This window comes from Carcharodon carcharias, chromosome 36 (genome assembly GCF_017639515.1).
Source record: "Carcharodon carcharias isolate sCarCar2 chromosome 36, sCarCar2.pri, whole genome shotgun sequence".
NCBI lineage: Eukaryota > Metazoa > Chordata > Chondrichthyes > Lamniformes > Lamnidae > Carcharodon > Carcharodon carcharias.
In genome coordinates, this window is record NC_054502.1 from 1,250,807 (window position 1) to 1,322,053 (window position 71,247).

Here is a 71,247-nt window from a genome sequence, read left to right on the forward strand (position 1 = left end):
CTGCTGAAGGGCATCTGTTCATGTCTCCGTTAGGATAGGATCAGGTTGCACTGTGCTGCATTCCATGGTTCAATATGCTGTCAATGTTCACTGTCTGGACTGAAGGGAGGCCTTTTTGGGAAAGTTTCTACTGCTGTAAGCTTCTGGCAATGAATAGGAATGGGTGTCCAGACAGGAGGAGGAGACTGGGTTAGTATCTGTCCCTCACTGTCTGCTGTTTGGTATTGTGAAGGTGCCTGGGGAACATTAACTATTTAACAAGCAACACAAGACAAAGATGAATGAAAGGATCAAGGGAAAACTACTGGGACTAGAAACCTGTAAGGGTAGTATTAAAAATACACAGGATACTGGGGACATAATGCCTTCGGGATCTAGCCCAGGAATGATGGCTGCCTCCTGTGCTACGCACTCACTCATTGAGGGTGATCTGCTGGCTCGCAGGCAGCTTGCGGTCTAGTGGTGAAGGGGTGGGTGCAGGTGGTGCCACAAACACGGGGATATGAGTGTATATGTACATAAATCATTGAAGGTGGCAGGACAGTTTGAGAGGACGGTTAATAAAGCATACAGTGTCTTGGGCTCTAACACTGGGGAGTAGAGTACAAAAGCAAGGAAGATGTTTTAAACCTGTTGTCGTGTCCCGTGAAGGCATGTCATATTATGAACTTTCAGTCAATACTTTCTAAAAATTGGACGTAAACAAGCCGTTAAGATGGCTGCCATAAACCATGTGACTTTTGGCATTTGGACTACAGACAATATTAAGTGAATACTTATTTAAATATGGATATAGGTGAGGGTATCTCACAACCATCTGTGGAATTCACACATCTCATTGTTTAAGGATGGGCCAACACATAAAGACTATGGAGTTTCCAGACTGCCTGTCTCCATGTTTCAAACTGGACAAAAGGGAAGTTTGAAACTCAGTGGCCACTGTCAACTTCCATTGTGTCATGATGGCCTCCCCCATCCAAACTAGACTAGAAGGTTAAGCTAGCAGACATGTGGTTGAAGATTTCAGGGACTGCACCCTCACCACCCAGGACCCAGCAGATCATCTAAACCATCAGTCATCAGCCAGTCTGAGAACCAGACTCTGAAACTAGCTACAAATCATTAGACAGATAAAGTACTCAACCTGTTTTAGTTTCAAAGTTCATCTAAGAAGCAACCACTTAGATATTCAACTACAAGAAACCTCACAATCTGTTGTGAACCCTTCACTTTATAAGACCCTCACTTCAACTTTCAATCATCAAAACTATTCAAGAAACCACAAGCCTGCCATGTGGGAGATCAGAAATTGTAAATCAGTGACTGAATTAACTGTAATCTGTAAAAGTAATCTATCTTTATCTGTATCCAAACTGAGAGAGAGAGACTGAATGTGTGTCATAAAGTCATTGAGGTCTACAGCACAGAAAAAGGCCCTTCGGCCCATCGAGTCTGTGCTGGTCAAACAAGTACCTAACTATTCTAATCCCATTTTCCAGCATTAGGCCCATAGCCTTGTATGCCATGGCATCGCAAGTGCACATCCAAATACAGCTTAAATGTTATGAGGGTTTCTGCTCTACCACCCTTTCAGGCAGTGAGTTCCAGATTCCCACCACCCTCTGGGTAAAAAAAGTTCTTCCTCACATCCCCTCTAAACCTCCTGCCCCTTACCTTAAATCTATGCCCCCTGATTATTGATTCCTCCACAAAGGGGAAAAGTTCCTTCCTGTCTACCCTATCTATGCCCCTCATAATTTTATACACCTCAATCACGTCCCCCCTCAATCTCCTCTGCTCCAGGGGAAAGTAACCCCAATCTATCCAATCTCTCCTCATAACTAAAACTCTCCAGCCCAGGCAACATCCTGGTAAATCTCCTCTGCACTCTCTCTAGTGCAATCACATCCTTCCTATAATGTGGATTCCAGAACTGCACACAATACTCTATCTGTGGCCTAACCAATGTTTTATACAGTTCCAGCATAACCTCCCTGCGCTTACATTCTATGCCTCGGCTAATAAAGGCAAGTATCCCATATGCCTTTTTAACCACTTTATCTACCTGTCCCGCTACCTTAAGGGACCGGTGGACATGCACACCAAGGTCCCTCTGACCTTCAGTACTTCCCAGGGTTCTACCATTCATTGGGTATTCCCGTGCCTTGTTTGTCCTGCCAAAGGGCATCACCTCACACTCATTCAGATTAAACTCCATTTGCCACTGATCAGCCCATCTGACCAGCCTGTCTATACCCTCTTGTAATTTAAGGCTATCCTCCTCACTATTTACCACCCCACCAATTTTTGTGTCATCCGTGAACTTACTGATCAACCCTCCCCCATTCAAGTCTAAGTTGTTTATATATACCACAAACAGCAAGGAACCCAATACTGATTCCTGTGGATCCAGTCACAAAAACACTCCTCGACCATCAGCCTCTGCTTCCTGCCACTCAGCCAATTCTGGATCCAATTCGCCAAATTGCCTTGGACCCCATGGCCTCTCACCTTCGTTATCAGTCTGCCACGTGGGAACTTATCAAAAGCCTTGCTGAAGTCCAAGTCGACTACATCAAATGCATTGCCCTCATCTACAGACCTGGTCACCTCTTCGAGAAATTCAAACAAATTGGTCAGATATGACCTCCCCTTAACAAAACCATGCTGACTGTCCTTGATTAATCCCTTCCTCTCCAAGTGTAGATTAATTCTGTCTCTCAGAACTACTTCCAATAGTTTCCCCACCACTGAGGTTAGACTGATGGGCCTGTAGTTCCCTGGTTTATCCCTCCGCCCTTCTTGAATAATGGTACCATATTGGCTGTCCTCCAGTCCTCTGGCACCTCTCCTGTGGCCAGCGAGGTATTGAAAATTATTCCCTGTGCCCCTGCTATCTCCTCCCTTGTCTCATTCAACAGTCTGGGATACATTTCATCCAGGCCTGGAGATTTATCTACTTTTAAGCCTGCCAGACCACTTAGAAACTCCTCCTTTTCCATGCTAATTTCTTTAATTATATCACAGTCCATCTGCCTGATCTCCATACCCACGTCGTCCTTCTCACTTGTGAACCTCTCACCGACACAAAGTATTCATTTAGAAACCTACCTACGTCTTCCGGCTCCACACACTAATTACCACTGTGGTCCTTAATGGGTCCTACTCTTTCCCTAGTTATCCTGTTACTCTTAATGTACTTGTAAAATAACTTTGGATTTGCTTTTATTTTACCTGCCAATGTTTCTTCATGCCCCCTTTTTGCTCTCTTAATTTCCTTTTTAAGTTCCCCCCTACATATTCTATACTCCTCTAGGACTTGTGCTGTTTTGAGCCCTCGGTATCTGCCATAAGCTTCCCTTTTTCTCTTTATCCAATCCTGTATATCCCTCAACATCCAGGATTCCCTGGATTTGTTAGTCCCACCCTGTGTCTTTATTGGAATATGTTGGCCCTGTACTCTCCCTATTTCCTTGAATGAGTCCCACTGCTCTGATGCAGATTTACCTAAAAGTAGCAGCTCCCAGTCCACTCTGGCCAAATCATATCTGATCTTATTCAAATCGGCCTTCCCCCAATTTAGAACTCTGATTTCTGGCCCATCCTTGTCCTTTTCCATAACATCCTTGAATCTAACGGAGTTATGATCACTATCTGCAAAATGCTCCCCCACTGATACCTCTATCACTGGCTGAGCTTCATTCCCTAAAATTAAGTCCAGGACCGCCCCCTCTCTTGTAGGACCTTCTACGTATTGGCTTAACAAGCTCTCCTGGATGCATTTTAAGAATTCCGCTCCCTTTAAGCCTATCACACTGTGACTAACCCAGTTAATGTTGGGGAAGCTGACATCCCCCACTATTACCACCCTATTATTTTTACACTTCTCTGAAATTTGTCTACATATCTACTCTTCTATTTCTCTCTGACTGTTTGGGGGCCTATGGTACACTCCCAGCAATGTGATTGCTTCTTTTTAGTTTTTCATTTCTACTCATATGCCTTCATTTGAGGAGTTTTCTAAGATGTCATCCCTCCTTACTGCTGTAATTGATTCCTTGATCAATATTGCGATACCCCCTCCTCTTTTACCTCCTTCCCTGTCTCGACTGAAGACCTTATATCCTGGAATATTGAGCTGCCAATCCTGCCCCTCTCTCAACCATGTCTCAGCAAAGACATCATACTCCCATGTTTTAATTTGTGCCCTCAACTCATCTGCCTTATTCATCAGACTCCTTGTATTAAAATAAATACCATCCAACCTTGCCAAACTCCCTTGTGCCTTAACTGGCCTATAGTTTCTATGCCTTCCAGACTTACTTGCTCTCTCTTCTAATTTTGGCTGTGCATCTCCCCTTGCTGAACCTCCTCTCAGGATCCCATCCCCCTGCCAAGTTAGTTTAAACCCTCCCCAACAGCACCAGCAAAACTCCCCGCAAGGATGTTGGTCCCTTTCCGGTTCAGGTGCAACCCGTCCGCCTGGTACAGGTCCCACCGCCCCCAGAAATCTAAAGCCCTCCCTCCTGCACCATCCCTCCAGCCACGCATTCACCTGGACTAACCTCCTGTTTCTATACTCACGAGTGCATGGGACTGGAAGTAATCTGCAGATTACTACCATTGAGGTCTGTTTTTTAATCTGCTTCCTAGCTTTCTAAATTCTGCTTGCAGGACCTCATCCCTCTTTCTACCTAAGTCGTTGGTACCAATATGTACCATGATCTCTGTCTGTTCGCCCTCCCCCTTTAGAATGCCCTGCAGCCGTTCAGTGTCATCCTTGACCTTGGCACCAGGGAGGCAACATACCATCCTGGAGTCACATCTATGGCTGCAGAAATGCCTGTCTGTTCCCCTTACTATTGAGTCTCCGACCACTATTGCTCTCCCCACCCCCCAACCCTGTGCAGCTGAGCCACTCTCAGTGCCAAGAGCGTGGCTGCACTCCCCAGAGGGAGCGTCACTCTCACCATTTTCCAACACAGAAAAATGGTTCTCAAGCGAGATGCACCCTGGGGCTTTCCTGACTACCTGCCTGACACCTTTATTCTGACTGATGGTCACCCATTCCCTCTCTGTCTGCACTTCCGTAAGCTGTGGGGCGACCACATCTAAATACGTGCTATCCACGAAACTCTCAGCCTCGCGGATGTACCCCAGTGTCTCCAGCTGCCGCTCCAGCTCCAAAGCTCGGAGCTCAAGTAGTTGTAGCTGGTGGCTCTTCCTGCACATGTGGTCAGTCAGAGCACAAGGAACATCTAGGACTTCCCACATGTTGCAGGCAGTACATTTGTATGTATTTAGGGTAATAAATTATCTTTATTTTTAAACACACAAAAGCTTACTGCTTAATTATTTAATATGAATACACACTCCAAGAGTACGGAAAGACACATTTCTTTGTGTACAAAACAAACTGATTATGGGCAGTAAGAGAGCAGTTACATTCTGTCCCTGTCACTGTATAAAACACTGGTTCGGGCTCAGCTAGAGTATTGTGTCCAGTTCTGGGCACCACACTTTGGGAGGGATGTGATGGCATTGGAGAGAGTGTAGAAAAGATTCATGAGAATGGTTCCAGGGAAGAAGGAACTTCAGTTATGAAAATAGATTGGTGAAGTTAGGACTGTATTCCTTGAAGGGAAGGCTGAGGGGAGATTTGATAGAGGTGTACAAAATCATGAGGGGTCAGGACAGAGTAGATAGGGAGGGAACTGATTCCCATTGGTGGAAGGATCGTGAACCAGAGGGCACAGGTTTAAGATAATTGGTAAAAGAAGCAACAGTGACATGAGAAATGTTTTCAGACAGTGAGTGGTTTGGATCTGAGAGTGTGGTGGAGGCTGGGTCAATTGGAGCATTCAAAAGGGAACTTGATCATGTTAAAAAGGAAATAATTTCAAGACTACAGGGAGAAGACTCTCTGTGCATTTCCCCTTCAGAGAGCAAACGCAGACACAGGCTGAATGGCCTCTTCCTGCCCTGTAACCATTCCATGATTCTGCATGGAGAGGGAGGCAGGGGAGGGAGACAGGCAGTAAATGGCTGAGGCTAGGATGTCTTTGCCGAACTCTCATCATTGCTGATGTCTTGTTAGATTGTTTTGAAGCCTGCTTTAGCCACACAGGCATTGGGATTGGCAGTATGACAGTGATATGAATCGTGCAGCTGAGCCACGAGTGGGGAGAAGCTGCTTGAATCCATTGTCTGTTTGACAGAGGCTGGTGGTTTGGGCTGAATCAGCTGCCAGCAGAGGTCACATTTGCACTGTGCGAGTGTCCACTTAAAGGAGCCATTTCACTGAGCGTTACTGACTGATCTCTGACCCGACCTTCTGAAACTCTCCATTCACCTGGCTGGAACTGAGAAGGAAATCGGCAGTAACTGCAGCCAGCTGACTGATGGGGGTGGTGGTGGTAGTGCGGTGTGTGTGTATCCGTGTTGGGGGGGAAGGGGGTGTGTGTGTATATCCGTGTTGGGGGGGAAGGGGGTGTGTGTGTATATCCGTGTTGGGGGGGAGGGTGTGTGTGTGTGTGTGTATCCATGTTGGGGGGGAGGGTGTGTGTGTATATCCGTGTTGGGGGGGAGGGTGTGTGTGTGTATATCCGTGTTGGGGGGGAGGGTGTGTGTCTGTATATCCGTGTTGGGGGGGAGGGTGTGTGTCTGTATATCCGTGTTGGGGGGGAGGGTGTGTGTCTGTATATCCGTGTTGGAGGGGAGGGTGTGTGTGTGTGTATATCCATGTTGGAGGGGAGGGTGCGTGTGTGTGTATATCCGTGTAGGAGGGGAGGGTTTGTGTATGTGTATATCCGTGTTGGAGGGGAGGGTGTGTGTGTGTGTATATCCGTGTTGGGGGGAGGGGGTGTGTGTGTGTGTGTGTGTGTATATCCGTGTTGGGGGGGAGGGTGGGGTGTGTGTGTATATCCGTGTTGGGGGAGGAGGGTTTGTGTGTGTATATCCGTGTTGGGGGAGGAGGGTGTGTGTGTGTATATCCGTGTTGGAGGGGAGGGTGTGTGTGTGTATATCCGTGTTGGGGGGAGGGTGTGTGTGTGTGTATATCCGTGTTGGAGGGGAGGGTGTGTGTGTATATCCGTGTTGGGGGGGAGGGTGTGTGTGTGTATATCCGAGTTGGGGTGGAGGGTGTGTGTGTGTATATCCGTGTTGGAGGGGAGGGTGTGTGTGTGTATATCCGTGTTGTAGGGGAGGGTGTGTGTGTGTGTATATCCGTGTTGGGGGGGAGGGTGTATGTGTGTATATCCGAGTTGGGGTGGAGGGTGTGTGTGTGTATATCCGTGTTGGGGTGGAGGGTGTGTGTGTGTATATCCGTGTTGGGGGGGAGGGTGTGTGTGTGTATATCCGTGTTGGGGGGGAGGGTGTGTGTGTGTATATCCGTGTTGGGGGGGAGGGTGTGTGTGTGTATATCCGTGTTGGGGGGGAGGGTGTGTGTGTGTATATCCGTGTTGGGGGGGAGGGTGTGTGTGTGTATATCCGTGTTGGGGGGGAGGGTGTGTGTGTGTATATCCGTGTTGGGGGGGAGGGTGTGTGTGTGTATATCCGTGTTGGGGGGGAGGGTGTGTGTGTGTATATCCGTGTTGGGGGGGAGGGTGTGTGTGTGTATATCCGTGTTGGGGGGGAGGGTGTGTGTGCGTATATCCGTGTTGGGGGTGAGGGTGTGTGTGCGTATATCCGTGTTGGGGGGGAGGGTGTGTGTGTGTATATCCGTGTTGGGGGAGGATGGGGTGTGTGTGTATATCCGTGTTGGGGGAGGGTGGGGTGTGTGTGTATATCCGTGTTGGGGGGGAGGGTGTGTGTGTATATCCATGTTGGGGGAGGGTGGGGTGTGTGTGTATATCCATGTTGGGGGGGGAGGGTGTGTGTATGTATATCCGCGTTGGGGGGGGAGGGCGTGTGTGTATATATCCGTGTTGGGGGGGAGGGCGTGTGTGTGTGTATATCCGTGTTGGGGGGGAGGGCGTGTGTGTGTATATCCGTGTTGGGGGGGAGGGCGTGTGTGTGTATATCCGTGTTGGGGGGGAGGGTGTGTGTGTGTATATCCGTGTTGGGGGGGAGGGTGTGTGTGTCTATATCCATGTTGGGGGGGAGGGTGTGTGTATGTATATCCGTGTTGGGGGGGAGGGCGTATGTGTGTGTATATCTGTGTTGTGGGGGAGGGCATGTGTGTGTGTATATCTGTGTTGGGGGGGAGGGCGTGTGTGTGTATATCCGTGTTGCGGGGAGGGTGTGTGTGTGTATATCCGTGTTGGGGGGCAGTGTGTGTGTGTGTGTATATCCGTGTTGGGGGGGAGGGTGTATGTGTGTATATCCGTGTTGGGGGGGAGGGTGTGTGTGTGTATATCCGTGTTGGGGGGGAGGGTGTGTGTGTGTATATCCGTGTTGGGGGGGAGGGTGTGTGTGTGTATATCCGTGTTGGGGGGGAGGGTGTGTGTGTGTATATCCGTGTTGGGGGGGAGGGTGTGTGTGTGTATATCCGTGTTGGGGGGGAGGGTGTGTGTGTGTATATCCGTGTTGGGGGGGAGGGTGTGTGTGTGTATATCCGTGTTGGGGGGGAGGGTGTGTGTGCGTATATCCGTGTTGGGGGGGAGGGTGTGTGTGCGTATATCCGTGTTGGGGGTGAGGGTGTGTGTGCGTATATCCGTGTTGGGGGGGAGGGTGTGTGTGTGTATATCCGTGTTGGGGGAGGATGGGGTGTGTGTGTATATCCGTGTTGGGGGAGGGTGGGGTGTGTGTGTATATCCGTGTTGGGGGGGAGGGTGTGTGTGTATATCCATGTTGGGGGAGGGTGGGGTGTGTGTGTATATCCATGTTGGGGGGGGAGGGTGTGTGTATGTATATCCGCGTTGGGGGGGAGGGCGTGTGTGTATATATCCGTGTTGGGGGGGAGGGCGTGTGTGTGTGTATATCCGTGTTGGGGGGGAGGGCGTGTGTGTGTATATCCGTGTTGGGGGGGAGGGTGTGTGTGTGTATATCCGTGTTGGGGGGGAGGGTGTGTGTGTCTATATCCATGTTGGGGGGGAGGGTGTGTGTATGTATATCCGTGTTGGGGGGGAGGGCGTATGTGTGTGTATATCTGTGTTGTGGGGGAGGGCATGTGTGTGTGTATATCTGTGTTGGGGGGGAGGGCGTGTGTGTGTATATCCGTGTTGCGGGGAGGGTGTGTGTGTGTATATCCGTGTTGGGGGGCAGTGTGTGTGTGTGTGTATATCCGTGTTGGGGGGGAGGGTGTATGTGTGTATATCCGTGTTGGGGGGGAGGGTGTGTGTGTGTATATCCGTGTTGGGTGGGAGGGTGTGTGTGTGTATATCCGTGTTGGGGGGGAGGGTGTGTGTGTGTGTATATCCGTGTTGGGGGGGAGGGTGTGTGTGTGTGTATATCCGTGTTGGGGAGGAGGGTGTGTGTGTGTGTATATCCATGTTGGGGAGGAGGGTGTGTGTGTGTATATCCGTGTTGGGGGGGAGGGTGTGTGTGTGTGTGTGTATATCCGTGTTGGGGGGGGGAGGGTGTGTGTGTGTATATCCGTGTTGGGGGGCAGTGTGTGTGTGTGTGTATATCCGTGTTGGGGGGGAGGGTGTGTGTGTGTATATCCGTGTTGGGGGGCAGTGTGTGTGTGTGTATATCCGTGTTGGGGGGCAGTGTGTGTGTGTGTATATCCGTGTTGGGGGGCAGTGTGTGTGTGTGTATATCCGTGTTGGGGGGCAGTGTGTGTGTGTGTGTGTATATCCGTGTTGGGGGGCAGTGTGTGTGTGTGTGTATATCCGTGATGGGGGGCAGTGTGTGTGTGTGTATATCCGTGTTGGGGGGCAGTGTGTGTGTGTGTATATCCGTGATGGGCGGCAGTGTGTGTGTGTGTGTATATCCGTGATGGGGGGCAGTGTGTGTGTGTGTATATCCGTGTTGGGGGGCAGTGTGTGTGTGTGTATATCCGTGTTGGGGGGCAGTGTGTGTGTGTGTATATCCGTGTTGGGGGGGAGGGTGTGTGTGTGTATATCCGTGTTGTGGGGGAGGGGGTGTGTGTGTACACATGGGGAGGCGATGGTGAGCATGTAGGTGTTGGGGTGTGGGGAGCACGTGTGTGTATGTACAGGTGGGGAGTGGGATCCCCGAGTCTGAGTGCCATTGAGTGGTCTCCGTTACCCTGAGAATCGGGGATATGGGCAGCTCGGTCTGTATCACTGCGTATTTGTGGCAATGTCTATGTGGAAGAGGATGCCATGTGTGCTGCTTGTTTTGAAACAGGGCGTGATGGGAGGTGAATCCTGGAAGCAGCTGTGATGATGTTCCCCTGGTGTTCTGTGGAGACCAGTCACTGACCGACCCTGTGGCCAGTTTGCTCCTTTTCTCATGGTAAGTACGCTGTGCTTTCTATTCCCACTGGCAGGGTGCTGGACGTTCTGCTGGGAGGGGGCTGCTAAACAGTGAAAGCTCATAGACACCAGGGAAAATCAGCAATTATAAAGCACGCCCTCCTCCCCGGCTCCCCCCTACTGGGCCGGCCACCTCCCCGGGTCCCCTGGGCTGTGGGGAGGCAGCTGGAGCTGGCGGAGAGAGGCGGGCAGCTGGAGCCTCATTCTGCTTGTGCAGTTATTCAGCTACAGAGGGCATCACTCTTTGCGGCAGTGCTTGCTGGATAGGAAGGAAGAGCCCTGTTTGGTTGAAACTCTGAGCAGACGAGAGATTGAGTGTAACTGTTGTCTCCTCAGGAACAGTGCAGCTTGGACCATGGACTCTGCACTTGGATGTTCCTGTGATGAATTGAAGGGAACGACCCAAGTCTCCTGGTTTCTCCTTCCTCACCGTTCTGAACGCTGAACAGCTTTTTTATTATTCAATCACAGGATGTGGGCATCGCTGGCTGGCCCAGCATTTATTGCCCATCCCTAGTTGCCCTTGAGAAGGTGGTGGTGAGCTGCCTTTTTGAGCTGCTGCAGTCCCTGTGGTGTAGGTACACCCACCGTGCTGTTAAGGAGGGAGTTCCAGGATTTTGACCCAGCGACAGTGAAGGAACGGCCGATATATTTCCAAGTCAGGATGGTGAGTGACTTGGAGGGGAACCTCCAGGTGGTGGTGTTCCCATGTGTCTGCTGCCCTTGTCCTTCTAGATGGTAGTGGTCGTGGGTTTGAAAGGTGCTGTTGATGGAGGCCTGGTGAGTTGCTGCAATGCATCTTGTAGATGGTACACACTGCTGCCACTGTGCGTTGTTGCTGGAGGGAGTGAATGAATGTTTGTGGATGGAGTACCAATCAAGCGGGGCTGCTTTGTCCTGGACAGTGTTGGAGCTGCACTCATCCAGGCAAGTGGGGAGTATTCCATCACACTCCTGACTTGTGCCTTGTAGATGGTGGACAGGCTTTGGGGAGTCAGGAGGTGAGTTACTCGTCGCACAGTTCCCAGCCTGTGACCTGCTCTTGTAGCCACATTATTTATATGGCTAGTCCAGTTCAGTTTCTGGTCAATGGTAACCCCCAGGATGTTGGTAGTGGGGGATTCAGTGATGGTAATGCCATTGAATGTCAAGGGGCCATGGTTAGATTTTCTCTTGTTGGAGATGGTCATTGCCTGACACTTGTGTGGCGTGAATGTTACTTGCCACTTGTCAGCCCAAGCCTGGATATTGTCCAGGTCTTGCTGCATTTGGACATGGGCTGCTTCAGGTCCTGCAGGTCATCCTGGCTGTGTCCTGTGACAAGGTTTAAACTGCAGGCCCCTGTCAGAGTAAACCAGGACAACTTCAGATTGAATTGAAAGTAGGTGATGGTCATTGAACCTGTGTTTACGAGCTGGGTCTTTCCCCAGTCAGGGGTTTTGTTCTTCTGGACTGGGAAGATTGGAAACCGGGGATTGTTTTGAGTGATAATTTAACAAGAAAGCGGTTCTTCACCCAGTGTTTTCCACTGCTTTACTCAGTAAATCAGCATCCTGGGCTCTCTCTTAATTGCAGCCTTCCTGTCTGGTTTGCAGTGATCTGAAGCAGAGAAGATCCCATGGCTGGTCCCCGTGTATCCACTGTTGGTGCAGCATTGACCTGTGACCTGTCCACATGTCCAGCCTCTCGATGAGCAAAGCGACTTCATGATCACATGACTGTCGACATGGATACCGTCCTGTCAGACTTTGTTCGCTCGACAGGCGCGGAACCTGGACTGGCACGGGATCTACTCGAAGGTGAGAATTCCAGGCTTGGGAATGGCACATGGGACTATTCAACTGCAGAGGCAGATGCCGTTCACCCTAATGTATCTGTCTAAGGGTTTATGAGATTATTGCCAATCTGGTTACCCGGTATCAATCCCAAACGAATCCCACTGTCCCATCCCAGTGACCTGCGCTCTCCCCATGGCCCTGTCTCAATTGCAAACTAATCCCACTGCTCCATCCCAGTGCCACATCCCAGTGACCGGCGCTCTCCCCATAGCCCTGTATCAATCCCCAAACTAATCCCACTGCTCCACTCTCTCCCCATAGCCCTGTATCAATCCCCAAACTAATCCCAATGTCCCGCTCTCACCCCACATCCCAGTATCAATCCCCAAACTAATCCCACTGCTCCACTCTCTCCCCATAGCCCTGTATCAATCCCCAAACTAATCCCACTGTCCCACTCTCTCCCCATAGCCCTATATCAATCCCCAAACTAATCCCACTGCCCCGCTCACTCCCCACAGCCCTGTATCAATCATAAACTAATCCCACTGCCCTGCTCTCTCCCTATATCCCTGTATCAATCCTCAAACTAATCCCACTGCCCCGCTCACTCCCCATAGCCCTGTATCAATCCCCAAACTAATCCCATTGCACCACTCTCTCCCCATATCGCTATCAATCACAAACTAATCCCACTGTCCCGCTCTCTCCCATATCCCTGTATCAATCACAAACTAATTCCACTGCACCGCGCTCTCCCCAAATCCCTGTATCAATCCCCAAACTAATCCCACTGTCCCACTCTCTCCCCATAGCCCAGTATCAATCCCCAAACTAATCCCACTGTCCCACTCTCTCCCCATCGTCCAGTATCAATCCCCAAACTAATCCCACTGTCCCACTCTCTCCCCATCGTCCAGTATCAATCCCCAAACTAATCCCACTGCCCCGCTCTCTCCCCTTAGCCCTGTATCAATCCCCAAACTAATCGCACTGCCCCGCTCTCTCCCCTTAGCCCTGTATCAATCCCCAAACTAATCCCACTGTCCCACTCTCTCCCCATCGTCCAGTATCAATCCCAAACTAATCCCACTGTCCCACTCTCTCCCCATCGTCCAGTATCAATCCCAAACTAATCCCACTGTCCCACTCTCTCCCCATCGTCCAGTATCAATCCCAAACTAATCCCACTGCCCCGCTGTCTCCCCATAGCCCTGTATCAATCACAGAAGCTCGCCCGCTGCCCCCCTCTGTCTGTCCCCAGGCGCGCTGCCCCCCTCTGTCTGTCCCCAGGCGCGCTGCCCCCCTCTGTCTGTCCCCAGGCGCGCTGCCCCCCTCTGTCTGTCCCCAGGCCCGCTGCCCCTTGCCCATCCTGTCCCCGGCGGGCGCTCCCCCTCTGTCCCAGCCCCCACCTCGGTTCCCTGAGCCGTGTGCTGGAAGTGTTGAAAACTCTGGCCCATCTTCCAGGTAAAAACTGGGACATCACAGCCGCACTCAGTGACTTTGAGCAGCTCCGTCAGGTGAATGCTGGGAACTTCCCTTACTCTTTTAATGAAGGACGTGGGGTCAAAGTGCAGGAGAAGGAACCGTCGAGACTAGTGCGGCCTGTACATCAGAGACAGGAAGACCCTGTACAAGGTGGGTGATTGCTGCGGCGCACAAAGTCGAGAACATTGGCGCAGTCTCAGGATAAGAGGTCAATCAGTTTGGACTGAGAAGAGGAGAAGTGTCTTCACACGCAGCTGTGAATTGGAGTTCTGTAGCCGGCAATGCTGTAACCCCAGCGTAGACTATATTTAAGACTGAGGCACTGATTTTTGGTCCCTTAGGGAACTGAGGGCTATGGGGAAGGGGCGGGAAAGTAGAATTCTGACAGAGGATCGGCCATGGTCTTAATGGCGGAGCAGACGTGAGGGGCCGAGAGGCCGACTCTTCTTATTTCTTCTGCTCTTATGTGCCTTTGCTGCTGTGTGCAGGAATCAGAAGCGGCAATGACGCCTGCTGTGGGGAGGAGGTGGGATGGGACAGGACAGCCCTTATACCTCTGGGGCGGGTGGTGGTTGGGGGGGGGCGTGAGGAGAGACAGGAATAAAATGATTTTCTTTTCTGGTGCCATTTAACGCGAACGTTTTGCTTTGAGCAGAGAAGCGGCTGACACGGGGAATCTCTCACGCCAGCTCCACCATTGTCTCTCTAGCACGTTCCCACATGTCGAACAATAGCAGCAGTGAGCATTCGTTGGAGACTCCCATTTGCACCTTCCAGCTGCCTGACCTGACTGTCTATCGAGAGGATTTCCGAAACTTCATTGAGAGAGATTTGATTGAACAGTCGATGTTGGTGGCATTGGAGCAGGCTGGTAAACATCACCATCTTCAATCAGCAAACACACCGGTTTATTCAGTGAGCAACACTGGGGGTGTGGGGAACGAGCAGGGTGCTCAAGGCTGTAACACAAAGGCTGTGCTGTACCAGTCAGTGTGAAAGAGGGACTTTCTCTCGGCTAACCGATCCATCAGCGAGCATCCCAGCATAATCCACTCCAGGAAGACTGGAGAACCAAAACCCAGGAAGCGAAACCCAAGCCAAGTATTTGTTATCTGAGCCCTAAGATTGAATTGCTGTTTCTGAATTGAGCAGTCAGCTCTTGTGTCTGCAGGGTCAGGGCCAGCATGAATATTATCTGCACTCGGGAATTCATGTCATGTTCATGCGTTTGCTTCGATGACTGATGTCACACCGTAAACTGAATCATTTTAAAGCAGTCAAATCAGGTGCTGCAGTTAGATACAGAGTAAAACTACTTCTATCCTGTCCTCATCAAACACTCCCAGGACAGGTACAGCATGGGATTAGATACAGAGTAAAGCTCCCTCTACACCGTCCCCATCAAACACTCCCAGGACAGGTACAGCTCGGGGTTAGATACAGAGTAAAGCTCCCTCTACACCGTCCCCATCAAACACTCCCAGGACAGGTACAGCACGGGGTTAGATACAGAGTAAAGCTCCCTCTACACTGTCCCCATCAAACACTCCCAGGACAGGTACAGCACGGGGTTAGATACAGAGTAAAGCTCCCTCTACACCGTCCCCATCAAACACTCCCAGGACAGGTACAGCACGGGGTTAGATACAGAGTAAAGCTCCCTCTACACCGTCCCGGTCAAACACTCCCAGGGCAGGTACAGCACGGGGTTAGATACAGAGTAAAGCTCCCTCTACACTGTCCCCATCAAACACTCCCAGGACAGGTACAGCACGGGGTTAGATACAGAGTAAAGCTCCCTCTACACTGTCCCCATCAAACACTCCCAGGACAGGTACAGCACGGGGTTAGATACAGAGTAAAGCTCCCTCTACACCGTCCCGGTCAAACACTCCCAGGGCAGGTATAGCACGGGGTTAGATACAGAGTAAAGCTCCCTCTACACTGTCCCCATCAAACACTCCCAGGACAGGTACAGCATGGGGTTAGATACAAAGTAAAGCTCCCTCTACACTGTCCCCATCAAACACTCCCAGGACAGGTACAGCACGTGGTTAGATACAGAGTAAAGCTCCCTCTACACCGTCCCGGTCAAACACTCCCAGGGCAGGTACAGCACGGGGTTAGATACAGAGTAAAGCTCCCTCTACACTGTCCCCATCAAACACTCCCAGGACAGGTACAGCACGGGCTTAGATACAGAGTAAAGTTCCCTCTACACTCTCCCTATCAAACACTCGCAGGGCAGGTACAGCACGGGGTTAGATACAGAGTAAAGTTCCCTCTACACTGTCCCCATCAAACACTCCCTTGGCAGGTACAGCACGGGGTTAGATACAGGGTAAAGTTCCCTCTACGCTGTCCCCATCAAACACTCCCAGGACACGTACAGCACGGGGTTAGATACAGGGTAAAGTTCCCTCTACACTGTCCCCATCAAACACTCGCAGGGCAGGTACATCATGGGGTTAGATACAGAGTAAAGCTCACTCTACAGTGTCCCCATCAAACACTCCCAGGACAGGTACAGCACGGGGTTAGATACAGGGTAAAGTTCCCTCTACACCGTCCCCATCAAACACTTGCAGGGCTGGTATGCACAACAGGGAACCCATTCCCGCTTTTTTTTTATAATCCTCATCAATGCAGCATCCAGAACAAAAACAGAATGACCTGGAAAAACTCAGCAGGTCTGGCAGCATCGGCGGAGAAGAGCACAGTTGACGTTTCGAGTCCTCATGACCCTTCAACAGAACTGAGTAAAATTAGGAGAGGGGTGAAATATAAGCTGGTTTAAGGGGGGTGTTTGGGGGAGAGAAGTGGGTGGGGGGTGGCTATAGGGACAAGCAAGCAGTGATAGGAGCAGATATTCAAAAGATGTCACAGACAAAAGAACAAAGAGGTGTTGAAGGTGGTGATGTTATCTAAAAGAATGTGCTAATTAAGAATGAATGGCAGGACACACAAGGTACAGCTCTAGTGGGGGTGGAGTGGAATAAGACTAACAGGGCATAAAAGGTATAGATTTAAAAATAATAGAAATAGGTGGGGAAAGAAAGATCTATATAAATTATTGGAAAAAACAAAAGGAAGGGGGAAGAAACGGAAAGGGGGTGGAAGAGAGAGTTCAAGACCTAAAGTTGTTGAACTCAATATTCAGTCCGGAAGGCTGTAAAGTGCCTAGTCAGAAGATGAAGTGTCGTTCCTCCAGTTTGCGTTGGGCTTCACTGGAACAATGCAGCAAGCCAAGGACAGACATGTGGGCAAGAGAGCAGGGTGGAGTGTTTAAATGGCAAGCGACAGGGAGGTTTGGGTCATTCTTGCGGACAGACCGCAGGTGTTCTGCAAAGCGGTCGCCCAGTTTACGTTTGGTCTCTCCAATGTAGAGGAGACCGTATTGGGAGCAACGAATGCAGTAGACTAAGTTGGGGGAAATGCAAGTGAAATGCTGCTTCACTTGCAAGGAGTGATTGGGTCCTTGGACGGTGAGGAGAGAGGAAGTGAAGGGGCAGGTGTTACATCTTTTGCATGGGCATGGGGTGGTGCCATAGGTGGGGGTTGAGGAGTAGGGGGTGATGGAGGAGTGGACCAGGTGGTCCCGGAGGGAACGATCCCTGCGGAATGCCAACGGGGGGTGAAGGGAAGATGTGTTTGGTGGTGGCATCATGCTGGAGTTGGCGGAAATGGCGGAGGATGATGCTTTGAATGCGGAGGCTGGTGGGGTGATAAGTGAGGACAAGGGGGACCCTATCATGTTTCTGGGAGGGAGGAGAAGGTGTGAGGGCGGATGCGAGGGAGATGGGCCGGACACGGTTGAGGGCCCTGTCAACCACCGTGGGTGGAAAACCTCGGTTAAGGAAGAAGGAGGACATGTCAGAGGAACTGTTTTTGAAAGTGGCATCATCAGAACAGATGCGACGGAGGCGAAGGAACTGAGAGAATGGGATGGAGTCCTTACAGGAAGCGGGGTGTGAGGAGCTGTAGTCGAGGTAGCTGTGGGAGTCGGTAGGCTTGTAATGGATATTGGTGGACAGTCTTATCACCAGAAATTGAGACAGAGAGGTCAAGGAAGGGAATGGAAGTGTCAGAGATGGACCATGCGAAAATGATGGAGGGGTGGAGATTGGAAGCAAAATTAATACATTTTTCCAGGTCCCGACAAGAGCATGAAGCAGCACCGAAGTAATCATTGATGTACTGGAGAAAGAGCATCCAGCTTTGACTCCCAGTTAAAGCCCCTAATTGCTCGTTACTGTCTCTGTGAATAGGTTGACATTTGTACTGGACGATTGCAAGCAGTAACATCCGTTACGTGGCAAACTCCTGTTCTTTGCACATGCCCTCCTCTTTGGCACTCCACGATTGCAGTAATTTAATATTTATTCTGTGGTTGACTGGGAAAAATGAAAGGTGTAACCCAGAATCTAAACTGTGCACTATAGATATTGCGACTTTCTATTCATGCAAAGTAACTGCTTATCAGGTTTGTCTATTTGTCAATGTTTGATGCGGACAGTATAGAGGGAGCTTTACTCTGTATCTAACCCCGTGCTGTACCTGTCCTGGGAGTGTTTGATGGGGACAGTGTAGAGGGAGCTTTACTCTGTATCTAACCCCGTGCTGTACCTGTCCTGGGAGTGTTTGATGGGGACAGTGTAGAGGGAGCTTTACTCTGTATCTAACCCCGTGCTGTACCTGTCCTGGGAGTGTTTGATGGGGACAGTGTAGAGGGAGCTTTACTCTGTATCTAACCCCATGCTGTACCTGTCCTGGGAGTGTTTGATGGGTAGAGTGTAGAGGGAGCTTTACTCTGTATCTAACCCTGTGCTGTACCTGTCCTGGGAGTGTTTGATGGGTAGAGCGTAGAGGGAACTTTACTCTGTTTCTAACCCTGTGCTGTACCTGTCCTGGGAGTGTTTGATGGGGACAGTGTAGAGGGAGCTTTACTCTGTATCTAACCCCGTGCTGTACCTGTCCTGGGAGTGTTTGATGGGGAGAGTGTAGAGGGAGTTTTACTCTGTATCTAACCGCGTTGGGTGTGTCTAGCACAATCGGCAAAAAGAGAGTAGAGTCACGTCAGGCACAGTGTGATACTGAGTATAGAACATTGGAGACGCTACTCCTCTGAAGGTGCAGCACTCCCTCGGTGCTGAGCCTCCGACAGCGCGGCGCTCCCTCGGTGCTGAGCCTCCGACAGCGCGGCGCTCCCTCGGTGCTGAGCCTCCGACAGCGCGGCGCTCCCTCGGTGCTGAGCCTCCGACAGCGCGGCGCTCCCTCGGTGCTGAGCCTCCGACAGCGCGGCGCTCCCTCGGTGCTGAGCCTCCGACAGCGCGGCGCTCCCTCGGTGCTGAGCCTCCGACAGCGCGGCGCTCCCTCGGTGCTGAGCCTCCGACAGCGCGGCGCTCCCTCGGTGCTGAGCCTCCGACAGCGCGGCGCTCCCTCGGTGCTGAGCCTCCGACAGCGCGGCGCTCCCTCGGTGCTGAGCCTCCGACAGCGCGGCGCTCCCTCGGCGCTGAGCCTCCGACAGCGCGGCGCTCCCTCGGCGCTGAGCCTCCGACAGCGCGGCGCTCCCTCGGCGCTGAGCCTCCGACAGCGCGGCGCTGAGCCTCCGACAGCGCAGCACTCCCTCGGCGCTGAGCCTCCGACAACGCAGCACTCCCTCGGCGCTGAGCCTCCGACAGCGCGGCACGCCCTCGGCGCTGAGCCTCAGACAGCGCGGCGCTCCCTCGGCGCTGAGCCTCCGACAGCGCGGCGCTGAGCCTCCGACAGCGCGGCGCTCCCTCGGCGCTGAGCCTCCGACAGCGCGGCGCTCCCTCGGCGCTGAGCCTCCGACAGCGCGGCGCTGAGCCTCCGACAGCGCGGCGCTCCCTCGGCGCTGAGCCTCCGACAGCGCGGCGCTCCCTCGGCGCTGCAATACAATTATCCATCTGGATTTTGTGCCTGGCTCTTTGGAGTTGAGCTTGAATCCTTGAGCTTCTGAGTTGGGAGAGTTCTGGGCACTGAAACACTTGTTTGGTGAAGTCTTTGACTGTCATCGAACTGGAATTGCCCTGTTGAATAAGTTCACTTAGCATGTTCCATGTTGTTGAGAACTCTCCGCTGCAGAGTTCCCTGCTTTTATGGACAGTGAGCTTTGTCCTAATAACACAGCACGATCACGGGGAGGGGGATGGATGACACTGAGTAACATTGATTGAATTAAAACATTTTTTTATTTCCTCTTCCTCTCAGGCCGCCTAAATTGGTGGGCAAATGTTGATGCCAGCTGCCAACGCTTGTTACCCCTCGCGACTACTGGTGATGGGAACTGTCTGCTTCATGCTGCTTCTTTAGGTAAGTGTGGTATGCTGATCCAGAAATCTCGATCAGTCCCCACTCTGTAATATTCACCCTCTCGAACATCTCGATCGGTTTCCACTCTGTAATATTCACCCTCTCCAACATCTCGATCAGTCCCCACTCTGTAATATTCACCCTCTCGAACATCTCGATCAGTCCCCACTCTGTAATATTCACTCTCGAACATCTCGATCAGTCCCCACTCTGTAATATTCACCCTCTTGAGCATCTCGATCAGTCCCCACTCTGTAATATTCACCCTCTCGAACATCTCGATTAGTCCCCACTCTGTAATATTCACCCTCTCGAACATCTCAATCAGTCCCCACTCTGTAATATTCACCATCTCTAACATCTCGATCAGTCCCCACTCTGTAAAATTCACCCTCTCGAACAACTCGATCAGTCTCCACTCTGTAATATTCACCCTCTCGAACATCTCGATCAGTCCCCACTCTGTAATGTTCACCCTCTCGAACATCTCGATCAGTCCCCACTCTGTAATATTCACCCTCTCCAACATTTCGATCAGTCCCCACTCTGTAATATTCACCCTCTCCAACATTTCGATCAGTCCCCACTCTGTAATATTCACCCTCTCGAACATCTCGATCAGTCCCTACTCTGTAATGTTCACCCTCTCGAACATCTCAATCTGTTTCCAGTCTGTAACATTCATCCTCTCGGACACCTCGATCAGTCTCCAGTGTGTAACCATCACCTTCTCGAGCCCCTTGGTCGGGGGCCAACCTGCAACACAGGACCCTCAGTCGGATGCCAGCCTTCAGGGGGATAGGCAGTAAATGCTGGCCCAGTCAGCGAAGCCTACATCCCGCAAATGAAAAAACCGCAAGCTCCCTTGAATCCCTCAATCACACTGTGTGGTCCATAGCGCACTGAGTTGTGCACACAGTCGGACTGTGTGATGTATTGTGCTGTGATTTGTGTATACAGTCGGACTGTGCACTGATTTCTGCACGCAGTCAGACTGTGCGATGTATTGTGCTGTGATTTGTGTATACAGTCAGACTGTGCACTGAGTTGCGCGCACAGTTAGACTGTGCAATGTATTGTACTGTGATTTGTGTATCCAGTCAGACTGTGCCACGAGTTATACACACGGTCGAACTGTGCGAAATATTGTGCTGTGATTTGTACAATGTCAGGAAGATATAATTTTTATAATGTTATTGGAATTTATTGTAGAGTAATAGTGGGGCCTGCGTATGTGTGTACCTGAGTGTGTTTGTTTGTCTTAACTGAATTAAAGGTAGCTTTGATGTATCAGAAGATAAGCTGGGCTTGACCTGTGAAGTAGTTAACATGGGGGAAGTTTTAGAATGGAAGGTATAAAGGGAACAATTACATTTTTAAATAAACCAGACTAGCTTGAGTTCAAAAGAGAGGGTGAAATATTACCCCTAGCCAGGAGACGTTAAGAAACAGTGTGTTTATTTTCCCCAAAGATTACTGGTAAAATTGGTACTATGATAGATTTTTATTATTAGAGAGGTAAAGTCCAAAGATATAGTGAAGCAATGGGAATTAGCATTCAAAGGGGAAAATATATATAAAGGAGTGAAGGTTATGTGTAAGGCCAGGCATTCTAAGATCTAAAACAAGTATGAAAAAACCTCTAGTACCTACACTGCAAGCTGCTGTCTACAAAGAACTGAAGTTAAGAAAACTCACTCTGAATTGGATTGTTCAGGGTATCATGTTTCTTTGTCTGGGTCTTTTAAAATCGATGTGTCTTCTTGCTGCCTTAATGAAAGTGTAACTGGGAGTTAGATTAACTAGGGGATTTAGAAGATATCATGGTCATAATTTGTAGATCTATGTATGTGCTTAAAATCATTTCTTCTATAAATAAAGATTTAATTTAGTTTTGTAAGAAACCTTTAAGACTCAGTGGCCTTATTACTAGTGAATTCAAGGCATGCACCTGAAAATTTATACAAATTGTGAAACGTGTTGTGGCAGTTGTTTCAGGTTCCCCTTGGGATTTGAACAGCTCAGCATTGACCATCGGCTGTGCAAATCATAGTTGGGGGCTCTTTGTGGGATACATTTGCGATTCCTTGATTGGTTTGGAGTTGGTGAATCTTAAGGTTATGAGTACGAGAAGCATTTTGAATTCAGGACTTGGTGTGAGGGATTTTAAGTGGTGAGGCTGCAATATAGCTTTGGCAGCTGCTAAGACTTGTCTCTTGAGTTGAAGTTATAACTTTGGCTGGTTTCCTAAAGGTAACTAAAGTTAAGTTAATGGAATGGACGGAGAAGTTACAATTGGGATTACCTGCAGGGGTATGGAAAGCAGACATAATTGAAGGTTATAGCACAGCATTTCAAGTTAGAGGTGATACCTGACGTTAGTGGGTCACAGCTGGAGGTAGTGAGACTTCAGTTAGAAATGAGGAAGCTTGAACTTGAACAAGCAAAGGAACTGGAGAAACTTGAGCTAGAGGCAGCAGAAAGAGAAAGGGCAGAGAAAGAAAAAGAACAGGAAAGAGCAAAGGCATTTCAAAGGGAGCAAGCAGAAAGTCAGGAGAAAGAAAAGAAGCTGGAACGAGAATTCCAGACAAGAGAGAAAGGCAAGGGAAAGAGAGAAGGAACGAGAAAGGGAATACCAGCTTAAAAGGCTGGAAATGGAAAAAGAGATCTTAAATGTTGAAGCATTCTTTATTTCAATTGAGAAGTTAGCTAAATAGATCCAATGGCCACAGGAAAACTGGACATTGTTGTTACAATCCAGGCTGGTGGGTTGAGCACATGAGTTTATGCTTCACTCTCAGAAGAAATGTCAGTGAACTGTGATGTGGTAAAAAAGGATATTTTGAGTGCGTACGAGTTGGTTCCTGAGGCATAACAGGCAGAAATTTAGGAATATGAGAAAGCAGCCTAGGCAAACTTATATTGAGTTTCAGAGAGTAAAACAAGGTCATTTTGTCCAGTGGTTATGGGCATTAAAGATAGAGATGACATATACAGCTCTTGGGTAATTTTTTTGGTAGAATTTAAAGATTCAATTCCTTCGGTAGTGAGAACTCGTGTGGAGGAACAGAGGGTTCAATTGGTAAGGCAAGCAATAGAGATAGGTGATGATTATGAGTTAACATGGGGGACGTTTTAGAATGGAAGGTATAAAGGGAACAATTATGTTCTTTACATGCCTCCACCCTTAGATGAAATGCTATTTCAAAACTGTGCTTCATCACAAGGTATGTGTCATATGGACAACAAAACACAAGACTTACTTCCATTCATCCTCCCCCTAAATATGAGAACACAGTGTCTAACTGGCTCAGTATTTTAGTATTGGCTAGTCGGTTTGTAGGAAGTTCACCTTGTGCACTGTTTACTTCTCCTTCTACCTTATTCTTACTGTCTCTGTCATCGCCCATTACTCCTATCACCTGGCACGCTTGCTCTTTCTTATCATCTTCCCTGCGATGATATCGCTTCAACATGTTTATGTGACATAACCGTTTGTTCTTCCTACGCTCAGGAGTATCTATCAGATAAGTCACTTTTCTAACCCTCCTAACTACCTACCAGATTTTGCTTTCAGGGTCCACCCTGAAAAGGCATTAATACCAATACTTCATCTGCTTGGAACATTCTAGTTGTAGCATGTTTATCTGCCCATTCTTTCATTTTAGCTTGTGAAATTTTTAAATGCTCTCGTGCTACTTTACATGCTCCTGTGTAATCCAACATGGAGGATCCATATTTCTGCTTGAGGAACTTTTCTGTAATCACTTTTAATGAGCCGCTTATTTCATGACCAGAGATCAATTCGAATCGACTAAATCCAATGGATTTATTCGGAGAATCTCTGGTAGCAAATAGTAAGAAATCTAATCCTTTGTCCCAATCCTTTGGGTATTCATGGCAATAGGTTTTAATCATGGTTTTGAGAGCCTGATGGTATATCTCCAAAGCAGTGGATGATAGGGGTAGATTTTAGTTCTTTGATACCCAAACTGCTGATTATGTCCTGGAGAATTTTAGACATGAAGTTAGAATCTTGGTGGTCAGATTGCATTTCAGTTGGTAGGCCATAACAACAACGACTTTGTATATCCCCCTCATACTGTTCCAGTAGACATGCCTTTCAAACTGCAGCCATTGCAATTTTAATCCACAGTCCAACAGAAATAAAATGATATGTTCTTTACAACGGCAAGCGATGAAAGTGAAGGCAGATAGGAAAGTTACAGTTGTGTTGCTGGGGAGAAAGTGCTAGCTCTGTTACCAGTACTGGGTGACACGTTAAAGGCAAGGTTTAGTGGGCCTTTCAGGATGGAAAAGAAGCTGAGTGAAGTAAATTATTTAATAAATACTCCAGACAGAAGAAAGAAGCAGAGGGTGTGTCATGTAAATATGTGTAAAAAGTACTTTGACAGGGAGGAGGACCAAAAGGAAGTGTTAGTGGTGGTAGATAATGAGAAAGAAGTAGAAATGCAGGATTCTGAAATTGATTTTCCTCTAATCAAACTGGATAATGAGGAGGTACTTGAAAATTTAAATGTCATATTGAGTTACCTTCCATACGACTGTCAAAGTGATTTGGAGAAGCTATTGCAGTCACACAAAGCTTTTTGTGGGAATAAGTTGGGGAGGACAAATTTAGCTATACATGATATATGTGTAGAAGTTTCATCTTTGCTAAGGCAACGTCCTTATCGATTAAATCGGACAAAGTTATCACAAGTACAAAAAGAAATTGATTTCATGCTTCAAAATGATATCATTGAGTCTATAGTTGCAGTAACTGGAGTTCGCCCATTGTGCTGGTACCGAAACTGGATGGAACACAAAGACTGTGTGTGGACTATCGAAAGATGAACGCGGTGACAAAGTGGATTCATACCCTATACCATGGTTGGAAGATTGTATTGAGAAAGTGGGACAATCAAAATTTATCATAAAGATCAACTTGCTAAGAGGATATTGGCAAGCACCGGTATGAGAGAGAGCAAAGGCGATATTGGCTTTTGTGACGCCAGATGGACTATATCAGTTTAATGTCAAGCCATTTGGTATGACAAATGCACTTGTGACATTTCAAAGACTGACAAAGTAATTGCAGGACTGAGTAATTGTGCTGTTTATATTGAGGACTTGATAGTTTTCAGTGAGATGTGGGAGGAGCATTTACAACACCTGGAAGAATTATTTGCGCGATTACCAGAAGCTAATTTGGTGGTGAACTTGGCTAAAAGTGAATTTGCAAAAGCGCAAATTACATATCTAGGCCACACCATTGGACATGGTAAGTTGGCTCCGAGAGATGTGAAAGTCGAGGCTATCGTGGATTTCCCAGTGCCTACAGCAAAACGAGTTTTGAGATTTCTGGGCATGAGTGGGTTTTATTGGAAATTTGTGCCAAATTTTAGCCAAGTGGTTGCTCCACTGACTGAACTGTTAAAAAACAAGAAGTTTAATGGACACTGGAGTGTCAGAAGGCATTTAATAGTTTGCAAGCTGCATTAACTACGACACCAGTTTTGGCAGTACCCTATTATGCCGAGCAATTTAAGTTGGCTGTTGACTCAAGTGATCTGGGCCTCGGGGCTGTACTGTTACAAGAAGATGGCACTGGAATTGAAAAACTGATAGGGTGTTTTTCATGGAAATTGAATGTACAGCAGAGAAGATATTCAGTGACTGAAAAGGAGACTTTGGGTTTGGTGTTAGCACTGCAGCATTTTGAGATTTATGTTGCAAACGATTTGTAAGAAACAATTTGTTTATACAGACCACAATCCTTTAAAGTTTATTGATGAATTTTAAGACAGAAGTGCAAGGCTATTCAGATGGAACTTATTACTGCAACCATTTAATCTACAGATTATACATGTGACAGGATGAGAAAATCTGATTGCAGGTGCATTGTCAATCATTGAGGCTTAAAGGGAAACTTGGACGTTTAAAAACCTGGACACTGGACTAGAATGATTTCTGTTGATCCCAAGGCTTTGTGTATATTTTGTTATGTTGATGCATGCATCTGGTAATGTAATAGTATAATAAGTATAGGAGGTAACGTAAGATGGGTTCAGAAAATGAAGCCGTCTTTTGAAATTATAATGGTTCACTTTTTAATAAGGAGGGGGATGTCAGGAAGACATAATTTTTATAATATTAGAATTTATTGCAAAGTAAAGTAAAAGTGGGGCGTGTGTGTGTGTTAGTTGAATTAAAGGCAGCTGGTCTGAAGGCTTTGATGCAACAGAAGATAAGCTAGGCTTGTATTTGTTAAGTAGGTAAACATAGAGGAAGTATTAGAAGATAAGCTGGGCTTGACATGTTAAGTAGTTAACTTGGGGGAAGTTTTAGGATGTAAGGTGTAAAGGGAACGATTAAATTTTTAAATAAACCAGACTAGCTTGAATTCAAAAGAGGGAGTGAAATATTACACCTAGCCAGGACAAGTTAAGAAACAGTGTGTTTATTTTCCCCAGAGATTACTGGTAAAATTGGTACTATGATAGATTTTTATTATTAGAGAGGTAAAGTCCAAAGACATAGTGAAGCAATGGGAATTAGCATTCAAAGGGGAAAATATGTATAAAGGAGAGAAGGTTATGTGTAAGGCCAGGCGATCTAAGATCTAAAACAAGTGTGAAAAATCCTCCATCTTCTACGCTGCAAGCTGCTGTCTACAAAAAGAACTGAAGTTAAGAAAACTCACTTTGAATTGGATTGTTCAGGGTATCATGTTTCTTTGTCTGGGTCCTTTTAAAATCCACGTGTCGCACTGTTGCCTCAACAAAAGTGTAACTGGAGATTAGATTAACTAGGGGATTTAGATGTTATCATAGTCGGACCGTCGGACTGTGCAGCGTACAGTGCGCTGAGTTGTACGCACTGTCGGACTGTGCAGTGTACAGTGCGCTGAGTTGTGCGCACAGTCAGACTGCGTGGTGTATAGTGCACTGAGTTGTACGCACAGTGGGACTGTGCGGTGTATAGTGCACCAATTTATGTACATAGTCGGACTGTATGCTGTATTGTGCGCTCGGTTGTATGCACAGTTGGACTGTGCAGTGTATTGTGCAGTGATTTGTACACAGTAGGATTATGCGGTACATTGTGCTATGATTTGCAAACACAATCGGATTGTATGGTGCATAGTATGCTGCATTGTGCACAGAGTCGGATTGTGCAGTGTTTTGTGCGCTGTGTTGTATGCACAGTTGGACTGTGTGGTGTTAGTGTGCTGAGTTATATGCACAGTCGGACTGTGCGGTGCGCGGTGTGTTGGTTTGTATGCACCGTCGGACTGTGCAGTGTACAGTGCGCTGAGTTGTACGCACCGTCGGATTGTGCAGTGTATTGTGTGCTGTGTTGTATGCACAATTGGACTGTGGGGTGTTAGTGTGCTGAGTTATATGCACAGTCGGACTGTGCGGTGCGTGGTGCGTTGGGTTGTATGCACCGTTGGACTGTGCAGCGTATAGTGCGCTGAGTTGTACACACTGTCGGACTGTGCAGCGTACAGTGCGCTGAGTTGTACGCACCATCGGACTGTGCAGTGTACAGTGCGCTGAGTTGTCCGCACCGTCGGACTGTGCAGTGTACAGTGCGCTGAGTTGTACGCACCGTCGGACTGTGCAGTGTACAGTGCGCTGAGTTGTCCGCACCGTCGGACTGTGCAGTGTATTGTGCAGTGATTTGTACACTGTAGGATTATGCGGTACATTGTGCTGTGATTTGCAAACACAATCGGATTGTATGGTGCATAGTATGCTGCATTGTGCACAGAGTCGGATTGTGCAGTGTTTTGTGCGCTGTGTTGTATGCACAGTTGGACTGTGTGGTGTTAGTGTGCTGAGTTATATGCACAGTCGGACTGTGCGGTGCGCGGTGTGTTGGTTTGTATGCACCGTCGGACTGTGCAGTGTACAGTGCGCTGAGTTGTACGCACCGTCGGATTGTGCAGTGTATTGTGTGCTGTGTTGTATGCACAATTGGACTGTGGGGTGTTAGTGTGCTGAGTTATATGCACAGTCGGACTGTGCGGTGCGTGGTGCGTTGGGTTGTATGCACCGTTGGACTGTGCAGCGTATAGTGCGCTGAGTTGTACGCATCGTCGGACTGTGCAGCGTACAGTGCGCTGAGTTGTATGCACCGTCGGACTGTGCAGCGTACAGTGCGCTGAGTTGTACGCACTGTCGGACTGTGCAGTGTACAGTGCGCTGAGTTGTGCGCACAGTCAGACTGCGTGGTGTATAGTGCACTGAGTTGTACGCACAGTGGGACTGTGCGGTGTATAGTGCACCAATTTGTGTACATAGTCGGACTGTATGCTGTATTGTGCGCTCGGTTGTATGCACAGTTGGACTGTGCAGTGTATTGTGCAGTGATTTGTACACAGTAGGATTATGCGGTACATTGTGCTGTGATTTGCAAACACAATCGGATTGTATGGTGCATAGTATGCTGCATTGTGCACAGAGTCGGATTGTGCAGTGTTTTGTGCGCTGTGTTGTATGCACAGTTGGACTGTGTGGTGTTAGTGTGCTGAGTTATATGCACAGTCGGACTGTGCGGTGCGCGGTGTGTTGGTTTGTATGCACCGTCGGACTGTGCAGTGTACAGTGCGCTGAGTTGTACGCACCGTCGGATTGTGCAGTGTATTGTGTGCTGTGTTGTATGCACAATTGGACTGTGGGGTGTTAGTGTGCTGAGTTATATGCACAGTCGGACTGTGCGGTGCGTGGTGCGTTGGGTTGTATGCACCGTTGGACTGTGCAGCGTATAGTGCGCTGAGTTGTACACACTGTCGGACTGTGCAGCGTACAGTGCGCTGAGTTGTACGCACCATCGGACTGTGCAGTGTACAGTGCGCTGAGTTGTCCGCACCGTCGGACTGTGCAGTGTACAGTGCGCTGAGTTGTACGCACCGTCGGACTGTGCAGTGTACAGTGCGCTGAGTTGTCCGCACCGTCGGACTGTGCAGTGTACAGTGCGCTGAGTTGTCCGCACCGTCGGACTGTGCAGTTATAGTGTGCTGATTTTGCACACAGTCGGACTGCGTGGTGTATAGTGCACTGAGTTGTACGCACAGTGGGACTGTGCGGTGTATAGTGCACCAATTTGTATACATAGTCGGACTGTATGGTGTATTGTGCGCTCGGTTGTATGCACAGTTGGACTGTGCGGTGTATTGTGCAGTGATTTGTACACAGTAGGATTATGCGGTACATTGTGCTGTGATTTGCAAACACAATCGGATTGTATGGTGCATAGTATGCTGCGCTGTGTGCAGAGTCGGATTGTGCAGTGTATTGTGCGCTGTGTTGTATGCACAGTTGGACTGTATGGTGTTAGTGTGCTCAGTTATATGCATAGTCGGACTGTGTGGTGCGTGGTGCGTTGGGTTGTATGCACCGTCGGACTGTGCAACGTGTAGTGCACAGAGTTGTACGCACCGTCGGACTGTGCAGCGTGTAGTGCGCAGAGTTGTACGCACCGTGGGACTGTGCAGCGTGTAGTGCGCAGAGTTGTACGCACCATCGGACTGTGCAGTGTATAGTGCGCTGAGTTGTACGCACCATCGGACTGTGCAGCGTGTAGTGCGCAGAGTTGTACGCACCATCGGACTGTGCAGTATATAGTGCGCTGAGTTGTACGCACCGTCGGACCGTGCAGTGTACAGTGCGCTGAGTTGTATGCACCCTCGGACTGTGCAGCGTTTAGTGCTCAGAGTTGTACGCACCATCGGACTGTGCAGTTTGTAGTGCGCTGAGTTGTACGCACCATCGGACTGTGCAGTGTACAGTGCGCTGAGTAGTACACACCGTCGGACTGTGCAGTATGTAGTGCGCAGAGTTGTACGCACCATCAGACTGTGCAGTGTATAGTGCGCTGAGTTGTACGCACCATCGGACTGTGCAGTGTACAGTGTGCTGAGTTGTACACACGGTTGAACTTTGATGTGATTTGTACACAGGGATGTGGGGATTCCATGATCGGGATCTGATGTTAAGGAAGGCCCTGTATTCATTGATGGAGAAAGGGGCGGAGAAGGAGGCTTTAAAGAGGAGGTGGCGGTGGCAACAAACCCAACAGAACAAGGAGGTAAATAACGAGCTGAACTCTGCAAACCCTTTCCTTTCTCTTTTCAACACTTCTTGCTCTTTGCCACTCACTTGCCTTGAGTCTGTGGAAGCCCCCTGCTCCTGGTCACTATCCTGAATGAGTTGTGTTGGAGCAAGGTGCAGGTGACTGCTTCACCGATCTCTGTGACTGCCCAGTCTCTTTCCTTTACAGTCTGGTCTGGTTTACACAGAGGAGGAATGGCAAAAGGAATGGAACGAGTTGATAAAACTGGCATCCAGTGAGCCTCGTATTCATTATGGAACCAACGGAAGTGGCTGTGGAGGGTAAGAGGAAAGGGGCAGGAGGGGAGGGTAAGAGGAAAGGGGCAGGAGGGGAGGGTAAGAGGAAAGGGGCAGGAGGGGAGGGTAAGAGGAACGGGGCAGGAGGGGAGGGTAAGAGGAAAGGGGCAGGAGGGGAGGGTAAGAGGAAAGGGGCAGGAGGGGAGGGTAAGGGGAAAGGGGCAGGAGGGGAGGGTAAGAGGAAAGGGGCAGGAGGGGAGGGTAAGAGGAACGGGGCAGGAGGGGAGGGTAAGAGGAAAGGGGCAGGAGGGGAGGGTAAGAGGAAAGGGGCAGGAGGGGAGGGTAAGAGGAAAGGGGCAGGAGGGGAGGGTAAGAGGAAAGGGGCAGGAGGGGAGGGTAAGAGGAACAGGGCAGGAGGGGAGGGTAAGGGGAAAGGGGCAGGAGGGGAGGGTAAGAGGAAAGGGGCAGGAGGGGAGGGTAAGAGGAACGGGGCAGGAGGGGAGGGTAAGAGGAAAGGGGCAGGAGGGGAGGGTAAGAGGAAAGGGGCAGGAGGGGAGGGTAAGAGGAAAGGGGCAGGAGGGGAGGGTAAGAGGAAAGGGGCAGGAGGGGAGGGTAAGAGGAACAGGGCAGGAGGGGAGGGTAAGAGGAAAGGGGCAGGAGGGGAGGGTAAGAGGAAAGGGGCAGGAGGGGAGGGTAAGAGGAAAGGGGCAGGAGGGGAGGGTAAGAGGAAAGGGGCAGGAGGGGAGGGTAAGAGGAAAGGGGCAGGAGGGGAGGGTAAGAGGAAAGGGGCAGGAGGGGAGGGTAAGAGGAAAGGGGCAGGAGGGGAGGGTAAGAGGAAAGGGGCAGGAGGGGAGGGTAAGAGGAAAGGGGCAGGAGGGGAGGGTAAGAGGAAAGGGGCAGGAGGGGAGGGTAAGAGGAACAGGGCAGGAGGGGAGGGTCAGAGGAACAGGGCAGGAGGGGAGGGTAAGAGGAAAGGGGCAGGAGGGGAGGGTAAGAGGAAAGGGGCAGGAGGGGAGGGTAAGAGGAAAGGGGCAGGAGGGGAGGGTAAGGGGAAAGGGGCAGGAGGGGAGGGTAAGAGGAAAGGGGCAGGAGGGGAGGGTAAGAGGAAAGGGGCAGGAGGGGAGGGTAAGAGGAAAGGGGCAGGAGGGGAGGGTAAGAGGAACAGGGCAGGAGGGGAGGGTCAGAGGAACAGGGCAGGAGGGGAGGGTCAGAGGAACAGGGCAGGAGGGGAGGGTAAGAGGAAAGGGGCAGGAGGGGAGGGTAAGAGGAAAGGGGCAGGAGGGGAGGGTAAGAGGAAAGGGGCAGGGGTTTTCAGAGAGAGAACAGGTTGTGGAGATACGAGAAGAAAATCCATCTAGCTACTATTGTGGAATTACTGGAATCTTCCACCCACAGGAAAGAGAGGTTTTAAGTGTTGTTCCTTTCAGGCTAGGAGCTATTCAGCTGCACTGCTCCTCACACAAACGTGGTCACCTGGTCAGGCACGGATTAAAAAGCTGTTGTCAGGCATCTCCCTTGGTCCAGGACTCCTTTCCGGCACCATCATGTCTTTCATAGCATACTCAGTTCCAGGACTGCAACATTGTACATGTCTCTCATCCTGTTCCAGTGGACATGCCTTTACAAACTACAGCCATTCTAAGCCTAATCCACAGTCCTATAGAAAATAAAAAGATATGTTCCTTACAATATAGAGAATGGCAGAGAATGACTATAAGGTTAGTCAGGAGAAAAAATTAGAATATGAAAGGAAGCTAGCTAGAAATGTAAAAACAGGTAGCAAGAGTTTCTACAGATATTTAAAAAGGATAAGAGTAAATAAAGTGAGTATTGGTTCTTTAGAGAGTGACAGCAGGGAGTTAATAGTAGATAAGGAAATGGTGGATGAAATGAACAAATATTTTGCTTCTGTAGAGGATACAAAAAACATCCAGTGATAGCTGTAAATCAGGAGGTGGAAGGGAGAGAGGAACTTGCTGAAATTACAGTCACTGGGGGAGCAATACTGAACAAACTGATGGAGCTGCGGGCTGACAAGTCTCCGGGTCCTGATGGACTTCATCCTAGGGTCTTAAAAGAGGTGGCTGATGAGCTAGTAGATGTGTTGGTGTTAATTTTCCAAATTCGCTAGATTCTGGAAAGGTTCCATCAGACTGGAAAGCAGCAAATATAACCCCTCTATTCAAGAAAGGAGGTAGGCAGAAAACAAGAAACTACAGGCCAGTTAGCTCGACATCTGTCATGGGGAAGGTGTTCGAATTGATCATTAAGGAGGTTATAGCTGGGCAGTTAGAGAAACTCAAGGCAATCAGGAAGAGTCAACATGGTTTTGTGAAAGGGAAATCATGTTTAACCAATTTATTGGAGTTCTTTGAAGGAGTAACTTGCACAGTGGATAAAAGGGAGCCTGTAGATGTACTTACTGTACTTGGATTTCCAGAAGGCATTTGATAAGGTGCCACATCAAAGGTTATTACAGAAAATAACAAGCTCATGGTGTAGGGAGTGACATATTAGCATGGATAGAAGATTGGCTGGCTGGCAGAAAGCAAACAGTATGCATAAATGGGTCTCTTTCTGATTGGCAGGATGTGACACGTAGAGTCCCACAGGGGTCTGTGTTGGGTCCTCAACTTTTTACAATTTACATCAATGACTTAGGTGAGGGGAATGAAGACATGGTAGCTAAATCTGCAGATGACACAAGGATAGGTCGGAAAGTATGTTGTGAAGAGGACATGAGTTGTAGAAGGATATTGATAGGTTGTGTGAAGGAGCAAAGATCTGGCAGATGGAGTTTAACGTGGGAAAATGTGAAGTTATTCACTTTGGCAGGAAGAATAAAAATGCAGAGTATTACTTAAATGGAGAACGGCTGCAGAATTCTGAGGTGCAGAGGGATCTGGGTGTCCTAGTGCATGAGTCAGAAAAAGTTAGTATGCAAGTACAGCAAGTAAGTAGGAAGGCTAATGGAATGCTATCCTTTGTTAGGAGAGGAATTGAACATTAAAGTAAGGATGTTATGCTTCAGTTATACAGGGCAATGGTGAGACCATACCTCGAGTACCATGTGCAGTTTTAGTCTCCTTATTTAAGGAAGGATGTAAATACGTTGGAGGCGGTTCAGAGGAGGTTTACTAGATTGATACCTGGAATGAGTGGGTTGTCTGATGAGGACAGGTTGGACAGACTGGGCTTGTTCCACTGGAGTTTAGAAGAGTGAGATGTGACTTGATTGAAGAATATAAGATCCTGAACGGCCTTGACAAGGGGAGGGAAGAGAGAGAGAGAGACGTCTCAGTGCTGGGGGGAGGGGAGAGAGAGCCCCGGACTCAGGGTGGGTGGGGGGGGGGGGTGGGGGGGGAAGAGGAGAGACCGGTCCCCAGTGAGAGGGGTGAGGGGCTGAGACTCAGCTGGTTTGATTCTGTTCTATTTTTATCTTTCAGGAGACTGGCAAATTCAACCTTCCCTGCACTTAACAGGCAAGTCTCTCTGGGGCAGACGTCCGTCTGGGCTGGGACTTCACTCTGAGATGGACGTCAGTCTGGGCCTGTCTGTGGGCGGGGCGGGGGGGGGCGCGGGGGAATAGGGGCCTGTCTGTGGGTGGATGATATTGGCCTGTCTGCGGGTGGGGGATAGGGCTTAAGGGCCTCTCTGGGGGTGTGGGGATGGAATAGGAGCTGGCCTGGAGTTGGGAGTGGGGGTGGGGGTTGGGGATGTGATATGGGTGTGTCTGGGGTTTTGGGGGTGGGGGTGTAAATGGGTCTGACTCAGTGGGGGGGTGGGGGTTATGGGTCTGTCTGTCTTTGGTGAGTGTGTTGTGAGAAGCTGTGATGCTGCAGGAGCAGAGGAGATGGTTTTGCTGATGTGACTTCCTTCCTGCCCTGTCTCCGATTATCCCACACTGGCACTGGTAGATGGGGAGAGTGCGGGGCACTCGTCATGAGCAGCGTTTCACTGTTGCTGCTTCAGTCCTGGGCCATGTGTACTGCTATCTGGATACAGAGACTGAGGGAGACAGTGGGGATGGGGAGGCTGCAGTTGGAGTCCTATTGTTAGGGATCCTGTCTGGTCTCGTGCTCCACAACTGGCATTGGAGGATCTGCCTGAGTTACCTTGGTGAGCACTTTGTAACCGTGTAACTGTGAGCTGGCTGTCTCCGTGGCCATGTTAACATGAGGGTTTTCTCTTGCAGTGTAGACAGCTCTGAGGAACCAGTGTATGAGAGTTTGGAAGAGTTCCACGTCTTCGTCCTGGCTCATGTGCTGCGAAGGCCAATCGTGGTCGTAGCGGACACCATGCTCAGGGATTCAGGCGGAGAAGGTGGGTGTGAACCATCGGTACTGCCCCACTGGAGTCCCAAAAACTGACACTGTCCCCATCAAGCACTCCCAGGACAGGTACAGCACAGGGTTAGATACAGGGTAAAGCTCCCTCTACACTGTCCCCATCAAACACTCCCAGGACAGGTACAGCACGGGGTTAGATACAGAGTAAAGCTCCCTCTACACCGTCCCCATCAAACACTCCCAGGGCGGGTACAGCACGGGGTTAGATACAGAGTAAAGCTCCCTCTACACTGTCCCCATCAAACACTCCCAGGACAGGTACAGCACGGGGTTAGATACAGAGTAAAGCTCCCTCTACACCGTCCCCATCAAACACTCCCAGGACAGGTACAGCACGGGGTTAGATACAGAGTAAAGCTCTCTCTACACTGTCCCCATCAAACACTCCCAGGACAGGTACAGCACAGGGTTAGATACAGAGTAAAGCTTCCTCTACACCGTCCCCATCAAACACTCCCAGGACAGGTACAGCACGGGGTTAGATACAGAGTAAAGCTCCCTCTACACTGTCCCCATCAAACACTCCCAGGACAGGTACAGCACGGGGTTAGATACAGAGTAAAGCTCCCTCTACACTGTCCCCATCAAACACTCCCAGGTCAGGTACAGCACAGGGTTAGATACAGAGTAAAGCTCCCTCTACACTGTCCCAGTATTCTGCCTCAGCATCTATTTCAGAGCAGCCTTCAGAGACGGGCGCTATACCTCTCCAGTTGTCATGTCTCTGATTCTCCCTTTCTAAGACACAGCAAATGCACACACAGCAGATACTGAGTCGAGACAGAGTGTGTCTCTTGGTTGGTGAGCCTTCCACTGGCGCAGACACATTTTGCCCTGCAGCCCAAGGCAGATCTGTGATGCTGCACACCACCCTCAACTCCTCCTCCTCCCTCAATTGCTGCACACCACCCTCAACTCCTCCTCCTCCCTCAATCGCTGCACACCACCCTCAACTCCTCCTCCTCCCTCAATCGCTGCACACCACCCTCAACTCCTCCTCCTCCCTCAATTGCTGCACACCACCCTCAACTCCTCCTCCTCCCTCAATTACTGCACACCACCCTCAACTCCTCCTCCTCCCTTAATTGCTGCACACCACCCTCAACTCCTCCTCCCCCTCAATTGCTGCACACCACCCTCAACTCCTCCTCCTCCCTCAATTGCTGCACACCACCCTCAACTCCTCCTCCCCCTCAATTGCTGCACACCACCCTCAACTCCTCCTCCTCCCTCAATTGCTGCACACCACCCTCAACTCCTCCTCCTCCCTCAATTACTGCACACCACCCTCAACTCCTCCTCCCCCTAAATTACTGCACACCACCCTCAACTCCTCCTCCTCCCTCAATTGCTGCACACCACCCTCAACTCCTCCTCCTCCCTCAATCGCTGCACACCACCCTCAACTCCTCCTCCTCCCTCACTCAATTGCTGCACACCACCCTCAACTCCTCCTCCTCCCTCAATTGCTGCACACCACCCTCAACTCCTCCTCCTCCTTCAATTACTGCACACCACCCTCAACTCCTCCTCCCCCTCCCTCAATTGCTGCACACCACCCTCAACTCCTCCTCCCCCTCAATTGCTGCACACCACCCTCAACTCCTCCTCCTCCCTCAATTGCTGCACACCACCCTCAACTCCTCCTCCCCCTCAATTGCTGCACACCACCCTCAACTCCTCCTCCTCCCTCAATTACTGCACACCACCCTCAACTCCTCCTCCCCCTCAATTACTGCACACCACCCTCAACTCCTCCTCCCCCTCAATTACTGCACACCACCCTCACCTCCTCCTCCCCCTCAATTGCTGCACACCACCCTCAACTCCTCCTCCTCCCTCAATTGCTGCACACCACCCTCAACTCCTCGTCCCCCTCACTCAATTGCTGCACACCACCCTCACCTCCTCCTCCTCCCTCACTCAATTACTGCACACCACCCTCAACTCCTCCTCCTCCATCACTCAATTGCTGCACACCACCCTCAACTCCTCCTCCTCCCTCAATTGCTGCACACCATCCTCAACTCCTCCTCCTCCCTCAATTGCTGCACACCACCCTCAACTCCTCCTCCTCCCTCAATTGCTGCACACCACCCTCAACTCCTCCTCCTCCCTCAATTGCTGCACACCACCCTCAACTCCTCCTCCTCCCTCACTCAATTGCTGCACACCACCCTCAACTCCTCCTCCCCCTCAATTGCTGCACACCACCCTCAACTCCTCCTCCTCCCTCAATTGCTGCACACCACCCACAACTCCTCCTCCTCCCTCAATTGCTGCACACCACCCTCAACTCCTCCTCCTCCCTCAATTGCTGCACACCACCCTCAACTCCTCCTCCTCCCTCACTCAATTGCTGCACACCACCCTCAACTCCTCCTCCTCCCTCACTCAATTGCTGCACACCACCCTCAACTCCTCCTCCTCCCTCACTCAATTGCTGCACACCACCCTCAACTCCTCCTCCTCCCTCACTCAATTGCTGCGCACCACCCTCAACTCCTCCTCCTCCCTCACTCAATTGCTGCACACCACCCTCAACTCCTCCTCCTCCCTCAATTGCTGCACACCACCCTCAACTCCTCCTCCTCCCTCAATTACTGCACACCACCCTCAACTCCTCCTCCCCCTCAATTGCTGCACACCACCCTCAACTCCTCCTCCTCCCTCAATTACTGCACACCACCCTCAACTCTTCCTCCTCCCTCAATTGCTGCACACCACCCTCAACTACTCCTCCTCCCTCAATTGCTGCACACCACCCTCAACTCCTCCTCCCCCTCAATTGCTGCACACCACCCTCAACTCCTCCTCCCCCTTAATTGCTGCACACCACCCTCAACTCCTCCTCCTCCCTCAATTGCTGCACACCACCCTCAACTCCTCCTCCTCCCCCTCAATTGCTGCACACCACCCTCAACTCCTCCTCCTCCCTCAATTGCTGCACACCACCCTCAACTCCTCCTCCCTCAATTGCTGCACACCACCCTCAACTCCTCCTCCTCCCTCAATTGCTGCACACCACCCTCACCTCCTCCTCCTCCCTCACTCAATTGCTGCACACCACCCTCAACTCCTCCTCCTCCCTCACTCAATTGCTGCAACCACTCTCAACTCCTCCTCCTCCCTCCCTCAATTGCTGCATACCACCCTCAACTCCTCCTCCTCCCTCACTCAATTGCTGCACACCACCCTCAACTCCTCCTCCCCGTCCCTCAATTGCTGCACACCACCCTCAACTCCTCCTCCCCCTCCCTCAATTGCTGCACACCACCCTCAACTCCTCCTCCCTCAATTGCTGCACACCACCCTCAACTCCTCCTCCTCCCCCTCAATTGCTGCACACCACCCTCAACTCCTCCTCCTCCCTCAATTGCTGCACACCACCCTCAACTCCTCCTCCCTCAATTGCTGCACACCACCCTCAACTCCTCCTCCTCCCTCAATTGCTGCACACCACCCTCACCTCCTCCTCCTCCCTCACTCAATTGCTGCACACCACCCTCAACTCCTCCTCCTCCCTCACTCAATTGCTGCAACCACTCTCAACTCCTCCTCCTCCCTCCCTCAATTGCTGCATACCACCCTCAACTCCTCCTCCTCCCTCACTCAATTGCTGCACACCACCCTCAACTCCTCCTCCCCGTCCCTCAATTGCTGCACACCACCCTCAACTCCTCCTCCCTCTCCCTCAATTGCTGCACACCACCCTCACCTCCTCCTCCCCCTCAATTGCTTGATGGGCAGAGGGCCCCTCCCACTGAAGGAGCAGTGGCAGGGGGGAAGGGTGGAGAGCCGACACTGTTGTCCTGTCATTTTCTCTCTCTTACTGTGTGTCTAGCTGCACTGACTGAGACTTGCTCTGCTTGGTTTACAGCCTTTGCCCCAATACCATTTGGTGGGATTTACCTGCCTCTGGAGGTTCCAGCAAACAAATGCCACCGATCTCCACTGGTACTGGCCTATGATCAGGCTCACTTCTCAGCTCTCGTCTCCATGGAACAGAGAGAGTCCAGCAAAGAACAAGGTACTGACATAGGAATCCTTACACCGTGCTGTTACTGTCCAATTCACAGGGAGCTTTTTCCCTGGTACCCTGCGGCCAGTATTTAACCCTCAACAAACGTCAGTAAAGCAATTGCTCTCATCATAATCTGCTTGTTATTTGAAGGATTTCACCCACCACAAATTGGCTGCCACATTCCCTACATGGTAGAAGTAACTACATTTCGAAATGTAAGTTTCAGTGGCTGTGAAGCACTTTGGGATGTCCTGAGGAGGTGAATGGTGCTATATAACTGCAAGTTCTTTCCTTTCTAGTCTGTCAGTTATGATTTGGGCTTGTGGATTGTATCAGTCAGCAAGCAGCTTCTAAACGCCTCCGTCATAGTTCAGCCAGTTTCTAACAATTCCTCACTTTTTCAGCTGTGATTCCTCTGACTGATTCCGAACACAAATTGCTTCCCGTTCATTTTGCGGTGGATCCGGGGAAGGATTGGGAATGGGGGCAGGATGACAATGACAATGTGCGATTGGCCAGGTAAGCTGGTGACTCTGAAGGTATACAAGATGTTCCCACACTGGCTGAGAATCTCTTGCTGTGTAAATTTGTGAAGGATTTGCTTGTCAGGGATTTGTCCCACTCAATGGGGTGAGACATTTCACCTGAGGTCACCAGACCAGGCTGCGTTTTTCCTGTGAGGTCATCCTAGGATGGGGAGGGCACAGTATAGGATTGGTGGTGGAGGGTAACTTGTTGGCCTCATACTCCTGGGTTCAGAGAGAGATCAGTTCCTGCTCCCAGTAAACACTGAGGCTGAGGACAAGGTTATGGCAGCTGAATCTCCAGTTAGTATTCACTGTCTCACCTTGTGTGTCAGATACAGTGAGCTCCAGAGGGTCATAGGTGCCCCTGGGAATGTTGACTTTCACCAGCCTGTGTCTTCGGTGTTCTCACTGGAGTTGGCGTCAATTCTCCAATTTGACACTGCCTTGTGTTTCCACAAGAAGCGACTGAGGACCTTCCTTGTTGGTCAAAGTACACCAAACCCCAGAGTATAGAGGAAGCGTGAGTGACTGCTTCTGAGAGGTCAAACATAACACACCAGGAATATCTATAAACCGCCACTGTGACCTGTAGACAACACTCACCACACTGGGAATGTCCATAAACCACCACTGTGATCTGTAGACAACAGTCACCACACCGGGAATCTCTATAAAACCACCGCTCTGACCTGTAGACAACACTCACCACACCGGGAATCTCTATAAAACCACCGCTCTGACCTGTTGACAACACTCACCACACCAGGAATCTGTATAAAACCACCACTGTGACCTGTAGACAACACTCACCACACCGGGAATCTCTATAAAACCACCTCTGTGACCTGTAGACCACACACACCGGGAATCTCTATAAAACCACCACTGTGACCTGTAGACCACACACACCGGGAATCTCTATAAAACCACCACTGTGATCTGTCGACCACACACACACACCGGGAATCTCCACATAATCCCGGTGGGACAGGTTTGTGTTTGTATTTGATTTCTGGTCTCAGTTGTGTCATTGGAGGTTTTGCATCGTCTCCCCTCTCCTTCCTCCTGTCTCAGGTAATTGTCATGTCTGCTTTTTCTCCAGTGTGACCCTGTCATTGGAAGCCAAGTTACACCTGCTGCACACGTACATGAGTGTGACCTGGATCCAACTGGCCTGTGAAACACAAGTAAGTTACTCCTATCGGGAAAGGGCAGCAACAGCACAATGTGACCCCCAGGCCCACCCCCCAGACCCCACTGTGATCCCCAGGCCCAACCCCTGGCCCACCCCCCTGACCCCACTGTGACCCCCAGGCCCACCCCCCAGACCCCACTGTGACCCCCAGGCCCACCCCCCAGACCCCACTGTGACCCCCAGGCCCACCCCCCAGACCCCACTGTGACCCCCAGGCCCACCCCCCAGACCCCACTGTGACCCTCAGGCCCACCCCCCAGACCCCACTGTGACCCCCAGGCCTGACCCCAGACCCCACTGTGACCCCCAGGCCCACCCCCCAGACCCCACTGTGACCCCCAGGCCTGACCCCAGACCCCACTGTGATCCCCAGGCCCAACCCCTGGCCCACCCCCCTGACCCCACTGTGACCCCCAGGCCCACCCCCCAGACCCCACTGTGACCCCCAGGCCCACCCCCCAGACCCCACTGTGACCCCCAGGCCTGACCCCCAGACCCCACTGTGACCCCCAGGCCCACCCCCCAGACCCCACTGTGACCCCCAGGCCTGACCCCAGATCCCTCTGTGACCCTCAGGCCTGACCCCCAGACCCCACTGTGACCCCCAGGCCCACCCCCTGGCCCACCCCCCAGACCCCACTGTGACCCCCAGGCCTGCCCCCCCCCCCAGACCCCACTGTGACCCCCACTGGCCCGCCCCCGGTCCACACTGTGGTCTATCCCCTTGATTAAAATTCTCATCCTTGTTTTCAAATCCCCCCATGGCCTCATCTTCCCTATCTCTGTAACCTCCTCCAGCCCCTACACCCCTCCCTATCTCTGTAACCTCCTCCAGCCCCTACACCCCTCCCTATCTCTGTAACCTCCTCCAGCCCCTACACCCCTCCCTATCTCTGTAACCTCCTCCAGCCCCTACACCCCTCCCTATCTCTGTAAACTCCTCCAGCCCCTACACCCCTCCCTATCTCTGTAAACTCCTCCAGCCCCTACACCCCTCCCTATCTCTGTAACCTCCTCCAGACCATACACCCCTATCTCTGTAATCTCCTCCAGCCCCTACACCCCTCCCTATCTCTGTAACCTCCTCCAGCCCCTACAACCCTCCCTATCTCTGTAACCTCCTCCAGCCCCTACACCCCTCCCTATCTCTGTAACCATCTCCAGCTGCTACACCCCTCCCTATCTCTGTAACCTCCTCCAGCCCATACACCCCTCCCTATCTCTGTAACCTCCTCCAGCCCCTACACCCCTCCCTATCTCTGTAACCTCCTCCAGCCCCTACACTCCTCCCTATCTCTGTAACCTCCTCCAGCCCCTACACCCCTCCCTATCTCTGTAACCACATCCAGCTACCTACACCCCTCCCTATCTCTGTAACCATCTCCAGCTGCCTACACCCCTGCCTATCTCTGTAACCTCCTCCAGCCCCTACATCCCTCCCTATCTCTGTAACCTCCTCCAGCCCCTACACCCCTCCCTATCTCTGTAACCTCCTCCAGCCCCTACACCCCTCCCTATCTCTGTAACCTCCTCCAGCCCCTACACCCCTCCCTATCTCTGTAACCTCCTCCAGCCCCTACACCCCTCCCTATCTCTGTAACCATCTCCAGCTGCTACACCCCTCCCTATCTCTGTAACCTCCTCCAGCCCCTACATCCCTCCCTATCTCTGTAACCTCCTCCAGCCCCTACACCCCTCCCTATCTCTGTAACCTCCTCCAGCCCCTACACCCCTCCCTATCTCTGTAACCTCCTCCAGCCCCTACACCCCTCCCTATCTCTGTAACCTCCTCCAGCCCCTACATCCGTCCCTATCTCTGTAACCTCCTCCAGCCCCTACATCCGTCCCTATCTCTGTAACCTCCTCCAGCACCTACCCCTCTCCGAGATCTCTGCACAATCCCCCGATTCCCATCGCTCCACCATTGGCGGCTGTGCCTGCAGCTGCCTGGGGCCCCTGAGCTCTGGAATTCCCTCCCTAAACCTCCCCACCCCTCTCTCTCTCTCCTTTAAGACAACGAAACACTTTGACCAAGTTTTTGGCCACCTGTCCTAACATCCCTTATGTGGCTCCGTGTTTAGTTAACGCTCTGCTAACGCACCTTGGGATGTTTTACTAAGTTGAAGGCCCTATATTAAGGTCAGGGAGACACTAGTGTTAGTGATAATGTTGCTAGACAAATCCTCCAGGGACCCGGGTTAATGCTCTGGGGACACGGGTTCAAATCCCAGCCACCAGCTGGTGGAATTTAAACTCAGTTAATAAACCTGGAATTGAAAAGCTCGTTTCAGGAATGGTAAGTGTGACACCCATCATCGATTGTTGTAATAACCCAATTACCCCGCCTGGTCTACAGGTGACTCCAGACCCACAGCCATGTGGCTGATCCTTAACTGCCCCTCTGAAATGATGTGGCAGGATAGGATAGGAACACAGGAGCAGGAGGAGGCCATTCAGCCCCTCGAGCCTGCTCTGCCATCCAACTAGACCATGGCTGATCTTCCACCTCAAGACCATCCTCCCACACTATCCCCTTATCCTGTGATGTCATTGGTATCTAGAAATCTATCAACCTCTGCTTTGAACATACTCGGTGACTGAGCCTCCACAGCTCCCTGGGGCAGAGAATTCCAAAGATTCACCAGCTGCTGACTGAAAAAATTCCTACTCATCTCAGTCCTAAATGGCTGACCTCTTATTCTGAGACTGTGTCCCCTGGTTCTAGACCCCCAACCAGGAGAAACATCCTTCCTGCATCTACCCTGTCGAGCCCTGTAAGGATTTTATACACTTCAACGAGGTCACCTCTCAGTCTGCTAAACTCTACAGAATACAGGCCCAGTCTCCTCAATCCCTCCTCATAGGACAATCCCGCCACCCCAAGGATTAATTAGTTTGGTGAACCTTTGTTGCACTCCCTCTATGGCCAGTATTTCCTTCCTTAGGTAAGGAGAACAAAACTGCACACAATACTCCAGCCTGGCTCTATACAATTGTAGCAAAAGCCACTCGAGGGCAATTAGGGATGGGCAACAAATGCTGGCCTAGCCAGCAATGCCCATATCCCATGAAAGAACAAATGCAAGGTGTTATTACTGATCCTGAGTTTATGTTTCAGGAGCAGAATAATCTTCCACTAATTACCTCAAACCTGTCATACTTCTGAATGCTTCTATCAGAGATCCCAGTCACCACCTCCACTCAAAGGGGTGTTTTTATATATTCATTCACGGGAAAAGAGCTTCGCTGGCTGGGCCCAGCATTTATTGCCCATCCCTAGTTGCCCCTTGAGAAGGTGGTGGTGAGCTGCTCTCTTGAACCGCTGCAGTCCCTGTGGTGTAGGTACACCCACACTGCTGTTAGGGAGGGAGTTCCAGGATTTTGACCCAGCGACAGTGAAGGAACAGCCGATATATTTCCAAGTCAGGGTGGTGAGTGACTTGGAGGGGAACTTCCAGGTGGTGGTGTTCCCATGTGTCTGCAGCCCTTGTCCTTCTAGATGGTAGTGGTTGTGGGTTTGGAAGGTGCTGTCTAAGGAGGCTTGGTGAGTTGCTGCAGTGCATCTTGTAGATGGTACACACACTGCTGCTACTGTGCGTGGATGCTGGAGGGAGTGAATGTTTGTGAATGTGGTGCCAATCAAGCAGGGCTGCTTTGTCCTGGATGGTGTTGAGCTTCTTAAGTGTTGTGAGAGCTGGACTCATCCAGACAAGTGGAGAGTATTCCATCACACTCCTGACTTGTGCCTTTTAGATGGTGGACAGGCTTTGGAGGGTCAGGAAGTGGGTTACTTGTTGCAGGATTCCCAGCCCCTGACCTGCTCTTGTAGCCACAGTATGTATATGGCTAGTCCAGTTCAGTTTCTGGTCAATGGTAACCCCCAGGATGTTGATAGTGGGGGATTCAGAGATGGTAATGCCATTGAATGTGAGGGGGGCAATGGTTAGATTCTCTCCTGTTGGAGATGGTCATTGCCTGACACTTGTATGGTGCAAATGTCACTTGCCACTTGTCAGCCCAAGCCTGGATATTGTCCAGGTCTTGCTGCATTTGGACATGGACTGCTTCAGTATCTGAGGAGTCGCGAATGGTGCTGAACATTGTGCAATCATCAGCGAACATCCCCACTTTTGACCTTACAAGGAACTCCTGCAGTGACATCCTGGAGTTGAGATGATTGACCTCCAACAACCACAACCATCTTGTGCTAGGAATGACTCCACCACGTCGAGAGTTTTCCCCCTGATTCCCATTGACTCCAGTTTTGTTAGAGCTCCTTGATGCCACACTCTGTCAAATGCGGCCTTGATGTCAAGGGCAGTTACTCTCACCTCACCTCGGGAGTTCAGCTCTGTTGTCCATGTTTGAACCCAGGTTATAATGATGTCAGGAGCCAAGTGGCCCTGGTGGAACCCAAACTGGGCGTCAGTGAGCAGGTTATTGCTAAGCAAGTGCTGCTTGATAGCACTGTTGATAACCCCTTCCATTACTTTACTGATGATATTTTATCCTTTTTATTTGAAAGAGGGAGAAGTTGAAGGAAAAGATTGATCTTTAAAGGAGAAAAATCTGTCATTGTTACATTGAATGTTAGTGGAGAAACAGGCCATTTGGCCCATCTGGCTGGTGCTGGCATTTCTGTTCCACACAAGCCTCCTCCCATCCCCTCTTCATCTCACCCCTTCAACATATTCTTCTATTTCTTTCTCCCCGCTGTGTTTATCCAGTTTCCCCCCTTTAGTGCATCTCTGCGATTCACCTCAACCACTCCTTGTGGGAGTGAGTCCCACATTCTCCTCACTCCCTGTGGGAGCGAGTCCCACATTCTCCCCACTCCCCGCGGGAACGAGTCCCACATTCTCCCCACTCCCCGCGGGAGCGAGTCCCACATTCTCCCCACTCCCCGCGGGAGAGAGTCCCACATTCTCCCCACTCCCCGCGGGAGCGAGTCCCACATTCTCCCAACTCCCCGCGGGAGCGCGTCCCACATTCTCCCCACTCCCCGCGGGAGCGAGTCCCACATTCTCCCCACTCCCCGCGGGAGCGAGTCCCACATTCTCCCCACTCCCCGCGGGAGCGAGTCCCACATTCTCCCCACTCCCCGCAGGAGCGAGTCCCACATTCTCCCCACTCCCCGCGGGAGCGAGTCCCACATTCTCCCCACTCCCCGCGGGAGCGAGTCCCACATTCTCCCCACTCCCCGCGGGAACGAGTCCCACATTCTCCCCACTCCCCGCGGGAGCGAGTCCCACATTCTCCCCACTCCCCGCGGGAGAGAGTCCCACATTCTCCCCACTCCCCGCGGGAGCGAGTCCCACATTCTCCCCACTCCCCGCGGGAGCGAGTCCCACATTCTCCCCACTCCCCGCGGGAGCGAGTCCCACATTCTCCCCACTCCCCGCGGGAGCGAGTCCCACATTCTCCCCACTCCCCGCAGGAGCGAGTCCCACATTCTCCCCACTCCCCGCGGGAGCGAGTCCCGCCTTCTCCCCGCGGGAGCGAGTCCCGCCTTCTCCCCGCGGGAAGCGAGTCCCGCCTTCTCCCCGCGGGAAGCGAGTCCCGCCTTCTCCCCGCGGGAGCGAGTCCCGCCTTCTCCCCGCGGGAAGCGAGTCCCGCCTTCTCCCCGCGGGAAGCGAGTCCCGCCTTCTCCCCGCGGGAAGCGAGTCCCGCCTTCTCCCCGCGGGAAGCGAGTCCCGCCTTCTCCCCGCGGGAAGCGAGTCCCGCCTTCTCCCCGCGGGAAGCGAGTCCCGCCTTCTCCCCGCGGGAAGCGAGTCCCGCCTTCTCCCCGCGGGAAGCGAGTCCCGCCTTCTCCCCGCGGGAAGCGAGTCCCGCCTTCTCCCCGCGGGAAGCGAGTCCCGCACTCTCCCCGTGGGAAGCGAGTCCCGCATTCTCCCCGCTCTCTGAGTAAAGAAGTTTCTCCTGAATTCCCCATCGGATTTGTTAGAGACTGTCTGAAATTGATGCCCTGCCCACCCCATTCTGGCCTGTCTTCCACAAGTGGAAACATCTTCTCTGCGTCCACTCCATTGAAACCTTTTCAGAATCTTAAAGACTCCATTTCACCTTTCAGTCTTCTCTATTAGAAGAACAATTTGGATTGAAGAAGCATCTTTAGTGTAATAAAACATCCCAAGCTGCTTCAAGGAGCATGTTAAAAGAGGGCTTAACACCAATACGGAAGGTACTGGACCAGATGAGGTGAAGCTTGGTCAAGGAGGTAGGTTTTAGGGAGCATCTTAAGGTAGGCAAGTGCGGTGGAGAAGAGGAGAGGTGTAGCCAGGGGATTTCAGAGCTTGGGGCCTGGGTCAGAGATATGCAGGTAAAACAAACAACTAGGAAGGCAAATGGTAGGCTGATCTTTATTTCAAAGGGGACTTACCCAGCATTCGCACAGATGCTGGGAAGGTGAACTCAGCAGGTCAGGCAGTATCTGTGGAGAGAGAAACAGAGTTAATGTTTCAGGTGCTGGCAAATGTTAGGGCTGAGCATCCATGGTGAAGCGGAGCTGGCTCGGGCTGAATAAACGCATTTCTTGCCATCGACTCAATGTTTTTCTCCATTTGCCCAGCCTTTCCCCACCTCCGTCTGTCCGTGTCCTCATGCCCTCCTTCACTTCAACCGTTCCCAATTTCCTGACCAGACCTTCACCCCCTCAGCTCGGACCCCAATCTCTCTACGTTTCCCTTCCCCACCCAGACAAGCTGAGGCCTCTCTGCTTCTTCCCCGAGGGGGACCAGCGCTGTCCCCCGCCTCAATGTGCAGGCTCCCAGGGGGGCGGTGTGCAATGGCCCTCGCTGAGTCGCTCACCGGGAGAGCTGGTGCAGAAAAGCTGAGCCCAATGGCCTCCTTCTGTGCTGTAATAATTCTGCGATTGCAGATCAGCCGAGATCTCAGTGAATGGGGGGAGTGCTTTGAGGGGTCGCTTGGCCCTCTCCTCTATTGCTTCTATTCTTAAGAGAGCTGAAGCCTGCTCAGTGTCTCCTGTTAGCTGTGGCCTTGTTTTCTGGTGCGGGTGTTGTAACTGGGCTCTGGGTTTTGTTGCAGCACGCTCCCCTGGCGCAGCCCGAGTCTCCCAGTGCCTCCGGAGGGGACGATGCACGCTCGGTGGCGGAGTCTGGCGAGTCAGACAAAGAGTCGGTGTGCAGCAGCTCCAATGGCAACAGTAACAAAGAGAAAGCCAAGAGGGAGAAGGAGAAGAGGAGGGCAGAGTCCGTGGCCAATAAACTGGGCAGCTTTGGGAAGAGTCTGGGCAGCAAGCTGAAGAAGAATATGGGCTTTATCCACAGCAAGGGCAGCAAAGCGAGCGGGCCGAATGGCACCCTGGAAAAGAGCAGGAAGAAAGGCTCTTTGAAGTCACAAAAAGGGTGCAGGGAGAGCAGCCTGGCAGACAGCAGCTCGCCTGGAGACAGAGCCGGGGGAACCCTGCTGAAATCGCAGCCTGCAGACCCCTACAAATACAGCAACGACGTCAAACTGAGTCTCAGCATCCTCCGGGCAGCCATGCAGGGAGAACGCAAGTTCATCTTCACCGGGCTGCTCACCACCAGCCACCGGCACCCCTACCAGGAGGAAATGATCCAGCGGTACCTGTCTGACGCTGAGGAGCGCTACTTTGCCGAGCAGGAGCAGAAGGAAGTGGGCAAGAAAGGGCCGTCGGACAGCAGCAGGGTCAAGAAAGCCGATCAGGATCTGTCTGCTCAGGCGAGGTTTGACTCTCAGGAGCAGTTGGCTGAGGACTCTCAGAGCGAGCTCCCCGTCAACCCTTACAGCCCCTCAGCCCAGGGCTACAGCAGTCAGGGGGGGCCACCATCCCTGGCGGCTAGACTTCCCAGCTACCACAATCCCCCCTTCACCAGCCTGGTCTCCATCCCCCGACCCAGCCTGGTCACAGCGGAAATGAACTCTCAGCCGCCCAGCTACAAGGAGAGCAGGCGCCAGGTGGCTGGTGGCTCCTACAACAGCCTGCCCTCCTACGCGACCCTGCCCAGGCACTGCGGGCAAGGACACTCAGCCACAGGCACCCCCGCCCACTCCTCCTGCCACCCCCCCCCCACCGAGGCAGAGGAGCCTGCCGAATACCCCACCTCCTCCTGCAACAGCTCCTACCACAGTTTCAGCAACGGCTTCACGGAGCAATCCGAATGCCTGGGGCCCGAGGGGTGCCAGGACCCCGGCAAGGGCAGGAACCTCTACTCCGTCCAGCAGACGCGGTGTCGCCAGACAAACTGCAACTTCTACGGCCACCCGGAGACAGGCAACTACTGCTCGTGCTGCTACAAGGAGGAGCTAAGGAAGAAGGACAGGGATCCCCCGTCGCACAGGTTCTGAGCTCAGCACCTTACCCTACAGCTTGGTGTGCGAGGGCAGCATCACCAGGTGGCTGATGGATTGAAGTTGCTCCTGGATCGAGGGCGTTGAGGAGGAAGGTCCTCACAGCTTGCACTGTGCTAAAGGTCCAGGCAGGAGGCAGCTCAAGACCTGAGAGTCCCGATTAGGAGAGAGTACAAGTTTCTAAACTCTTTTTTTCCTTTTTATATTGCCTCATTTTATCTCTTCACCAGCGACCACCCCACCCCCCCCACCCCCCCAACCACACACACACACACACACACACTCCTGGCCTAATATTTCCCAGAAATGTTGGTTGATATTTTTGGTTTTCTGAGCATCAAGCGACACATAAGGTAAAGGCTGTTAGCATTTTGCTCCAATTGTCTCCTTCCCAAACACCCCTCAAGGAGTGTGAATTGCCACATTACCATCTCCCCCACCTCAACCCTGAGAACAACACCCCCCCCCGCCCCCCTCCTCCTCCAGCAGCCTGAGGGAGGAACTCCGCACTCCGCACCCAGCCACATTTCCGAAAGGAATACCAGCTGTGGAGCGCTCCAGATGTACTCACCCTTCATGCAACCTTTGACTGACATGCCCCTAACTGCAGCCTCCTCATCCCCTGCAGCGTGCTCCACTGGGAGTGGGGGGTCTCCACGTGTCAATGCCATGTGGGAGACTGGGCTTCAGGACCCCAGACAGACAGAATTACAGCTTCCCAGGGAAGTGTGAGCAAGGAGTACAGTTAAACAGGAAGCCAGAGTGCACGGGAACCCGGGATCAGACAGGCCTGCACATGTTCTGGGAGCTACGGGAGGATTACAATAATGGTGCAAGTGCAACACAGTGCGCAAGGACAGCGGCAGGGCGATACTAGAGGGGCTGGAGACTGCAGGTTAAATCCCGATGAAACATATCCTGTAATGGGCTCCTGGTCTCCATGTTGCTGTGTGGTGACAGTGATGTGTTAATGGGACTGGGAGTGATGACTCCATTAAACTGAGAGTTCACATCGGCAGCCTCTCCAGAAACACTGCTGTCTCCGTGGTGTTTTGTAGAGTAAATGTAAAATATGCAGAGGACTGTGTGTGTGTGTGTGTGTGTGTGTGTGTGTGTGTGTGTGTGTGTGTGTGTGTGTGTGTGTGTGTGTGTGTGTGTGTGTGTGTGTGTGTGTGTGTGTCCACCCTCTTCACACTCGTGTATGTGTGTGTGTGTCCATCCCCTTCACACTCGTGTGTGTGTCCATCCCCTTCACACTCGTGTGTGTGTCCATCCCCTTCGCACTCGTGTGTGTGTCCACCCCCTTCGCACTCGTGTGTGTGTCCACCCCCTTCACACTCGTGTGTGTGTGTGTCCACCCCCTTCACACTCGTGTGTGTGTGTGTCCACCCCCTTCACACTCGTGTGTGTGTGTTGTCCACCCCCTTCACACTCGTGTGTGTGTGTGTGTCCACCCCTTCACACTCGTGTGTGTGTGTGTGTGTGTGTGTGTGTGTGTGTGTGTGTGTCCACCCCCTTCATACTCGTGTGTGTGTGTGTGTTTGTGTCCACCCCCTTCACACTCGTGTGTGTGTGTCCACCCCCTTCACACTCGTGTGTGTTTCCACCCCCTTCACACTCGTGTGTGTTTCCACCCCCTTCACACTCTTGTGTGTCCACCCCCTTCACACTCGTGTGTGTGTGTGTGTCCACCCCCTTCACACTCGTGTGTGTGTGTGTCCACCCCCTTCACACTCGTGTGTGTGTGTGTCCACCCCCTTCACACTCGTGTGTGTGTGTGTCCACCCCCTTCACACTCGTGTGTGTGTGTCCACCCCCTTCACACTCGTGTGTGTGTGTCCACCCCCTTCACACTCGTGTGTGTGTGTCCACCCGCTTCACACTCCTGTGTGTGTGTCCACCCCCTTCACACTCATGTGTGTGTGTGTGTCCACCCCCTTCACACTCGTGTGTGTGTGTGTCCACACCCTTCACACTCGTGTGTGTGTGTCCACCCCCTTCACACTCGTGTGTGTGTGTCCACCACTTCACACTCGTGTGTGTGTGTCCATCCCCTTCACACTTGTGTCTGTGTGTGTGTGTGTGTGTGTGTGTGTGTGTGTGTGTCCACCCCCTTCACACTCGTGTGTGTGTGTGTCCACCCCCTTCACACTCGTGTGTGTGTGTGTCCACCCCTTCACACTCGTGTGTGTGTGTCCACCCCTTCACACTCGTGTGTGTGTGTGTCCACCCCCTTCACACTCGTGTGTGTCCATCCCCTTCACACTCGTGTGTGTATGTGTGTGTCCACCCACTTCACACTTGTGTCTGTGTGTGTGTGTGTGTGTGTCCATCCCCTTCACACTCGTGTGTGTGTCCATCCCCTTCACACTCGTGTGTGTGTGTCCATCCCCTTCACACTCGTGTGTGTGTGTCCATCCCCTTCACACTCGTGTGTGTGTGTCCATCCCCTTCACACTCGTGTGTGTGTGTGTCCATCCCCTTCACACTCGTGTGTGTCCATCCCCTTCACACTCGTGTGTGTCCATCCCCTTCACACTCGTGTGTGTGTCCATCCCCTTCACACTCGTGTGTGTCCATCCCCTTCGCACTCGTGTGTGTCCATCCCCTTCGCACTCGTGTGTGTCCACCCACTTCGCACTCGTGTGTGTCCACCCACTTCACACTCGTGTGTGTCTCCACCCACTTCACACTCTTGTGTGTGTCTCCACCCACTTCACACTCGTGTGTGTGTCCACCCACTTCACACTCGTGTGTGTGTGTCCACCCACTTCACACTCGTGTGTGTGTGTCCACCCACTTCACACTCGTGTGTGTGTCCACCCACTTCACACTCGTGTGTGTGTCCACCCACTTCACACTCGTGTGTGTGTCCACCCACTTCACACTCGTGTGTGTCCACCCACTTCACACTCGTGTGTGTGTCCACCCACTTCACACTCGTGTGTGTGTCCACCCACTTCACACTCGTGTGTGTGTGTCCACCCCCTTCACACTCGTGTGTGTGTCCACCCCCTTCACACTCGTGTGTGTGTGTGTCCACCCCCTTCACACTCGTGTGTGTGTCCAACCCCTTCTCACTCGTGTGTGTGTGTCCACCCCCTTCACACTCGTGTGTGTGTGTGTCCACCCCTTTCACACTCGTGTGTGTGTCCACCCCTTTCACACACGTGTGTGTGTGTCCACCCCTTTCACACTCGTGTGTGTGTGTCCACCCCTTTCACACTCGTGTGTGTGTGTGTCCACCCCTTTCACACTCGTGTGTGTGTGTGTGTCCACCCCTTTCACACTCGTGTGTGTGTGTGTGTCCACCCCTTTCACACTCGTGTGTGTGTGTGTGTCCACCCCTTTCACACTCGTGTGTGTGTGTGTGTCCACCCCTTTCACACTCGTGTGTGTGTGTCCACCCCTTTCACACTCGTGTGTGTGTGTCCACCCCCTTCACACTCGTGTGTGTGTGTGTCCACCCCCTTCACACTCGTGTGTGTGTGTCCACCCCCTTCACACTCGTGTGTGTGTGTGTCCACCCCCTTCACACTCGTGTGTGTGTGTCCACCCCCTTCACACTCGTGTGTGTGTGTGTCCACCCCTTCACACTCGTGTGTGTGTCCACCCCTTCACACTCGTGTGTGTGTGTGTGTCCACCCCCTTCACACTCGTGTGTGTGTGTGTGTCCACCCCCTTCACACTCGTGTGTGTGTGTCCACCCCCTTCACACTCGTGTGTGTGTGTCCACCCCCTTCACACTCGTGTGTGTGTGTCCACCCCCTTCACACTCGTGTGTGTGTCCACCCCCTTCACACTCGTGTGTGTGTCCACCCCCTTCACACTCGTGTGTGTGTGTCCACCCCCTTCACACTCGTGTGTGTGTGTCCACCCCCTTCACACTCGTGTGTGTGTGTCCACCCCCTTCACACTCGTGTGTGTGTGTCCACCCCCTTCACACTCGTGTGTGTGTCCAACCCCTTCTCACTCGTGTGTGTGTGTCCAACCCCTTCTCACTCGTGTGTGTGTGTCCAACCCCTTCTCACTCGTGTGTGTGTGTCCACCCCCTTCACACTCGTGTGTGTGTGTGTGTGTCCACCCCTTTCACACTCGTGTGTGTGTGTGTCCACCCCTTTCACACTCGTGTGTGTGTGTGTCCACCCCTTTCACACTCGTGTGTGTGTGTCCACCCCTTTCACACTCGTGTGTGTGTGTCCACCCCTTTCACACTCGTGTGTGTGTGTCCACCCCTTTCACACTCGTGTGTGTGTGTCCACCCCTTTCACACTCGTGTGTGTGTGTCCACCCCTTTCACACTCGTGTGTGTGTGTGTGTCCACCCCTTTCACACTCGTGTGTGTGTGTGTGTCCACCCCTTTCACACTCGTGTGTGTGTGTGTCCACCCCTTTCACACTCGTGTGTGTGTGTCCACCCCTTTCACACTCGTGTGTGTGTGTGTCCACCCCTTTCACACTCGTGTGTGTGTGTCCACCCCCTTCACACTCGTGTGTGTGTGTGTCCACCCCCTTCACACTCGTGTGTGTGTGTGTCCACCCCCTTCACACTCGTGTGTGTGTGTCCACCCCCTTCACACTCGTGTGTGTGTGTCCACCCCCTTCACACTCGTGTGTGTGTGTCCACCCCCTTCACACTCGTGTGTGTGTGTCCACCCCCTTCACACTCGTGTGTGTGTGTCCACCCCCTTCACACTCGTGTGTGTGTGTCCACCCCCTTCACACTCGTGTGTGTGTGTGTGTCCACCCCCTTCACACTCGTGTGTGTGTGTCCACCCCCTTCACACTCGTGTGTGTGTGTGTCCACCCCCTTCACACTCGTGTGTGTGTGTCCACCCCCTTCACACTCGTGTGTGTGTGTCCACCCCTTCACACTCGTGTGTGTGTGTCCACCCCCTTCACACTCGTGTGTGTGTGTCCACCCCCTTCACACTCGTGTGTGTGTGTGTGTCCACCCCCTTCACACTCGTGTGTGTGTGTGTCCACCCCCTTCACACTCGTGTGTGTGTGTGTGTCCACCCCCTTCACAGTCGTGTGTGTGTGTGTGTCCACCCCCTTCACAGTCGTGTGTGTGTGTCCACCCCCTTCACAGTCGTGAGTGTGTGTCCACCCCCTTCACACTCGTGTGTGTGTGTCCACCCCCTTCACACTCGTGAGTGTGTGTCCACCCCCTTCACACTCGTGTGTGTGTCCACCCCCTTCACACTCGTGTGTGTGTGTGTCCACCCCCTTCACACTCGTGTGTGTGTGTGTCCACCCCCTTCACACTCGTGTGTGTGTGTGTGTCCACCCCCTTCACACTCGTGTGTGTGTGTGTGTGTCCACCCCCTTCACACTCGTGTGTGTGTGTGTGTCCCCTTCACACGTGTTATGTGTGTCCCCTTCACACGTGTGTGTGTGTCCCCTTCACAACTGTGTGTGTCCCCTTCACACTGTGTGTGTGTGTCCCCTTCACACGTGTGTGTGTGTCCCCTTCACACGTGTGGTGTGTGTCCCCTTCACACGTGTGTGTGTGTGTCCCCTTCACACGTGTGTGTGTGTGTCCCCTTCACACGGTGTGTGTGTGTCCCCTTCACACGTGTGTGTGTGTTCCCCTTCACACGCGGGTGTGTGTGTGTATCCCCTTCACACGTGTGTGTGTCCCCTTCACACGTGTGTGTGTCCCCTTCACACGTGTGTGTCCCCTTCACACGTGTGTGTCCCCTTCACACGTGTGTGTGTCCCCTTCACACGTGTGTGTGTGTCCCCTTCACACGTGTGTGTGTGTCCCCTTCGCACGTGTGTGTCCCCTTCGCACGTGTGTGTCCCCTTCACACGTGTGTGTGTCCCCTTCACACGTGTGTGTGTGTGTCCCCTTCACACGTGTGTGTGTGTCCCCTTCACACGTGTGTGTGTGTCCCCTTCACACGTGTGTGTGTGTCCCCTTCACACGTGTGTGTGTGTGTCCCCTTCACACGAGTGTGTGTGTGTCCCCTTCACACGAGTGTGTGTGTGTCCCCTTCACACGAGTGTGTGTGTGTCCCCTTCACACGTGTGTGTGTGTCCCCTTCACACGTGTGTGTGTGTGTCCCCTTCACACGTGTGTGTGTCCCCTTCACACGTGTGTGTGTGTCCCCTTCACACGTGTGTGTGTCCCCTTCACACGTGCGTGTGTCCCCTTCACACGTGTGTGTGTCCCCTTCACACGTGTGTGTGTGTGTCCCCTTCACACGTGTGTGTGTGTGTTTGTCCCCTTCACACGTGTGTGTGTGTGTGTTTGTCCATTTCACACGTGTGTGTGTGTGTTTGTCCCCTTCACACGTGTGTGTGTGTCCCCTTCACACGTGTGTGTGTGTCCCCTTCACACGTGTGTGTGTGTCCCCTTCACACGTGTGTGTGTCCCCTTCACACGTGTGTGTGTCCCCTTCACACGTGTGTGTGTGTCCCCTTCACACGTGTGTGTGTCCCCTTCACACGTGTGTGTGTGTCCCCTTCACACGTGTGTGTGTGTGTCCCCTTCACAAGTGTGTCCCCTTCACAAGTGTGTGTCCCCTTCACACGTGTGTGTGTGTCCCCTTCACACGTGTGTGTGTGTCCCCTTCACACGTGTGTGTGTGTCCCCTTCACACGTGTGTGTGTGTGTCCCCTTCACACGTGTGTGTGTGTCCCCTTCACACGTGTGTGTGTGTCCCCTTCACACGTGTGTGTGTGTGTCCCCTTCACACGTGTGTGTGTGTGTCCCCTTCACACGTGTGTGTGTGTGTGTCCCCTTCACACGTGTGTGTGTGTCCCCTTCACACGTGTGTGTGTGTGTCCCCTTCACACGTATGTGTGTGTGTCCCCTTCACACGTGTGTGTGTGTCCCCTTCACACGTGTGTGTGTGTCCCCTTCACACGTGTGTGTGTGTGTCCCCTTCACACGTGTGTGTGTGTGTCCCCTTCACACGTGTGTGTGTGTGTGTGTCCCTTTCACACGTGTGTGTGTGTGTGTCCCTTTCACACGTGTGTGTGTGTGTTTGTCCCCTTCACACGTGTGTGTTTGTCCATTTCACACGTGTGTGTGTGTGTGTTTGTCCCCTTCACACGTGTGTGTGTGTGTGTGTTTGTCCCCTTCACACGTGTGTGTGTGTGTGTGTGTTTGTCCCCTTCACACGTGTGTGTGTGTTTGTCCCCTTCACACGTGTGTGTGTGTTTGTCCCCTTCACACGTGTGTGTGTGTTTGTCCCCTTCACACGTGTGTGTGTTTGTCCCCTTCACACGTGTGTGTGTTTGTCCCCTTCACACGTGTGTTTGTCCCCTTCACACGTGTGTGTGTGTCCCCTTCACACGTGTGTGTGTGTCCCCTTCACACGTGTGTGTGTGTCCCCTTCACACGTGTGTGTGTGTGTCCCCTTCACACGTGTGTGTGTCCCCTTCACACGTGTGTGTGTCCCCTTCACACGTGTGTGTGTGTCCCCTTCACACGTGTGTGTGTGTGTCCCCTTCACACGTGTGTGTGTGTGTGTCCCCTTCACACGTGTGTGTGTGTGTCCCCTTCACACGTGTGTGTGTGTCCCCTTCACACGTGTGTGTGTCCCCTTCACACGTGTGTGTGTGTCCCCTTCACACGTGTGCGTGTGTGTGTGTCCCCTTCACACGTGTGTGTGTCCCCTTCACACGTGTGTGTGTGTCCCCTTCACACGTGTGTGTGTCCCCTTCACACGTGTGTGTGTGTGTCCCCTTCACACGTGTGTGTGTGTGTCCCCTTCACACGTGTGTGTGTGTGTCCCCTTCACACGTGTGTGTGTGTGTCCCCTTCACACGTGTGTGTGTGTCCCCTTCACACGTGTGTGTGTCCCCTTCACACGTGTGTGTGTGTGTCCCCTTCACACGTGTGTGTGTGTGTGTGTCCCCTTCACACGTGTGTGTGTGTGTCCCCTTCACACGTGAGTGTGTGTCCCCTTCACACGTGTGTGTGTGTCCCCTTCACACGTGTGTGTGTGTCCCCTTCACACGTGTGTGTGTCCCCTTCACACGTGTGTGTGTCCCCTTCACACGTGTGTGTGTGTCCCCTTCACACGTGTGTGTGTGTCCCCTTCACACGTGTGTGTGTGTCCCCTTCACACGTGTGTGTGTGTCCCCTTCACACGTGTGTGTGTCCCCTTCACACGTGTGTGTGTGTGTCCCCTTCACACGTGTGTGTGTGTCCCCTTCACACGTGTGTGTGTGTCCCCTTCACACGTGTGTGTGTGTGTCCCCTTCACACGTGTGTGTGTCCCCTTCACACGTGTGTGTGTCCCCTTCACACGTGTGTGTGTGTCCCCTTCACACGTGTGTGTGTCCCCTTCACACGTGTGTGTGTGTGTGTCCCCTTCACACGTGTGTGTGTGTCCCTTCACACGTGTGTGTGTGTCCCCTTCACACGTGTGTGTGTCCCCATTCACACGTGTGTGTGTCCCCCTTCACACGTGTGGTCGTGTCCCCTTCACACGTGTGTGTGTCCCCTTGCACGACGTGTGTGTCCCCTTCACACGGTGTGTGTTCCCCTTCACACGTGTGTGTTTGTCCCCTTCACACGTGTGTCTGTCCCCTTCACACGTGTGTGTGTGTCCCCTTCACACGTGTGTGTGTCTGTCCCCTTCACACGTGTGTGTGTGTCCCCTTCACACGTGTGTGTGTGTCCCCTTCACGTGTGTGTCCCCTTCACACGTGTGTGTGTGTGTCCCCTTCACACGAGTGTGTGTGTGTCCCCTTCACACGAGTGTGTGTGTGTCCCTTCACACGTGTGTGTGTGTGTCCCCTTCACACGTGTGTGTGTCCCCCTTTCACACGTGTGTGTGTGTCCCTTCACACGTGTGTGTGTGTCCCCTTCACACGTGTTGTGTGTGTTTGTGTGTGTGTCCCCTTCACACGTGTGTGTGTGTGTGTCCCCTTCACACGTGTGTGTGTGTGTGTTTGTCCCCTTCACACGTGTGTGTGTGTGTGTGTTTGTCCCCTTCACACGTGTGTGTGTGTGTGTGTGTCCCCTTCACACGTGTGTGTGTGTGTGTGTGTTTGTCCCCTTCACACGTGTGTGTGTGTCCCTTCACACGTGTGTGTGTCCCCTTCACACGTGTGTGTGTGTGTGTCCCCTTCACACGTGTGTGTGTGTGTCCCCTTCACACGTGTGTGTCCCCTTCACACGTGTGTGTGTCCCCTTCACACGTGTGTGTGTCCCCTTCACACCTGTGTGTGTGTGTGTCCCCTTCACAGGTGTGTGTCCCCTTCACACGTGTGTGTCCCCTTCACACGTGTGTGTCCCCTTCACACGTGTGTGTGTGTGTCCCTTCACACGTGTGTCCCCTTCACACGTGTGTGTCCCCTTCACACGTGTGTGTGTCCCTTCACACGTGTGTGTGTCCCCTTCACACGTGTGTTTGTCCCCTTCACACGTGTGTGTGTCCCTTCACACGTGTGTGTGTGTCCCTTCACACGTGTGTGTGTGTCCCTTCACACGTGTGTGTGTGTCCCCTTCACACGTGTGTGTGTCCCTTCACACGTGTGTGTGTCCCTTCACACGTGTGTGTGTCCCTTCACACGTGTGTGTGTGTCCCTTCACACGTGTGTGTGTCCCTTCACACGTGTGTGTGTCCCTTCACACGTGTGTGTGTCCCTTCACACGTGTGTGTGTCCCTTCACACGTGTGTGTGTCCCTTCACACGTGTGTGTGTGTCCCTTCACACGTGTGTGTGTCCCCTTCACAAGTACGTGTGTGTGTCCCCTTCACACGTGTGTGTGTCCCCTTCACAAGTACGTGTGTGTGTCCCCTTCACACGTGTGTCCCCTTCATGTGTGTGTGTGTGTCCCCTTCACACGTGTGTGTGTGTCCCCTTCACACGTGTGTGTGTGTCCCTTCACACGTGTGTGTGTGTCCCCTTCACACGTGTGTGTCCCCTTCACACGTGAGTGTGTGTCCCCTTCACACGTGAGTGTGTGTCCCCTTCACACGTGAGTGTGTGTCCCCTTCACACGTGAGTGTGTCCCTTCCACGTGTTGTCCCCTTACAGTGTGTTGTGTGTCCCCTTCACACGTTGTGTGTGTGTCCCCTTCACACGTGTGTGTGTGTGTCCCCTTCACACGTGTGTGTGTGTCCCCTTTACACGTGTGTGTGTCCCCTTCACACGTGTGTGTGTCCCCTTCACACGTGTGTTTGTGTCCCCTTCATACTTGTTTGATGTGTCCCCCTTCATACTTGTTTGTTTGTTGTCCCCTTCATACTTTGTCGTGTTTGTGTGTCCCCTTCATACTTGTGTGGTTGAGTGTCCCCCTTCACACGTGTGTTTGTGTGTCCCCTTCACACGTGTGAGAGTGTGTCCCCTCTCACGGTGTGAGTGTGTGTCCCCTACACACGTGTGGAGTTGTTTCCCCTTCTCACGTAGTGAGTGTGTGTCCCCTTCACACGTGTGTGTGTGTGTGTCCCCTTCACACGTGCGTTTGTGTCCCCTTCACACGTGTGTGTGTCCCCTTCACACGTGAGTGTGTGTCCCCTTCACACGTGTGTGTGTGTCCCCTTCACACGTGTGTGTGTGTCCCCTTCACACGTGTGTGTGTGTCCCCTTCACACGTGTGTGTGTGTCCCCTTCACACGTGAGTGTGTGTCCCCTTCACACGTGTGTGTGTGTCCCCTTCACACGTGTGTGTCCCCTTCACATGTGTGTGTGTCCCCTTCACACGTGTGTGTGTCCCCTTCACGTGTGTGTGTCCCCTTCACACGTGTGTGTGTGTCCCCTTCACACGTGTGTGTGTCCCCTTCACACGTGTGTGTGTGTCCCCTTCACACGTGTGTGTGTGTCCCCTTCACACGTGTGTGTGTCCCCTTCACACGTGTGTGTGTCCCCTTCACACGTGTGTGTGTCCCCTTCACACGTGTGTGTCCCCTTCACACGTGTGTGTGTCCCTTCACACGTGTGTGTGGTCCCCTTCACTCTTGTTTGTTTGTGTCCCCTTTCATACCTTGTTGTGTTTGTGTGTCCCCTTCATACTTGTGTGTTGTATGTGTCCCCTTCAAAGCTTGGTGTTTGTGTCCCCTTCATCACGTGGTTGTGTCCCCTTCAGCACGTGTGTGTCCCTTCACACGTGTGTGTGTCCCCTTCACACGTGTGGTGTGTCCCCTTCACAAAGTGTGTGTGGGTCCCTTCTACACGTGGGGTGTGTCCCCTTCACACGTGTGTGTGTCCCCTTCACACGTGTGTGGTGTGTCCCCTTCACTCAGTGGTTGTGTGTGTCCCCTTCACACGTGTGTGTGTCCCCTTCACACGTGTGTGTCCCCTTCACACGTGTGTGTCCCCTTCACACGTGTGTGTGCCCTTCACACGTGTGTGTGTCCCTTCACACGTGTGTGTGTCCCTTCACACGTGTGTGTGTGTGTCCCTTCACACGTGTGTGTGTGTGTCCCTTCACACGTGTGTTTGTCCCCTTTACACGTGTGTGTGTGTCCCTTCACACGTGTGTGTGTCCCTTCACACGTGTGTGTCCCCTTCACACGTGTGTGTGTCCCCTTCACACGTGTGTGTGTCCCCTTCACAAGTACGTGTGTGTCCCCTTCACACGTGTGTGTGTCCCCTTCACAAGTACGTGTGTGTGTCCCCTTCACACGTGTGTGTCCCCTTCATGTGTGTGTGTGTGTCCCCTTCACACGTGTGTGTCCACTTCACACGTGTGTGTGTGTGTGTCCCCTTCACACGTGTGTGTCCCCTTCACACGTGTGTGTCCCCTTCACACGTGTGTGTGTGTGTCCCCTTCACACGTGTGTGTGTGTGTCCCCTTCACACGTGTGTGTGTCCCCTTCACACGTGTGTGTGTGTCCCCTTCACACGTGTGTGTGTGTGTCCCCTTCACACGTGTGTGTGTGTGTCCCCTTCACACGTGTGTGTGTGTGTCCCCTTCAGACGTGTGTGTGTCCCCTTCACACGTGTGTGTGTCCCCTTCACACGTGTGTTTGTGTCCCCTTCATACTTGTGTGTTTGTGTGTCCCCTTCATACTTGTGTGTTTGTGTGTCCACTTCATACTTGTGTGTTTGTGTGTCCCCTTCACACGTGTGTTTGTGTGTCCCCTTCACACGTGTGAGTGTGTGTCCCCTTCACACGTGTGAGTGTCCCCTTCACACGTGTGTGTCCCCTTCACACGTGTGTGTCCCCTTCACACGTGTGTGTGTCCCCTTCACACGTGTGTGTCCCCTTCACACGTGTGTGTTTGTGTCCCCTTCACACGTGTGTCCCCTTCACACGTGTGTGTTTGTGTGTCCCCTTCACACGTGTGTGTTTGTGTGTCCCCTTCACACGTGTGTGTTTGTGTGTCCCCTTCACACGTGTGTGTTTGTGTGTCCCCTTCACACGTGTGTGTGTCTCCCCTTCACACGTGTGTGTCCACTTCACACGTGTGTGTGTGTGTCCCCTTCACACGTGTGTGTCCCCTTCACACGTGTGTGTGTCCCCTTCACACGTGTGTGTGTCCCCTTCACACGTGTGTGTGTCCCCTTCACACGTGTGTGTGTCCCCTTCACACGTGTGTGTGTCCCCTTCACACGTGTGTGTGTCCCCTTCACACGTGTGTGTGTGTGTCCCCTTCACACGTGTGTGTGTCCCCTTCACACGTGTGTGTGTCCCCTTCACACGTGTGTGTGTCCCCTTCACACGTGTGTGTGTCCCCTTCACACGTGTGTGTTTGTGTCCCCTTCATACTTGTTTGTTTGTGTCGCCTTCATACTTGTGTGTTTGTGTGTCCCCTTCATACTTGTGTGTTTGTGTGTCCCCTTCATACTTGTGTGTTTGTGTGTCCCCTTCATACTTGTGTGTTTGTGTGTCCCCTTCACACGTGTGTTTGTGTGTCCCCTTCACACGTGTGTGTGTCCCCTTCACACGTGTGTGTGTCCCCTTCACACGTGTGTGTGTGTCCCCTTCACACGTGTGTGTGTGTCCCCTTCACACGTGTGTGTGTCCCCTTCACACGTGTGTGTGTGTCCCCTTCACACGTGTGTGTGTCCCCTTCACACGTGTGTGTGTCCCCTTCACACATGTGTGTGTCCCCTTCACACGTGTGTGTCCCCTTCACACTGTGTGTGCCCTTCACACGTGTGTGTGTGCCCTTCACACGTGTGTTTGCCCTTCACACGTGTGTGTGTGTGTGCCCTTCACACGTGTGTGTGTGTGTCCCCTTCACACGTGTGTGTGTATGTGTCCCCTTCACACGTGTGTGTGTGTGTGTCCCCTTCACACGTGTGTGTGTGTGTGTCCCCTTCACACGTGTGTGTGTCCCCTTCACACGTGTGTGTCCCCTTCACACGTGTGTGTGTCCCCTTCACACGTGTGTGTCCCCTTCACACGTGTGTGTCCCCTTCACACGTGTGTGTTTGTGTCCCCTTCATACTTGTTTGTTTGTGTCCCCTTCATACTTGTGTGTTTGTGTGTCCCCTTCATACTTGTGTGTTTGTGTGTCCCCTTCATACTTGTGTGTTTGTGTTTCCCCTTCACACGTGTGTTTGTGTGTCCCCTTCACACGTGTGTGTCCCCTTCACACGTGTGTGTGTCCCCTTCACACGTGTGTGTGTGTCCCCTTCACACGTGTGTGTGTGTCCCCTTCACACGTGTGTGTCCCCTTCACACGTGTGTGTGTGTCCCCTTCACACGTGTGTGTGTGTCCCCTTCACACGTGTGTGTCCCCTTCACACGTGTGTGTGTCCCCTTCACACGTGTGTGTCCCCTTCACACGTGTGTGTCCCCTTCACACGTGTGTGTGTCCCCTTCACACGTGTGTGTGTGCCCTTCACACGTGTGTGTGTGCCCTTCACACGTGTGTGTTTGCCCTTCACACGTGTGTGTGTGTGCCCTTCACACGTGTGTGTGTGTGTGCCCTTCACACGTGTGTGTGTGTGTCCCCTTCACACGTGTGTGTGTGTGTCCCCTTCACACGTGTGTGTGTGTCCCCTTCACACGTGTGTGTGTGTCCCCTTCACACGTGTGTGTCCCCTTCACACGTGTATGTGTGTGTCCCCTTCACACGTGTATGTGTGTGTGTCCCCTTCACACGTGTATGTGTGTGTGTCCCCTTCACACGTGTGTGTGTCCCCTTCACACGTGTGTGTCCCCTTCACACGTGTGTGTGTGTCCCCTTCACACGTGTGTGTGTCCCCTTCACACGTGTATGTGTGTGTCCCCTTCACACGTGTGTGTCCCCTTCACACGTGTGTGTGTGTGTGTCCTCTTCACACGTGTGTGTGTCCTCTTCACACGTGTGTGTGTGTCCCCTTCACACGTGTGTGTGTGTGTCCCCTTCACACGTGTGTGTGTCCCCTTCACACGTGTGTGTGTCCCCTTCACACGTGTGTGTGTCCCCTTCACACGTGTGTGTGTCCCCTTCACAGTGTGTGTGTGTCCCCTTCACACGTGTGTGTGTCCCCTTCACACGTGTGTGTCCCCTTCACACGTGTGTGTCCCCTTCACACGTGTGTGTCCCCTTCACACGTGTGTGTCCCCTTCACACGTGTGTGTGTCCCCTTCACACGTGTGTGTCCCCTTCACACGTGTGTGTGCCCCCTTCACACGTGTGTGTGTCGTCTTCACACGTGTGTGTCGTCTTCACACGTGTGTCCCCTTCACACGTGTGAGTGTGTCCCCTTCACACGTGTGTGTGTGTGTGTCCCCTTCACACGTGTGTGTGTGTCCCCTTCACACGTGTGTGTGTCCCCTTCACACGTGTGTGTGTCCCCTTCACACGTGTGTGTGTGTCCCGTTCACACGTGTGTGTCCCGTTCACACGTGTGTGTGTCCTCTTCACACGTGTTTGTGTGTGTCCCCTTCACACGTGTGTTTGTGTCCCCTTCACACGTGTGTGTGTCCCCTTCACACGTGTGTGTGTGTGTGTGTGTGTCCCCTTCACACGTGTGTATGCGTGTCCCCTTCACACGTACGTGTGTGTGTGTGTGTGTTTGTGTGTGTGTGTATGTGTGTATCCTACCCTTCACACTTGCTTACCACATACAGTGCTCTGTGCAGTTCTCCTCTCATGTTCATATTGGGCGGTTTCTGTTCAGGTCGTGGGGGCAATATTTGGTGCTAAAATTGTCATTAGCAAATGAAATTCCATGAGTCAGTGATCCCTGCTCCAAATATTCCCATGGAGATTCCAGGGAGCCCTGTTTCCAATCCACATTGAGCTGTCTAGTCAGTGGTTTGTGGGACTGGTGTGTGCTGTCCCTCCCTGGGTACCTGCTGTTCATGTTTGCTGCTTCATCCCCACTGTAGGTCCAAACTCTCACCACATGGCACTCTAATAAAAAGATGCCCTGTTAACAATTCACTTCAGAATTACCCAACTAGTGACACCCCAGTGTCCAGGGACATTGAAAAATGTTTTATTTAGAGTTTCTTAATTCTGCAGAAAATAAGTTTCTTTCCAGTTATTTAATTAAAATAAATATCAGCAATTAAACATTGAGAAACCGTGTCAGCCATGGCTAAGTGGGAAGCACTGTCGGAGGGTCAGTGCTGAGGGAGTGCCGCACTGTTGGAGGGTCAGTACTGAGGGAGTGCTGCACTGTCGGAGGGTCAGTACTGAGGGAACGCCGCACTGTGGGAGGGTCAGAACTGAGGGAGTGCTGCACTGTCGGAAGGTCAGTACTGAGGGAGCGCCGCACTGTCGGAGGGTCAGTACTGAGGGAGCGCCGCACTGTCGGAGGGTCAGTACTGAGGGAGCGCCGCATAGCTGAGCTTAAAGATTCCACCTGCAACTCTGTCTTCACAAGGCATCCCTGGGTGTGAAGGGGAGCGTTCCCTCAGACTGTGAGGTAGGAGGACAGCGTTCCCTCAGTCTGTGAGGTAGGAGGAGAGCGTTCCCTCGGTCTGTGAGGTAGGAGGAGAGCGTTCCCTCGGTCTGTGAGGTATGAGGAGAGCGTTCCCTCGGTCTGTGAGGTAGGAGGAGAGCGTTCCTTCGGTCTGTGAGGTAGGAGGAGAGCGTTCCCTTGGTCTGTGAGGTAGGAACAGAGCGTTCCCTTGGTCTGTGAGCTAGGAACAGAGCGTTCCCTCGGTCTGTGAGGTAGGAGGAGAACGTTCCCTCAGTCTGTGAGGTAGGAGAGCATTCCCTCGGTCTGTGAGGTAGGAGGAGAGCGTTCCCTCAGTCTGTGAGGTAGGAGGAGAGCGTTTCCTCGGTCTGTGAGGTAGGAACAGAGCGTTCCCTCGGTCTGTGAGGTAGGAACAGAGCGTTCCCTCGGTTTGTGAGGTAGGAACAGAGCGTCCCCTCGGTCTGTGAGGTAGGAGGGGAGCGTTCCCTCGGTCTGTGAGGTAGGAGGAGAGTGTTCCCTCGGTCTGTGAGGTAGGAGGAGAGCGTTCCCTCGGTCTGTGAGGTAGGAACAGAGCGTTCCCTCGGTCTGTGAGGTAGGAACAGAGCGTTCCCTCGGTCTGTGAGGTAGGAACAGAGCGTTCCCTCGGTCTGTGAGGTAGGAGGAGAGCGTCCCCTCGGTCTGTGAGGTAGGAGGAGAGCGTTCCCTCGGTCTGTGAGGTAGGAGGAGAGCGTTCCCTCGGTCTGTGAGGTAGGAGGAGAGCGTCCCCTCGGTCTGTGAGGTAGGAGGAGAGCGTTCCCTCGGTCTGTGAGGTAGGAGGAGAGCGTTCCCTCGGTCTCTCTCACCATTCTCCCTATAACACTAATCCTTATACGTCACTCTCCCCAGATTGTCCCTAACACACTCCACTACATCAGACCCGAACTGGGATGTCCTGAGTTAAAGGCGCTATCTAAATGTAAGCTATTGTTACGGAGCCTCCTGGGTTGGAGCCCGTTTGATAATGACAGGGCTACTCCGATGCCTGCAGGAGTCAACAGCTGGACATGTGGACAATCAGCTTGTGTGGATCAGAAACCTTTCATTGCAGCCGGCATCCTGGACGCTTTTCCACAATAGCCCTTTGGAAAGGCGGCTTGACTGTTCTCTGGGGGATGGTGGAATCAGGGAAGGGACGATTGATGTCATTTATTACCTCTGCTACCAGTGCTGAGTAAGGAAGGGGCAGGCTTGGCCCTCGAACAGATAATCCTGCCCTTTGTTTCAGAGAAGCGCAGGATACACTGGGTCAGTTTGCGATTTACAGTGTTCCGTGTCAAATTGTACAACCCGTGGCGCTGCCCCCAACACCACAGCCTCTTGGGGTACTCAACCCTCACTGCCTGCAGAGGAGGCAGTCCCTGCATGCACAGTTCAGCTTCCACACAGCTCTGCTTGGATAACTGAGGAGATCAATAAAGGGAGGTGGCATTGAGCAACAGAGAACTCGAGGCAGTCATGTGGGAGTTGTCGTTTTTATTGCTACTTTTGCGTCTGGAACAATTGAATGTTATTTTGAATACAGAGTGAGGGTGGGACTGAGAAGACCTGGAACCCTTGCGGGACAGAGAGTGTAGGACAATCGAGCCCTGGCCCCTCCTCCGTCTCCACGGTCTGTGGTAATTGATCCAGTTTGAAGGTCTGGCCCAGGGACCCTCCAGGGCCCTGGAGGAGCCATTGAAATCTGATGACATTTGGTGTTGAGAGAATTGTAAATTGACATTGTACGAAGTGAATCATTTTTTAAACCCTCTCACAAGCAGCTTGCCCCTTGCAGAAGTTCCCCATTTGCCTCTCCCTCACCTTCGCTGGAGGTGATTAAGACCGATGAGCATTGTGTTTATCTCTCTCTCTCAAGGTTTGAATAGTCCCAGTGTGCAACACACTCACCACCTTCTGTAAATTTTCAATGCTGTATGTTAGAGTTAGAATGTACAGAACATAGAACATTTCTTTATTCAAACTATTTTTGGAATAAACTGTAAAATGAATAAAGCTGTGCTTTTGTTTCTCAATTTTTGTAAAGGTGAAAGGCGAGGTGCAAGGGTTTGGCTGTGTCTGGCGCCGCAAGAGCTTTCAATCCTTGTAGAATCAGCAGCAATAGACAAGCCAGGACAAAAGATGTCCACAAATTCCTGCCACAGACCCCCAAATCAGCTATCTGGTCACAATCCTGTCATATTTTTCAAATGTTGAAATGTCGGACAGCGAGATCGAGCACCAGCCTGCAGCTAACAAGGCAGCATCCTAGTGCTTTAGTGCGTACCCCCTCCCAATCCCCAGAGAGCAGCAAGATCCCAGCCCCCCCCACCCCCCCTCCCCTGTTTGTGCTGCATCAAACAGAGTTTGAGCTGGGCAATCAGCCTGTGTACCTGCTCCTGATCCGCTCTGAGGGAGGGCAGAGCAGAGCACCTCCTTATACTGAGGGAGCTGGGGCTATGGTGTAGGTGCCGTCCCAAAGGGAGGGCACTGCCCGCTGGGCGGAGCTGTCTGTGAAATGGTCTCCGTTCAGTAGGATGTTAGCGTCTCCTTTCCAGTAACAGAGACCCGAAGCAAAACTGGGGAAGGGTCGACATTGAAAACCTCCAGAGAAGGGGATCCACAACAGGGTTTTCTTTATTTATGTTTTACTTAGGACAAACTGACTGACATTAAATAGCATAGCTCAGCAGTGTCCTCACTGGGAAGGTGTTGGTACTGCAGCCCACCCTGGACTGGATTCAACCCTTCCTGATCCAGCAGCGGAACAGCAGCACCTGGGGCTGTGTCCAGCATTGGCGCTGCCCTGGAGCAGAAAGCTGTCACTCACTGACCACTCCCTGTGTGACACACACTCACTCACTGACCACTCCCTGTGTGACATACACTCACTCACTGACCACTCCCTGTGTGACATACACTCACTCACTGACCACTCCCTGTGTGACACACACTCACTGACCACTCCCTGTGTGACACACGGTCACTCACTGACCACTCCCTGTGTGACACACAGTCACTCACTGACCAGTCACTGTGTGACACACACTCACTTACTGACCACTCCCTGTGTGACACACACTCACTCACTGACCACTCCCTGTGTGACACACACTCACTGACCACTCCCAATGTGACATGGTCACTCACTGACCACTCCCTGTGTGACACACACTCACTCACTGACCACTCCCAATGTGACACACACTCACTCACTGAACACTCCCTGTGTGACATACGGTCACTCAGTAAACACTCCCTGTGTGAGACACACTCACTCACTGACCACTCCCTGTGTGAGACACACTCACTCACTGACCACTCCCTGTGTGACACACACTCACTCACTGACCACTCCCTGTGTGACACACACTCACTCACTGACCACTCCCTGTGTGACAGACACTCACTCACTGACCACTCCCTGTGTGACACACACTCACTGACCACTCCCAAAGTGACACGGTCACTCACTGACCACTCCCTGTGTGACACACACTCACTCACTGACCACTCCCAATGTGACACACGGTCACTCACTGACCACTCCCTGTGTGACACACACTCACTCACTGACCACTCCCTGTGTGACACACGGTCACTCACTGACCACTCCCTGTGTGACACAGGGTCAGTCACTGCCAACTCCCTGTGTGACACAGGGTCACTCACTGCCCACTCCCTGTGTGACACAGGGTCAGTCACTGCCAACTCCCTGTGTGACACAGGATCACTCACTGACCACTCCCTGTGTGACACAGGGTCAGTCACTGACCACTCCCAGTGTGACATATGGTCACTCACTGACCACTGCCTGTCTGACACATCTGTCATTCACTGACCACTCCCAGTGTGACAAGTTGTCACTCACTGACCACTTCCTGTGTGACTCATTGATACTGACTGACCACTCCCTGTGTGATACAGGGTCACTCACTGACCACTGCCTGTCTGACACATCAGACATTCACTGCCCACTCCCTGTGTGACTCAGGGTCACTCACTGCCCTCTCCCTGTGTGACACAGGATCACTCACTGCCCACTCCCTGTGTGACACACGGTCACTCACTTCCCACTCCCTGTGTGACACATGGTCCCTCACTGCCCACTCCCTGTGTGACACCCGGTCACTCACTGCCCACTCCCTGTGTGACACAATCACTGACCACTTCCTGTGTGACACATTGGTACTCATTGACCACTCCCTGTGTGACACACGCTCACTCACTGACCAATCTCTGTGTGACACGTGGTCACTCACTGACCACTTTGTGTGACACGTTGTCACTCACTGACCACTTCCTGTGTGACAAGTCACTCACTGACCACTTCCTGAGTGACTCATTGTTACTCACTGATCACTCCCAGAGTGACACGCAGTCACTCACTGACCACTGCCAGTGTGACTCGTTGTTACTCACTAACCACTCCCAGTGTGATACACGGTCACTCACTGACCACTTGCTGTATGACTCATTGTTATTCACTGACCACTCCCTGTGTAACACAGGGTCACTCACTGCCCAATCCCTGTGTGACACAGGGTCACTCACTGCCCTCTCCCTGTGTGACACAGGGTCACTCGCTGCCCACTCCCTGTGTGACACAGGGTCACTCACTGACCACTCCCTGTGTGACACAGGGTCACTCACTGACCACTCCCTGTGTGTGACACGGTCACTCACTGACCACTGCCTGTCTGACACATCTGTCATTCACTGACCACTCCCAGTGTGACTCATCAATCACTGACCACTTCCTGTATGACTCATTGTTACTGACTGACCACTCCCTGTGTGACACAGGGTCACTCACTGCCTACTCCCAGTGTGACACACGGTCACTCACTTCCCACTACCTGTGTGACACATGGTCACTCACTGCCCACTCCCTGTGTGACACAGTCACTCACTGCCCACTCCCTGTGTGACACACAGTCACTCACTGACCGCTTCCTGTGTGACACATTGGTACTCACTGACCACTCCCTGTGTGACAAACGCTCACTCACTGACCACTCTCTGTGTGACACACGCTCACTCACTGACCACTCTCTGTGTGACACGTGGTCACTCACTGACGACTTTCTGTGTGACACGTCGTCACTCACTGACCACTTCCTGTGTGACACGTCACTCACTGACCACTTCCTGAGTGACTCATTGTTACTCATTGATCACTCCCAGAATGACACGCAGTCACTCACTGACCACTGCCAGTGTGACTCGTTGTTACTCACTAACCACTCCCAGTGTGATACATGGTCACTCACTGACCACTTCCTGTGTGACTCAATGTTACTCACTGACCACTCCCTGTGTGACACAGGGTCACTCACTGCCCACTCCCTGTGTGACACAGGGTCACTCACTGCCCACTCCCTGTGTGACACAGGGTCACTCACTGCCCACTCCCTGTGTGACACAGGGTCACTCACTGACCCTGCCCAGTGTCTGACACAGGGTCACTCACTGACCACTGCCTGTCTGACACATCTGTCATTCACTGACGACTCCCTGTGTGACACACGGTCACCCACTGCCCTCTCCCTGTGTGACAAAGGGTCACTCACTGACCACTCCCTGTGTGACACACAGTCACTCACTGCCCACTCCCTGTGTGACACATGGTCACACATTGACCATTCTCTGTGTGACACACGGTAACTCACTGACCACTCCCTGTGTGACACACGGTAACTCACTGACCACTGCCAGTGTGACGCACAGTCACTCACTGACCACTGCCAGTGTGACTCATTGTTACTCACTGACCACTCCCAGTGTGACACACGGTCAGTCACTGACCACTCCCAGTTTGACACAATGTTACTCACTGACCACTCCCAGTGTGAAACACGATCAGTCACTGACCACTCCCAGTGTGACATGCCGTCACTCACTGACCACTCTCTGTGTGACACGTGGTCACTCACTGACCACATCCTGTGAGACACGTCGTCACTTACTGACCACTTCCTGTGTGATTCATTGTTACTCACTGATCACTCCCAGTGTGACATGCAGTCACTCACTGACCACTGCCATTGTGACTCATTGTTACTCACTGACCACTCCCAGTGTGACACATGGTCACTCACTGACCACTCCCTGTGTGACACATGGTCACTCACTGCCCACTCCCTGTGTGACACAGGGTCACTCACTGACCATTCCCAGTGCGTGACAAGGTCACTCACTGACCACTGCCTGTCTGACACATCTGTCATTCACTGACCACTCCCAGAGTGACACGTTGTCACTCACTGACCACTTCCTGTCTGACACATCCGTCACTCACTGCCCTCTCCCTGTGTGACACAGGGTCACTCACTGCCCACTTCCTGTGTGACACAGGGTCACTCACTGCCCACTCCCTGTGTGACACAGGGTCACTCACTGCCCACTCCCAGAGTGACACGCAGTCACTCACTGACCACTGCCAGTGTGACGCACAGTCACTCACTGACCAATCCCAGTGTGACTCATTGTTACTCACTGACTACTACGAGTGTGACACACGGTCACTCACTGACCCCTTCCTGTGTGACTCATTGTTACTCACTGACCACTCCCTGTGTGACACAGGGTCACTCAATGCCCACTCCTTGTGTGACACAGGGTCACTCACTGACCCCTTCCTGTGTGACAAAGGGTCACTCACTGACTACTCCCAGTGTGACACAGGGTCACTC

General features: G+C 52.2%; 1 protein-coding gene across 7 annotated transcripts; it reads left to right on the top strand.

Moving 5' to 3' along the window:
* Window positions 1-10,251: 10,251 nt before the first annotated feature.
* On the top strand, window positions 10,252-48,969 carry LOC121272850 (OTU domain-containing protein 7B-like). Of its 7 annotated transcripts, none has more exons than XM_041179666.1 (13): window positions 10,252-10,362; window positions 11,958-12,181; window positions 13,628-13,798; window positions 14,304-14,519; window positions 19,880-19,981; window positions 29,952-30,079; window positions 30,272-30,384; window positions 33,786-33,821; window positions 34,535-34,662; window positions 38,569-38,718; window positions 39,117-39,231; window positions 40,342-40,426; window positions 47,479-48,969. In XM_041179666.1, exons 2-13 carry the CDS (start codon window positions 12,097-12,099, stop codon window positions 48,760-48,762), a joined length of 2,613 nt encoding a protein of 870 aa, XP_041035600.1. In that variant the 5' UTR covers window positions 10,252-10,362; window positions 11,958-12,096; the 3' UTR covers window positions 48,763-48,969. The 7 variants fall into 7 exon arrangements, with proteins under 7 accessions (XP_041035600.1, XP_041035602.1, XP_041035601.1 ...); XM_041179668.1 differs by having other exon boundaries at window positions 14,358-14,519; XM_041179667.1 differs by having other exon boundaries at window positions 11,978-12,181.
* Window positions 48,970-71,247: the final 22,278 nt, after the last annotated feature.

What these genes read in the sequence shown, in the direction of transcription:
- LOC121272850 (XM_041179666.1), top strand. Translation starts at nt 12,097, where the DNA reads ATGACTGTCGACATGGATACCGTCCTGTCAGACTTTGTTCGCTCGACA. An exon ending in ACAGGAAGACCCTGTACAAG is followed by an intron (nt 13,799 to 14,303) that starts GTGGGTGATTGC and finishes TGCTTTGAGCAG; the next exon opens with AGAAGCGGCTGACACGGGGA. An exon ending in ACCTTCCCTGCACTTAACAG is followed by an intron (nt 33,822 to 34,534) that starts GCAAGTCTCTCT and finishes TTTCTCTTGCAG; the next exon opens with TGTAGACAGCTCTGAGGAAC.